Source organism: Podarcis bocagei (genome assembly GCF_964188305.1).
Source record: "Podarcis bocagei genome assembly, chromosome: 4".
Lineage (NCBI taxonomy): Eukaryota > Metazoa > Chordata > Lepidosauria > Squamata > Lacertidae > Podarcis > Podarcis bocagei.
This window is the reverse complement of record NC_138128.1, coordinates 22,923,284-22,994,941: the sequence shown is the minus strand read 5'-3', so window position 1 is coordinate 22,994,941 and position 71,658 is coordinate 22,923,284. Positions and strand designations below refer to the sequence as shown.

Here is a 71,658-nt window from a genome sequence, read left to right as displayed (position 1 = left end):
CTTGGTTTGGACATAATGCTAAGCCACAGTTTAGCATAATAAGAACGAGTTATTGCACTTGTCCTCCTCCAGCACATCTGCAAGGAGAGTTCAGAAACTTTCACTTCAGTTTTGGATTAACCGCAGCTTGCCACGTCGCCTATACCCAGATGAACTGTGTTTAACCTGTTCAAACAGGCCAAATTCATAGCACAGCTTACGAAGCTTGCTTGTTTCAAGTAACCGTAGTCAAGATTAACCACTGTTTATGGTCTGAACAACAGACTAAACTGCAGTTAATCTTCTGCCCCTTCTGGCAGAGGGAAACACACCAGCCCAAGGCTCACGGAAGGTTATTCTGATAACTCTAAAATGGGATTTGGGTTTGTTTTATTTTATTACGCTGACTTCATTTGGTGTGAAGCCTCACCAAGGTTTTCTGTTACATCTAAACACAGCTGGCATTTTAAAAATAGAACCTAGGTGTAAAAGGTGGTTCTCTTTGATTTTTGTCTAAGATCAAGAAAAATGCTGGAGCCAGGATTTGTTTTTCTTAAAAAGTACAAAAAGCTCAGGGAGAAAACCACCTTGTGTGATCCATTATGGAAAGGAAGGGTACACACTGAGTTACTGCGTGGAAGTCTGAATTATAAACTAATGCACACATTCTGAGTGCAATTTGCCAGTGGAAAAGAATTAATTAAAGCTCGTGCTCTATTGCTGAGGGCAGAGAAACGTGTATTTAGGAATGAGATCATGCCTTCACGGTGGTCACGGCTGCTGCCTCTATGTGTGGCATAGCCTCAGAAATCACTTTGTAATCCTTTGGCTTGTGTCATGACATATCATCTTAAATTACATGGCTGCCTAATGAAAATACAAACACTCACATTTCGCATCTACACAACTATATATAGCCACTGGGAATTGGGTTTGTCTGCATGAGTGCAGTAATTTGGTGTAATTACCTCTGTCCTCAGAAGTGTTGGTTTCTTCGTAAGTAAGCCCCGTTCTTTGCCTAAACAGAGTAGCTGAAGATCAGGCCTATTTAGGTTTATCCACCTGCATGATATGTAAGTAATGTTAATTTGGACTGTGTGCCTTCTTCATAATTAACAATTAACATATACAGTTCATTCCCCAATTGATTTTGCTGTGACTGCTAGATAGTATATTTAGGCTACAGTTCAATTTACACACACTTACTTGAGAGTAAGTCCCATTGAACTCAAACAGGGCTTACTTCTGAGTAGACATGGATAAGGTTGCATTACTATTTAGCTATAGCACAATCCTATGCAGACGTTGCATCCAATTAAGTCCTATGCACAGTGGAGCCATTGAAATTAATGGACCAAAGTTAGCCATGCCCATTAATTTCAATGGGTCTACTCTGAGTAAGGTGTGGTACAACCCCATGTTTACATAGAAGCAACCCCCCAGTGAATTAAATGGGACTTAATCCCAGATAAGAACACAAAGGATTGTTACTCTAAACATTTGCAGAAATTCTTGGAGTGATTTATAGCACAGATCATGGGTGTAGCCAGCTTTGGGGGGGGGGTCTTTTGCTGGGGGGGGGCAGAACCTCAGTTTGCTATGTATTTTTATTGATTTAGGGGGGCAGCTGCCCCTCCCTGCCCTCCCCTTGGCCACACCCATGGCACAGATTAAAAACACAACAGTAAAATGAAAAACAAATGTAATAACAAGAAATCTGTGAGTAACAGCAGCAGCTGCAAAATCAGATAAAAAGCAGCATTCAAAGTACCAAGCTAAATGGCCCAGGAGGGGGTTAACTTAGCACCAAAATGATAAAAAGTGAACTTTGTCATGGAGTTTGGAGCGCCACCACAGAGAAGACTCCGTCCTCGGTTACCAGTCTCCACCCACCTCTCCTCCAATAGTGAGAGATCTGGAGAAGGTCCTCTGCGGAAGATCTTAATTCACGTGGGAGAAGGCTGATTTAGAATGTGGATTTAGGATCGGTCTAGTTTTCAAGCAAGAATTAGGTGGCAACCTCTACATGCACTTACCTGGGCATATGTCCTGTTGAACTTAAAGGGCCTTCTTCCAAGTAGACACGTGTAGGATTGCCCTGGAAATGCAGCGCTGTGGGGGGTTTATACATAATACTGCCCTATATTATGGATTTAGGCCAATAACAGTTTTAAAAAAGGCACTGTGTAAAGTTTTTATTTTATTTTAAAGGAATTAGACAAATGGGGGAGGCAATATTTCAGTGATTTAGAGTGGAACCTCCAAGCTAAAGAGCAATATATCTAAGGGTATCAGAGACTGTGGAAGATCAGCCGCAGATAGATGTGTGAGTGATTCAGGGACATTTGACCAGCCATTGCTGGAGACTAGATTAGGTAAGTTGGACTCTAGTTCCCATCAGTTCCAGTTTGGCTGGTCAAGAGTCAAGGGTCAAGGATGGTTTCAGTTGTCCCCAACCCACTGTATTCGATGAGCCTATGACCTTATCCAGGAAGGCTGTTCTAATGATCTAGTGAAGCAACGCTATGCACTTTTACCCAGGAGTAAGTTCCATTGTTTAGTCATTTAGTCATGTCTGACTCTTCGTGACCCCATGGACCAGAGCACGCCAGGCACTCCTGTCTTCCACTGCCTCCCACAGCTTGGTCAAACTCATGTTCGTAGCTTCGAGAACACTGTCCAACCACGACTAAATGACTAAACAACAAGGTTCCATTAAGCACAGTGAAACTTCTGAGTAGACACTTACAGGACTGCATTGCATGCCGCCTCTGTGTCCAGTACAACGTGTAACCAAGCATTAGCATTGAACGCAACTAGTTTTGAGATAAATAACTAGTAAGCCTAATCCTTTCTAACGTAACCCCATGTGTTTCAAAATAGGCTGTATATTATTTCCATTGCCTGTGTGGAATGTCAAGGTTTGTTGCAGAACAATCCATACTCCTGTTTGCATTCTCACCGTTTGCATGTTTTAAAAGATCTTACATTGACTCAGGTTGTTGTTGTTTAGTCGTTTAGTTGTGTCCGACTCTTCATGACCCCATGGACCAGAGCACGCCAGGCACTTCTGTCTTCCACTGCCTCCCGCAGTTTGGTATGCAATATTTTTCTTTACAGCATTGGACTTTCCTTTCGCTTCCAGGCATATCCGCAACTGAGAGTCCTTTCGGCTTTGGCCCAGCCGCTTCATCAGCTCTGAATCTACTTGTACTTGTCCTCCGCTCTTCCTCAGTAGCATGTTGGACGCCTTCCGACCTGAGGGGCTCATCTTCCAGCGTCATAACTTTTATATGCCTGTTGTCTTTGTCCATGGAGTTTTCTTGGCAGGGATACTGGAGTGGATTGCCGGTTCCTCCTCCAGGTGGATCACGTTTGGTCAAACTCTCCACTATGACCTGTACATCTTGGGTGCCCTGCTCAGCATAGTTCATAGCTTCGTACCTAAGTTATTCAAGCCTCTTCGCCACGGCAAGGCAGTGATCCATGAAGGGGTGACTCAGGTTACAGTCCTATTATATACACTTCCCTGTCAGAGTAGATCCCATTTAACTCAAAGGGGTTTTCTTTCCGAGTGGACATGGTTAAGTTTTCACTGTAAGTCTCAGAATACTTTTGCCAGTGTGTTCAGTGCTGTGCATTTGTTCCCACTGCCTCAATTTCTGCAGCTCCTGGTATTACTTACCGGCGCATGTCCTTGCAAATGTGGGGGCAGGAAAGGGGAAAGCGCAATCCCACCCATCTAATTCAAATGGCAACATAAAATATTTGGCTTCAGGCACTGGGGCAATCCAAGAGCAGAAAGAATTATGAAGCACCCGTGTGAAATTTTTCTGGGTTCAGACTTAAGGCTCCAATTAATAATTATGAAGAACGTTTTGCTGTGATGTAATTAGGTAAAAGTGCTTCTCGCCTCTCCTAGTTTTCATTTGGTTGTTTTGCACATTCAGACCCCATATTGCTCTAGGGAGATTCTCTTATAAAGTACGCTTCATACCATCACTGGAATTCCATTACCTTAGTCTTGCAAGGCAAGGAAGCAATCCAAGGATTCCGACGCCAGTACCAAACTCTCTTAATCTCATTCTGGAGGCACTGATGAGAGAGTGAACCATACAACTCCTTAATTAGCAATCCTTACAAAGTACAGTATGTCTGGATATACTTAACTATGGGAAGGGATTGCTCCTTATTTTGCTCATGCTACTATTTCCCATGAGAATGTGTGCTCAAATTGTCTACACTGGAACTGGCTATGTGTGCATGCCCATAGAATTAGCATCTCACAGCTGACCCCAGGCTGGTGCCTTCGATTATTCCAAGGCTGGGAGTTGCTAGGAGACTTAATCAGCAAATCTTTCTCCTCCTCCCAGGTAGTCATCAGACAAAATGTCTCTGCATCTGCAACACCTCTTTTATCTGTGGTTTGAAGGCCTCCTTACACATTTCTAGGTGCACACCTAACTTGAAATGTATACTTAAAGATGCAAAGTGTGAATGTCAATGGACAGAAGGTTTTAGCAGCAGCCCACTGTTGGCTGTCTGCTCCATGGCAAACCTGGATTTCTCCTGATAACAACATAACCTTGAGTACACTTAGACTTAAGTTCCACTAATGTTCAATGGGGTGACTTTCAGATAAGCTGCAATGACACCTTCAGCTCCATAACTCAGCCCCACCACACCTGCCATAGCTGTATATTGATCAGGGTTCGTAGAATCATAGAATTGTAGAGTTGGAAGGAACTGCAAGCGTCATCTAGTCCAACTCCCTGCAATGCAGGAATCTCAACTAAAGCATCCATGGCAGTTGACCATCCAACCTCTGCTTGGAAACCTCCAAGGAAGGAGAGCCTTCCAAGGGAGACCGTTCCACTGTTGAACAGCTCCATCAGAAAGTTATTCCAGATGCTTCATCAGAATCTCCTTTCTTGTAACTTGGAAGCCATTGGTATGAGTCCTACATTCCACAGCAGGAGAAAACAAGCTTCTTCCCCACCCCATGTGACAGCCCTTGAGATATATCTCCTCTCATATCTCAGAACCTTTTTCAGCTCAAGGGTTCCCTTCTGGGCTCCCTTCCAAGGACCACATAGCAGTGATAAACAGGGCCAGAGGCCAAAGCAGCCAAAGCAATGAATGCTAGTTTCTACAGAAGGCTCTTTTCTGAGCACTTTGCACATCCTCTCTGTATCTTCCATCCAAGCTAGCCAGAGGCAAAGTCAGGGTTCAACGACAGATTCCAGCCTTGGGGAAAAACACTTGGGGTGTGAAGCAGGTTTGGGGAGATGTGTGGCCTGGCGAGAGTTCTGAGGGCCAGATGGCGAGATCTGGAGGGCCAACTGCCTGAGGTTCCCCACCTCTGATGTAACTGGTGGCCAGTGTGTTACAGATCTCAGGGAAGGACGAGTCAGGTTCAAATCCCCACTCAGTCCTGAAGCTCCCTAACTTACCTTGGGCCTGTCACTATCTCCCAATCTCACAAACCTTACCAGGGTTGTTGCGAGCATAACATGGGGCGGTGAAAACCTTAGAGGAAGGGTGGGATAAAATTGTAATAAATTTTAGCAATGATCGTAAGGATTCAAGCTGCTTCTTTTTTTTTCTTCATTTCCATTTATTTCTCATCAGCATCCTCAGTTTTCTAGATGCCATCTTTCCAAGGTAAGCAATGCCCGAAGCGCTTCTCATAAACATCAGAGCAAAGCACAACAATGAGATAATCTTAAGGCTTCAAGGTTTGTTTGCTTTGCTGCATGAGCAACACTTTTAACAGTTTTGTTTCAGTTTATTTAGTATTATCATAATTTAGCGGGGGGTGGGGAGAGAGAGAGATGCCACCTTTCCAAAGTAAACCATGCCCAAATCACCTCTCATAAACATAAAAGCCCAGTAATAAGATGATTATGCATCACAAAACATATTAGTAACCTTCCAAGTCAATTAATTAACAATTCAATCCAGGTCTATCTGCAAAAAAAAGGGGGGGGGAATGTTGAATCAACATTTGAAATAGGCCCATCTTGTTCTGAGAGATTCAACATTATACAATACAGTATATTAATTATATTCTGTTCTTACCGGGAGGCTGCATGTATCCTCTTATCCAAGGATCCAGCCCTGCTTTGCTTCAGCCTCAGAAACTTGAAGATGATTCACCAGACCCTAATGGTTCAAAGTATCTGTTGCTGTTTATAAATGGCCATACTTTATGTACAAGTTTTGCTATCTTAATTTTCTTACATCCAAATTTCCTGCCAAAAGAACTGGCAAGCTGGGTGTGTCATGTGACCAATGGTCTTGACTTTATTAGTCAGCTGTGCACAATTGACTCATTCAAGGGTGTTAATTACCAAGATGTGCGGAATTATGTTAACTCTCGGCTCACTTAAAATTGACAGGACAAGGAACCTCACCTTCCGCTGAAGACTACTAATCAAATGCAAGTGTGTGACTCACACACAGAAGCATCTTTGCCAATGGCACCGCCATGTTTAATTAACCCACCATGTTCTGGCATGCACACGCAAAGCACACATGTACACACACAGCGTACTGCGGCAAAGATGACAGCGTGATTAGCAAGCAGCTGCTGCGGCAAAGCAAAATTAATAACAGTTTCTTTAAAAACCACACACATACACACAGATCTATGCACAGTCTGTGGGAAAAACCAGTGACTGAAACATGCCCAAAACAGAATAAACTGCCATGTGCACTGGAATAAATGCAGCGTTGCTTTGAGAGTACTAGAGTACTTTACAGGCACGAGCCCATGTTCAAAGGCTGCATATTTCTTAGCAGCAAATAGTGGAGGCTGGTTGTTCGAAGCGCTACTCAGCTTGCACCGTAGGCTGACATACTTTCAAGCAAAGGGTAGACAGAGAGGAACCTCTGATCTTCCCAGACTGTCCTTGCACAGACCTATTGATCTTCTTTCGCTTTCGGGCTGATACTCTCATAAAAAGAGCCTTCTGAAATCAGGCCAGGGGCCCATCCTGTTCTCACAACAGCCAAAGGAGAAGGCTGTGGGAAACCCTCGAGTGCGAGAGCACTCTCCTCTCCTGCAGTTTCCAGCAAACAGTATTTACAAGCATGTGGTCTCTTGACAGAAGATAACCATACTGGCTAGTAGCCATTGAGAAGCCTTATCCTCCAAGAATTTGTCTAATCCTCTTTTAAAGCCATTCAGGTTAGTAGCCACCACTGGTTCTTGTGGCAGGGAGTTCCATAGTTTAACCAAGCACTGTGTGAAGAAGTTCTTTCTTTTATCTGAAATGTATCTCCCAGCATTCAACTTCGTTAGATGTCTAGGAGTTCTAGTGTTATGGGGGGGGGGACTTTTCTCTATCTGCTTTCTTCATGCCATGTATAATTTTAAAATTTCCTGCCAAGCCACCTTTTATTCACCATTTCTGTAAGTGAAAAAGTCCCAAATGCTGCTGCTGCCTTTCCTCCTGGGGGACTTGCTCCACCCCTTGATCATTCTGCTTGCTATTTTGCTGCTTCATTTTCTACTTCCTTCTTCATCATCCTCACCTTGAGGGAGGAGACCTCTCTATGTGTGTAAGAGCAAGCATGTCTCAAATGCCTTAGTTAGATAGAACTAGGATCTTTTTTTCTATGAAGGATCTACTTCCTGCAGTAAACAAAAAGCTTTGTTAGTCTCCTAAACTTGGGAATCTGAGTGAGATTATATGCAAGGTAAAAAGGTGCTACTTCAACAGGGATCCAGTGTGCTCTGTTCAGGTTTTTTGAGCACGCCAACTCCAAACGACAACACTGTTAAATGCTGGTGATTTCGTGCCCAGCTTGGAAGCTTTGCAAAGGAAATGCCTAACCGCTGTCAGAAACAAAATGGTGGTCATGAGTTAGCAAATATGGCGCTTTTGAAATCAACTCCCATCATCCCTGACTGTTGACCATACTGGCTGGGGCTGATGGGAATTAGTCCATAGCCTCTGGAAAGCAGCATGCTGGCTAACGCTTGTACAGTGGTACCTCAGGTTACATACACTTCAGGTTACATACGCTTCAGGTTACAGACTCCGCTAACCCAGAAATAGTACCTCGGGTTAAGAACTTTGTTTCAGGATAAGAACAGAAATTGTGCTCCAGCGGCACGGCAGCAGCGGGAGGTCCCATTAGCTAAAGTGGTGCTTCAAGTTAAGAACAGTTTCAGGTTAAGAATGGACCTCCAGAAAGAATTAAGTACTTAACCTGAGGTACCACTGTACTGCATAGACCTTTGGTCCGATTCACCAGAGTATTTTTTTCTTTTTTAATGAACTCTTATCACCAGTTCTTATCCACAGACACAATGTTCCACGCCGTGCCTTTAATAACAGCTTGATGTGCAGGCATTAGCAAGGAAGAATGTTGATTTCCGTGCGATTAAAAGCATCCCCTGCTTATTTCTGCGGTTCCGGCTGCTGTTAAAAGCACAAGGATAGACCAGGTGGCAACCCTACCTGTTTTGCTACAAAACCATGCTTCCCGCTCCAGTCTGTTTTCCTGCAGCCTGTACGGAAAGAGTAGGAGATGCCTTCGGCACAGCTCAAGTAGTGAGGAGCACGTGGTTAGCAAATTTGCCATTGACGCATCATTGCTATGCTTGTGAAGCGACTCCTGGGCACATCCACTGGAATGTGTCAGGAGAAACACCTTAAAGCATGAGTAGGCCAGATCTGGGGCCAGATCCGGCCCGCGAACAGTCCGGGAATCAGCGTGTTTTTACATGAGCAGAATGTGTCCTTTTATTTAAAATGCATCTCTGGGTTATTTGTGGGGCCTGCCTGGTGTTTTTACATGAGTAGAATGTGTACTTTGCTTTAAAATGCATCTCTGGTTATTTGTGGGGCATAGGAATTCGTTCTTCTTTTTTTTCAGAATATAGTCCGGCCCCCCAGTGGACAGTGGACCGGCCCCCTGCTGAAAAAGTTTGCTGACCCCTGCCTTAAAGGAAGGTGGCTTAAGGACTATTATGTTGTGAAAGTTTAGGAGGTTTCATGCTGGCCAGTAACATGACTTTTCCATTACAGTTTTGACACAAGCACATTTATTAAATGAACAATGAATTGCTACCATGGAGTATAACTACTGGATGCAGTAGATGTGCATCCTGTAGCTCAGTGGCAGAGCACAGGCTGTATGGGATGTAACATCACTGAAGCACTCAAATACAACATTTCCTGTTTGCCCAGAGTGGACACACAGGGGAATGTTGCTCCAGTCAGGAGGACTTCCTGTCACACCTGGTCTGGAGCATCCTCCCCCTGGGTGTGACCAGGTAGATGGGCGTGGCCCTGGCAGACCCTATAAAGGGGCTAGTCACGTAGCCATCTTCCTCTTGTCTCTCTTGATCCCTTCTCTCCATTTTGCCTTTTGCTGTCTGCTGGCTCTCGGCCAGCAGCACATGAGGATGAACCCACACTTTTCTCTGTAACTGTAACTACAAGATAAAGTCTGCCTTCAGTAACCTTATCATTACTTTTAAAAGAAGACTGTTGTGTCATGATTGTTTTTAAGAGGGAACTAAAGGAGATATACCAAGAACAATTCAATCTGGACAAGCCAGACTGGATTCCTTAAATCAAATGATTCTCATGAATCCATCAACTGCTTCCTGCAATGTGCAAGGGAATGTGCTCTGCTACTAGCTCACTAGCGTGAGTGAGGAAGGATAGTATTAGTATTTAATCAATATATCCTCTCCTACTGTTGTCAACATTCCCACAGGCTGTATATGAGGAATGTCCAAGGTTTGATCTCCAGCATATCCAAATAGGACTGAGAAAGACCCCCTCCCAAAACTGTGGAGACCTAAGACCAGTCAGTGCAGATAATGCTGAACTGTAGGAACCAGTGGTCCGATTCAGTATCTTTTCCTTTATTCCATTCACAGGAGAGTACAGGAGAGTGCTCAGATCAGAAGGCTGAAAGGTATGGAAGCACTATATAGATGTCACCCAGCATGAATACTGTATTTAGATATGGACATTTCGACGAATGTGTTAGCTCAGCCCCACGTTCCACCCTTGCGAAAACACCAGACTGCAAGGATCTTGGAAGCCTCTCTCTGTTTCATTCCTCTTGCTAATTTTGTTTCTGTGCTTTGGTGGTAGAAAACCACATCAGTGCACGGCACTTGCATGTTCACAGGCAGACGGGAGCGGCTGCTAATGTTTTGCGGGGGAGGAGGAAGCCTGCTTTCTGATATACAGTTCGGATGACTGTCTCTTGTGAATCATGGCCGGTGTATTGTTTTCCTCCTGAAGTCATTCCCTAGCTGAAGGTCGTCTCCAAGTGCACGTCTGCCCATACACACAGCCTTGCATGGTGGGTGAGACAGACGGATCTTGAGGGCTACACTATGAGGCCTCTACTGCAATGCAGGAACGGATGTGGGTCTTATCTCCCTGGTTCCATTTCCAGAGGCTTGCTCTGCTACCAAGCCTTCCAACTGATTAGGTCAAGATGATGAATAAGCCTGCAAAACATAACATCAAACTCCCCTGAGATGCCTCGCTGTTTCCAGCCAGGACAAAAGCATCTGTGTTTTTAAATAGTGAGACCGATGGTGCAGGAAGTTTTGAAACATGCTCCTTCCTCTTAGTGGTTCATAGGACATACACACAGAAGCTTTCGCCCTCCGCCCTCCAGAAATAAATTACACAGGTGATTTCCATCCCAAATGAGAGGCACTTCTAAAATACAGTGGTACCTCTGGTTGCGAACTGGATCTGTTCCGGAGGCCCATTTGCAACCTGAAAAGATCGCAACCCACGTCTGCATGTGCGTGGGTCGCGATTTGCCGCTTCTGCGCATGCGCGTGATGTTATTTTGCACGTCTGCGCATGCACGAACAATGAAACCCGGAAGCAACCCGTTCCGTTACTTCCGGGTCACCACAGGACGCAACCAGAAAACACGCAACCTGAAGCAAACATAACATGAGGTATGACTGTACCTTTTGCAATTCTGATATGTTAGCCAACTGCCACCAATCTCTCAGATGATGGGTTTTTAATCTGCAGTGCATGGTTTTCCTTCTCATGCAGGTATTCTTCAAACGATACATAGGAAGTTTCTCATGGTCTCCTTTTAGATGTGGTCAGGATTGACCATACAAATGCTGTATCCGTTGAGTTTCAGGTTGTTGGCTCTCATCCAGTCCTTTACCGAGGCAAGGCAACAGTCCAGAACATAGAATCATAGAGTTGGAATAGACCACAAGGGCCATCGAGTCCAACCCCCTGCCAAGCAGGAAACACCATCAGAGCACTCCTGACATATGGTTGTCAAGCCTCTGCTTAAAGACCTCCAAAGTAGGAGACTCCACACACTCCTTGGCAGCAAATTCCACTGTCGAACAGCTCTTACTGTCAGGAAGTTCTTCCTAATGTTTAGGTGGAATCTTCTTTCTTGTAGTTTGGATCCATTGCTCCGTGTCCGCTTCTCTGGAGCAGCAGAAAACAACCTTTCTCCCTCCTCTATGTGACATCCTTTTATATATTTGAACATGGCTATCATATCACCCCTTAACCTCCTCTTCTCCAGGCTAAACATGCCCAGCTCCCTTAGCCGTTCCTCATAAGGCATCGTTTCCAGGCCTTTGACCATTTTGGTTGCCCTCCTCTGGACACGTTCCAGTTTGTCAGTGTCCTTCTTGAACTGTGGTGCCCAGAACTGGACACAGTACTCCAGGTGAGGTCTGACCAGAGCAGAATACAGTGGCACTATTACTTCCCTCTACTCCCTCTATTACTTTACATCTACTGCCACACCCGCAGGTGTAAAGGAGAAGCAGGGCTATGCCAAAAGACAGTTTAAGAACTTAAGTTTAAGAACTGCTGGATCAAGCCAATGGCCCATTTGGTCAGGCATCATGTTCTCACAGAGGCTAACCAGATGCTTGTGGAAAACCTGCAAGCAGGAACACAGCAGAACTCTCCTGTGGTTTCCAGCAACTAGAATTCAGAAGCAGGTGGGCTCTGGTGGTGGAGCACAGCCATCAAGCCAGTAATTGTTATCCTCCATGAATTTGTCTAGCCTTCTTTTAAACCCGTCCAGGTTGGTGGCCCCTGCTGCCTCTTGTGGGAGTGAGTTCCACAGGCTGCGTGAATAAGTACTTTCTGTTATCTGTCCCGAGTCTTCCAACGCTCAGCTTGGCTGGATGTCCACGAGTTCTGGCGTTACAAGAGAGAAAAACATTTCCCTGTCTGCTTTCTCCATGCATAATTGTCAACACCTCTTTTGTGCCACTGCTTTTGCCCCTCCTTTTCTCCAAACAGAAAAGTCCAAAATGCCGCAACAACAAGGGAAGTTGTTGCTCCATCCCCTGTATCAGTTTCCCGAACCTTTTCCCAGCTCTACAATATCCTTTCCAGAAGACTTGGTTAAGTATTCTGCCTGTAAGTCATCTTGAGAGAGAGGCAGAGTATGGATAATGATAAGGCGGTGAATTGTTAACAGCCCCCTTGACAGACAGCAGCAGAAATAGTTTTCCACCTCCCTCCCGCCCAGCTTGTAGCTGAATAGCTGCCTTTCCCCAGAAGCTTACAGGTGAATTGCCCTTTTTCAAAGCCGCCTGACAGCTACCTTTCTGCCAAGTCCTCAGCAGTGTTCTTGACAGGGCCATGTGAACAAATGTGTCAGATCTCCTTGCTTGCCTCTCCATACAGCCTGACAGTTCATGAGGGTAAAATGCCAGGTAGACCTGACATATTTGTTCAAATGTCACTGCTGAGCATAATGTTCAGAACAGAGGATGCTAGAAGCATGCAGCAGGGAGGGACAACAAGCTGGTCACAGCATGCAAAAGGAGCATGATGGAAAGGTGGCAGTTAAAGGGGAAAGAGAACACACTATTTGCCTTCCTCAGTCATAAAAGCAAAGGAAATATGTACACCATGTTTTTTTAAAAAAAACAACAACCGAGGAAGGGCCTCGTGGTGGCGAAAGCGAGCAAACACAAGTGTTGCATGGACTGGCATGGTAAAAATGCTAACTTCATTGTTCTTAATAAATGCAATCAAAATGTTGACTTCAAAATGTGGCCTTTTTTTCTTTTCTTTTTTACTACCCAGAATCAATAGACATTGTTTGCAGGTAAAAATTTAATGCACAAATTAAATATACAGTACAGTGGTACCTCGGGTTGAGTACTTAATTCGTTCCGGAGGTCCATACTTAACCTGAAACTGTTCTTAACCTGAAGCACCACTTTAGTTAGTGGGGCCTCCCGCTGCCACCACGCCGCCGGAGCATGATTTCTGTTCTCATCCTGAAGCAAAGTTCTTAACCCGAGGTACTATTTCTGGGTTAGCAGAGTCTGTACCCTGAAGTGTATGTAACCTGAAGGTACCACTGTAGATCAAAGCCTGTAAGGAATGGGAAAGGGGGCAGCAGGAGTATGCAACCTATTCAGTTATAGGGTTGCCATCTTCCGTTTGGCTAGGGGGCCTTTGCCTTTAAAAGCTGCGTTAGGAGTAGCAGCAGGAGTCACAGGTGTAGGACCTCCGCCAGCGCCCAAGGTGAGTGTGCGCTCATGTTCACCAGGCCCTCATCGCCAGATGGGGCATGAGCTTCACTCTCCACAAGCCCGTCCCTCGCCCTGGAGGAGCAGGCCCTTGCGTGCCAGATCTCTGCTGGGAGGGCGCCTGTTTTAGCCCCCCCCCCAAGTGCGCCCACCTGATACACCCACTCTGCATATGTTTGCTACAAGAGCGGAAAACCTAATTTTAAGAAACTGTATTAAAGTAATTCAGTTTGATTTGTAATAATTTGGAAAATCAATAAAAATAATTTGGAAAATATAGTATTTGATATAATATACTGTAGTGTGTGTATGTAATGTGTGTATGTGTGTGTGTATTATTGGTTTGTGGGAGTTGTTCTCATTTTTATGAGGTATTTTGAACCGCCTTGAGATCTATGGATGAATTTAATTCATACAAATTTAATTATTTATTTAATAATTAGCAATAATTGAATTTATACCGTAACTCATGCTGAAGGCTATCCTCGAATGTTGGGTCTTACTCCCAAGTACTCCCTTACGGTCCAAACCTATAGATATTTACTTAGAAGTAAACCCCACGGGGTCCAATGGAATTTACAGGGAAATACACCTGCAATCCTCTAGTTTCCCTCTCTGTAAAATGGGGATTCTGTAGCTCAGGGATTTTGCTGCGAGGGAAATTCAATGGCAATCCCAGAGATACTTTGCCGATTAAAGCAATAGCAACCCCGCAGCTTTCTCTATGCAAATAGTAGGAGATGAATGAGACGGGAAGGTGCGTTGAGTAAATAACGATTAAATTACCCCTTTCGTATTTGCACCTCGATACTTCCCAACAGGACAAGTCATCAGTGCTCGGGGGGTTCTTTGTGTGCCAAAAGCGAATATGAAATCTGCTCATTCATTTCTCACGAACAACTTCCTTGCACGGAATCGCTCTTCTCGAAGCCGTTTCTCAGCTTCGACTTTCGTCCCCACCCTCTTTGGCCTGGCTCCTTGCTTTATGGCGATGGCAATACAAAGAAGATTTAACTGGGGGGTGGGGTTAGGTGGGGAGATAGCTTTCTGCTAAGCCAGCTCCTCAATATGTCAAGGTGACAGCGACAACCCGTCGCTCGCTCCAATTCTCTGTTTCCCATTTCCCCCTCGCCAGCTCGAAGACAGAAACTAACATGCTTCAGTCTCGTTTCCCCCGAAATCCAACCCGGGGCTGTTGCTCGGCAAATTCAGATTGCCCAATCGCGGCGCAGGACGACGCGGCCCCCCGTTCCCACGCCCAGTTTCCTCGCAGTGCTCGGTTCAAAGGCGCCTCTCGGGTTACCGCAGGGGGGTGTGTGTGTGCACACGCGGCGGGGGGGTTAGGAAGAAGAGGGGCGTGTGTGTGTGTGTGTGTGTGTGTTTGCACGTGTCTGCAGCGCCTCTTGCCGTGCAACAAACTTCGCCCTGCCTGGAACAAAGTGCCCCTTTTTTTTGCAATGCAAGCGGTCCCGGTTCTCCAGGGCGCTCAGGGTGTGCGTGAGAACGCGCACATGTGCACGCGCCTCGCTCGCTCGCTTCCTCCCCACCCACAGAGTTTAGAATCCCAGCTATGCAAATAAGCGAAGCAGCCAGTCCCTCCCCCGCCCTTGATTGGGTGGGCTTGGCTTAAGGCGAGGCAGCAAAGCGAAGGGAAAGAGGAGGCGGAGCCCGGCTTGGAATGCGAACACGGACTGACGGCGCGGCTGGGCGAGTCAGGGAGAGCTTTGCAAATAAAAGCAGAGGGGGAGGGGAAAGGGAAGGAAGGCAGGCGAGGCTTCGCTTCGCTTCGCATGCAAAGCTCCACCCCCCGATGGTGCAGCTGCCCGGGCCGAGGGCTTTTCAGGAAGCGGTACTTAAAACGGCTCCAGAGGAACATGTGAGAAGCAGTCGCCGCTGGAATCCGAAGGGCGAGGAGGAGGAGGAGGAGGAGAGGAGCTGCAAGGGGAATGGGCGCCGCTGGGTCACATGCGGGAAGGGGCCGAGCGAGCGCCGCTGCCCGAGCCTGAGGTGCGCCGCCGTCGGGGGCAGAGCGGGCTGAACGCGGGGAAGGAGAGACGCCGGGGCTCCTGCTCCTGCCGCCGCCTCCGTCTCCTCTTCTGCCGGCTTTCCCTTGCTCCGTCGACGCCGGACCAGCAGCAGCCCTTTGGCTCGGGCTGGGCTGCTTCGCCTTGGGGTCGGTTGCCTTTGCTGCAGTCGGCCAGCGGAGAGGCGAAGCGAAGAACAGACTCCGGTAACTTCCTTCGAGGCTTTTGCTTCCTTGCTTAAAAAATGAAGCTACTTGTCGAGGGGTGCTGAATTAAAGAGAGGATTTGGTCTCCTTCGCGTGTTAATTTTTTTTAAAAAAGGGGAAAAGTCCTTTCTTTCTGAGATGATTATTTTTTGTTTAGGCGCATTTAACTTGGAAGCGAGCGCTCTTGTATGCAAGTGCGGCTGGGCTTCTGAACAAGGACCGGGTTGCAGAGCAAACGGGCGAGCAAGGTGAAAAGTGCTTCCCCCCCCCAAAAAAGAAAGAAAAACCCTCGCAAATTCCAAAGTTAAGGACTGTGTTGCGATTGCTCGGCGCACCCACCCACCCCTTAAAAAAATAAATCGCATACTGCGGGTCCTACTTCCAAGGAAAGAGTGGCTTTTGGATTGCAGCCTTGAAGGGCGATCCTAGACGTGTTTTTTCCCCCGAAGTGGGAGTCCCGCGGACTTCCACGGGACGTGCTTCTGAGTTGGTGTGCATTGCAGTCCCCTGGGGGCTTCTCTGTCCGGGGAGGTGGGGTGAGTACATCGGGGCTGGGGGAGGGGAGGACTTAAAGGGCCTGGCCGAAGCAGATTGAGGGGGAGGGGGGGTCGATCCCAGCCGTAGAGTCAACTCTTCAAAAAACGGAAGAGCTGTCGACTCCCCCTCCGGGCTTCCCGGCCAGTGAATGAAACCAAAGCGCCTTGCGCAGGAATTGGAGCGGAGCCTTCGGCTCATTGCAGGCTTGCCAAGAGTTTTTCCACGCTTTCAGTATTGTGCATTCATTAATCTGGAAGGGTCGCGTACTGCTCTGTTGCCAGGATTAGGCCCTCTACCCACTGCCACATCGCAGTATCCAGATCGCCCCTGTTGCACCATTCGGGGCAATTGTGTGCGGGGGTGACTAATCCGCGATGAGTTTCTATGCTCTGCAAACAATAGAGCTTCTCGGAAGGTGGTGCCCCTCCTATCGCTTGGGCAAAAACCTCTCGATGACCTTCCTCGATCCTGGTGTTGCAAAGCAGGGAAGGGAAGTGAGTGACCGTTGAGCTCAAGGAACTGGTGACAGTGTCTTTTCTGCACTTCCTTTTTTGCTGGAGTCATCTTTGGCTTTAAGCGCCACACGGACTGCCAGGCTGTGGGATTTTCACGGAAGGGGGATGGGGAGGCAGGCTAAACTGCAGTCCTAATCTGAATTCAATAGGACCTACTTCTGAGTAGACAAATGGAGAAAGATTTAACTTGGCCGTAACTGGCTTGAGAACATTCTTGTAGGTCCGGACACCTAGCGCAGAGTAAGCTTCTCATGAAAAAAATGCTGTTCAGCTGGGCAGAATTTCAAGTGAATAAAGGCTGGCTTGTTCCACGATGAAAACGGAAGAAGAGGTAGACCTTCACCCAGATGCTTAGGGAAGTTTTTTAATGTTTGATATATTATTGTGCTTTTAATATTTTGTTGGGAGCTGCTCAGAGTGGCTGGGGCAACCCAGTCAGTCAGAGGGGCGGCATATGCCTAACAAAATCCTTATTATGCAGTTTTATTAAATCTGTATAAAGCAAACCTTGGCTTCACGAGCAGTAAGAAGTTCCGATTCTGAATATTGCACCAGTTTAATAGATGTTCCTTTGTAGAAGCCAGTCTAAATCTGTTTCAGATATGTATTCATACTTTTCTGTATCCCCCAACCCCTCTATGCACACATTATATAACTTGTAAGGGTCCTTTCTAGCAATGTAGATACCCCAAACCGAGAGTTGTCTTAACCACATGGAAATGCGGCTCTTGATCTTCCAATTAAAATATTCCCAGGCGCTGGAGCATCGTGGCTTCTGTGTATGTGTGCCCAACCCCATACAAAAAAACCCTTTCCCCCCCCCTTTTGGAAGCTGCAGTGCCGGAGAAAGTCCTGCAGGTGGCAGGGCAGCTTGTCCGCTCCTTCGCTGTTTAGTCAGAAGCGGCTGGTGCGTGTGATTCAGGCGGGATGACTGGCTGTTTGTGGGAATGCGAAACTACCTCAGATCCTCGGGAGAGGGAATGACGAGGCAGTTCCCAGCCCGCAAGTGGGGCGGCGGCGGCGGCGCGCAGGGCGACCCGAGGGATGTGCGTTTCTTCTAAGGTCTCTCTTGAGGAATCCGCCCTTCTGGGGAGGAGCCGCTGCAAGGACAGTTTCGCATTCTCACATGCTCTTCTTACTCATTCGGTTCCGAGCTGCACACGGAATCTGGTCAACTTCCAGTGACTTGGGTGACGGGAGGGGGAGACATCACCCTGAGTTTCCCTGAGGGAGAGACTTTGTGTATGTATCCGCGGGCACGGGTTTGGGAAGTCAGTTGGCATAGGTGTGGGTTGTTTTTGTGTGTCTGTGTGTGTCAGGGGAACCAACTCCTAGGGGCAGAGGTTCCTTTGCCCCTGCCCCAATAAAATATTTGAGCCGGCCAGCACCCAGCCCCCAAATTGGATGGGCATTGCCAATCAAATGGTGTTCATGTGTTGCATCTTGTGATCAATTATGCAGGGCAGAGCTTACCTGGGAACACCCCCCCCCCCAATATTTTATTCCAAATTGGCACTCCTGGGGTGTGTGTGAATGTGAATAGATAGCTAGATAGACAGAGAGAAGTCTGTCTGCATGGGTCTTTGGGAGACAGAAAGGAGCAGCAAGACTTGCATCTGTGTGAATAGGAAGGAGCCACAGTCTTGTGCCAGTAAACAAGAAAAGGTAGATTCCACCCTGTTCCAAGGATGTAAGTGAGGTAGGGCGAAACAAATGTTGGTGTTTTTAGATAATGGTGTTTACTTGGTTTCAGTCTTTGTATTTGCTAAGGACTGCTCACATGCTGTAAACGGGTGTGTGGCGTTTTTTGGGGTGTGTGGGAGATGTGATTTTTGTGTCAACCCTGAGCCCCACTAGAAGGGAGAGGTTAACCCCTTTCTTTCTTTCCCACCCACCCTCCCTTCTTCTGCCCTAGGCGCCTGTGTGACTCGGAAGGAGACCCTCAAAGCGATGGAAACCGAACTGGGACCTCCCTACGCAGTTCAGCCGGCCTGCTGCCAGGAGGTGCCAGGCTCTGCTCCTTCAGAGGCCTTTGCTATGCCGGCAAGGATCTCCGGAAAGATCCCGCCGGTCAGGCCTTGTTTCAAAAAGAAGGACGTGCAGAAGCTGCTGGACACAGGGGCACTGAGGGCTCTGCGGCCCATCATCACCACCTTGCTGGGGTCTGGCGCCCTGGATGCGTTCCTCCGGCGCAGAGGACAGAAGAGCAGCCGTAGCAACTTGCATGAACCTGCCGTGAAGAAGGTCTTGGGGATCGCGGCTCCCTGCGCTCAGCCGGACAGCAGCATGGCAGTGCTGGTGGCAGGGACTTCGGACGTTCAAGGACAAATATCAGATGGGTCTCCTGACCAGGAGGCCCAGCCTGGGGAGCAGAGTTTCCCCTCCGTTACCTCTTCTGCAAGTGAGCCATTCCAGGACCACTCCTTGCATGCTGCCTCCAGCGATGCTGCTGCCTTTCTTTCCTGCCCTGACAAGATACTTGAAGGTTATCCTGTGGTGCTCCAGGACAACAACAACAGCTTCATGGGTCAATGCCACTTGAATCCGGCGGACAAGTTTGGAGATGGGCTTTTCCAGGACAAAAGCGAGGAGGCGTCCCTCGACCTTGTGTTTGAACTCTTGAACCAGCTGCAATATCACACCCACCAGAAGGACGGGGTGGACATCTGCGTGGATTTTCTGCAGGGGGTCTGCCTCCTCGGCAGCGATTGCCCCAGGCACCACACGGTCTTGCCCTACCACTGGCAAGTCAGGAGGACAGCCACACAAGTGTGGCAGAGTGTGACCACTGACTCCCAGGAGCAAATGGAAAGGCTCTACTGCAACCCGGACAACGACAAAGTCAAAATGAGATACCGGTGAGTGATAAGATTCCCTTCTTGCCTTAACTGTCATTGTGTTAAACGTAAAGGAATCTTAGCCAAATCTGGGGAACCCTTTTCTCGAAAGTGCATTCTTGCATATAGCCTCTATTACCTTGAATTATTGACCTACTAAAATTCCTTTGTCTTGCTTTTAATTAGTAGCTTTTTAGGTGGCACGCCCTTAATCTCTCCAAAAGTATCCATGTAATCTCAGGTGAGCTGATAACTGAACAGCCCAATTTAAACAGGCTTTCATTTAAAACAGGGCTGGGGGGCCTTGTGGCCATCTACATTTTGGGACCTCCAACTCTCAGCAGCCCCTACCCAGCATGACCAAAGTTCAAGAATACTTGAAGTTGTAGGTCAAACAGCATAGTTGGGGTTTTTTTCATTGTGTCCAGCACCCAGCATTCATGGACCTCAATGGAAACTGCCCAGCTAGATTTGAGAGGGTGCTTCTAAACCACAGCATGTGGATGCACATCTGATGAAAGGTTATTAGCCTATGTGCTTGAACTGTAAGAAGGCTGAGTAGACAGTAGGAAATAGAAGAACCAGTAAGTGGTGTGTTTTTCCTGTGTTACGATCTTGTTAAAACTTAGGAGCAGTAGAAGTGTGCTTTTGATGCATGTAAACAGCCATGGCGTTTGGACTTTAATCTTTGGTATTAACTAGTCCAGAGTAACTACAGATCCTTGGTATCCACACTTGCCACAAGAGAAGTGGACTAAACTTAAGGCACTGGAAGAGTAGTGTACAGGGGAAGGGGAGAATCCACGCATTACTCTTGAGTGAATCCTGTCCCATATGAAGAAAAGGAGAGCCCGCTGGATCGGTCCAGTGGCCCACCCCAATCCCAGTATCCCGCTTTCACAATGGCCAAACAGATGTCTATGAGAAGCCCCAAAGCAGAAGCTGAACCCAACAGCACTCTGACTTTGATACCTGGTCACTAGTAACCACCGAGAGTGTTATTCTACATGAATTTCTTTAATCCTAATTCAAAATTCACTTTTAAGACAGTCAGTGGCTCTTGTTGGGAGCAAATTCCATAGTTCATATGCTGTGTAAAAAGAAAAAAAGTACTTTGTCAGCTGTGCATCTTCCAACATGCAGCTTCATTGGGTTTTCCTGACTTCTAGTTTTGGGAGAAAAACTCAACCAGGCTGATGAAAGAGAGCTGGCCCATGTACATGTTTTTAAAGGAGTAGTGCATTTGTTCAAAGGATATATGGCTATTTTCAGACCCAGCCAAGTTGGTGATTGACACATACAGCTCCATGTAAATGAAGTACATCCTTGAAGGAGAGCCAAGCGGGAGGAGGTCGCACCATATTTTCAAGGTGGTCCCATAACACCTGTAAAGCGGCCACAGACCCAAAAGATGTGTGTTTGGAAAACACCGCCACCCCTAAGAGCACTCCACCATTTGGGGTCTGGCTGGCACGGTTGTGTTTTGGAAACAGAATAATAAACATTGCTTGGATTTCTTCCCTTTTTTGTGCCACTTGCTGCTGCACACAGGATGGAAGAAAATGTCAGCGGAGCAGTTGTTCCTTTTATCTTGCACAGCTGAAAGAATTGTGGAATGTCCTCTTTTTAGCCAGCCTGCAAAGGCTGCCAGTAGAAGCCCTTGGAAGCTAAACTTTGGTTATGCCTTCTCTTTCTCCCTCTCTCCCTCCCCTGCTGCCTTCCTGTCAGTGTGGCATTGCTGCATCTCTTTGATTACTGCACATGCCTGGGCTCTTGCGAAGGAACACACAGTGTTCCGGATTCAGTCTGTGTACCTGCATCGTTCCAAAGGAACTGTGCCAATTAGGGTGTTCTGGCACTTTTGAAATATGAACCAATTCCTTGTCACGCAAAGTAGTTGCAACTAGAGCAAATGGGTGGGGGTTGGGAGGCGTAAGGCAGGTTCTACAAGCAGTCAGCCCTAGCCCTGGGCTCCTTGCCATTCAAAGTAGCTCCACTGCCGTGACTCGAGTGGACGCCCTGGTATCCTTTGTGACATCACAAGGGCTCCTGGGGCATCCTGCTGGGATTGCCTCATTGGCATCTGTAAAGAAACCACCGTTGCCCCAAGCAACTGGCTGAGTTGCTTGTGCTGTCAGGCTGGTCCTTCAGGCGCTGCCTGCAAATTCCAGACTCTGGCATGTGCGGCTGAACCGAGGCAGCAAGGGAACTCCTGCAGGACTTGTGCTAACAAGGGAGGGAGGCAGCAGTGGGTTTTAAGTTGCAAGCAGTGCAGAGTTTAGAGTTGGGAGGGGAGGGGAGGGAGGCCTGTCTAATAGCAGGAACAGCTGGGTGGTTGAACAGTTGCCTGAGGATGTTGTGGAATTTCTCAATCTGGCATCAAGGAGAAGCTGGATGAACTTCTGTTGGGGGTGGCTTGGGTCTGAGGAATCCATAATGTACATGTTGTAAATAATGAGCCTGATAATCTCTCCATCTCCCTTCAGACTGTGCAGTACTAAACCTGAATAAGTGGTTCAAGTAGCATTTTTGTTTGTGTGCCAAAAGCATTCTTCTTAATGCTTCAGAGCTGTTTGTGTTTCACTGTGGTTATCCAGAGTTTGAAACTTTTGCTTTGAAATCTGGGAGCAGGAGGAGTAGATCTAAAAACCTTCGTTCTGTTTTGTCACAACCTAGATAAAACGCTGCTCTTTCTTGCAAGTCGGCACCTGGTGCTAATCTTCCCTAGTCCCTTATCTGAACACAAGGGCTCGTTCTGCATCAAAGTGGAGTCACTTTGGATTTATTACTTTTCCAAGTTGTGTAAATTATTACTTTTGCTGTTGCTGAAATTGTAGCCAGGACATTCATAGAATCATAGTTGGAAGAGACCACAAGGGCCATCGAGTCCAACCCCCTGCCAAACAGGAAACATTGCTTCAACAGTTGCAGTTTCCCTGTGTGGAAATACCTTCCATGTAAAGATCATCATGAAAGCTACATGCAGTGCCCAACATTAGTCATATTTGGAAAGGACTCATTGAAATCAGTGGACTGAAGTTCATTGATTGCGGCTTCCCATCCATTCATTCATTGATCGACACCCACAGAGATCTGCCTCCAAAGAAAACTTGTGCCTGTGATGCAAGTCAGCATCAAGGCCATGCGTGAGGTACTGTAGAAACACCCACATGATTTTACACTTAACTGTGGCAACATCCTAATTAGTTTCTTTCCAGCCCAACATTTATCATCATTTGCAGGGAAGACAAAATGTCACAGAAGTTCCCTTGTAAGAAGATTTCATCATACCAATAAATATTGTATTCTTCTCAATTTCCTATGTGTAAGATGGCAAAGCTGCCATCTTACACTAGGACTTCAGTGACTGTTTCTGCTGCTATGCTTTCTTTCAGGAAAAATCCCATTTCCCACATACTCCTTGCGTTTGTAGTATTTGTTGTTGTAAGGGAATTTTTTAAACATAATTCAGACTTGGTGTTCAAGACTGCCTTTAACAGGCATAGGCAAACTGCCCTCAAGATGTTTTGGGACTACAACTCCCATCATCCCTGATCACTGGTCCTGTTAGCGAGGGATGATGGGAGTTGTAGTCCCAAAAATGTCTGGAGGGCCAAGTTTACCTATGCCTGGCCTTTAACCTCTTTTACAGGGTTGTATGGCTTCCTGAGGTGAGGCAAGAGAACTTCAGCTCCTGAGGTGATTCTTTGGTATCTAGATCAAGGGTTGGAAACTTTTGTTTATTTTTATATTAAAGTTGTATACCCACATATCCCAGGGCGGTTCAGAACATAAAACTACAAAACAAACAACTTTGGGCCTTTGGCTCCACCAGACTTTCCTGTTTGGAGCAAGTCATAGTCACCCATCCTACACCTGATGACATACAGGTAATGTGTGAGGAGCATGATTGAAGGGATGGGCAGCAAGATTTGGCTTTAAAAGGATGCTAGCTAATGCAAGCCTGACCCAAATGAGGCCCGTTATGCACAATGGCTCACTAGTCATTAAAGCAAAACCTGAAAGGAGAGAACTATCAGCACTTAGGGGGGAAAACCAAATACTGTAATAAAAAACCACACCCTGGGCGATGAATCAGAATGGTTTTCTGTTTCTCCAGAGGGTAGTAGGATGTGAACCAGTCAGTTCAAATGAAAAAAGGATGTAGGCTAAACATTAGGAGGAACAATAGAGTAGACAGCTCTTTGGTTTGAGGTTGTTTAAGCAAAGCCTGGATGGGCCACCTGTTGCAGATGTTTCAGACTGCCCTTATTAGCAGAGGCTTAGGCTGGGCTACTTCTGAGATCCTTTGTGAACTCTGGGTGTTTGATCAGTCCAGGCAGCCCAGCTACTTCTGACTTAAAATGACTTGGGAATCTTGTAACTTTCAGAGGCCTCTTGCAAGTCTTTGCCCTGTGGTCAATGCAACTTGGCTTTCCCCTTTCCTCCTCAGATGTGTCTCCTGGCAACTGGGTGCAGATAGTGGCCTGTTGCACCTGGCCACCTTGAGCGCCTTGAGTTTGTTTTGCCAGAGCCTCATGGTTCACATGGTTACCACCCCTGTTGGGCTAAAGCTATTAATCTCTCTTGGTCAGCCTAGCTTTAGAAGCTGAGCGATAAAGCTTGCATGCAACAAGGAAATGTCTGTTTCAGCAGTTCCAGGAGAGGACAAGCTGCAGCCAGTCTCGGATAGTAACCAGCAGGGGGGTTCTTTTTTTATGTATATCCCTTCCTTTGTTTTGAATACAGCTTACATGGCACAGTGACCCATCATTATGCTCTGTGTCCATAATATTGTCATTGTTTTGTGCTCCTAAGTAAGTTCGTAGGTCCTAAGCCATTGGCTCCCCTGGGGACTAAAGTACTTCTGTGGCTCGCAAATGGCTTTCTTTTTCAATAAGTATTGCCCCCTGCTTGTTCTAAAATGCGCATTTGTTTATAGAGTGTTTGCGCCCTGCCCTTCAGCCAAAAAGGGCTCCCTTGAATGGCTTGTGTACAGTCAGTTAAAAAACACGGGAGAGTCCCTGCCTGCTGGTTTACACTCTGGAAAACACGACACACAAGGTAAAAGGGACAGGGAGGGAAGAGGGGGGAAGCAAACCCAGGCACTAGTTCTAAAATAGTAGTTCTTACAATGACTAGCTGGCATAGAAACAGTTCAGGATAGATTGTGTGATACCTGCGCCCCCCTCCCCCTTAATTTCAGGATTCCATCTATTTTTTTTGCTGTCTACCATGGGGTAAAGATGGAATACTGCCATATGAGCTCGCTGTGATGGAATGCAGGCATGTGTGCCCCTATTGTTGCTTAACACCTCGTTCATTTCCATGGGGCTCTTACAAAAGAAGTTCCTGTTTTGATAAATAGGTAAGGTTAAGGGGACCCCTGACTATTAGGTCCAGTCATGACTGACTCTGGGGTTGCAGCGCTCATCTCGCTTTATTGGCCGAGGGAGCCGGTGTACAGCTTCTGGGTCATGTGGCCAGCATGACTAAGCCACTTCTGGCGAACCAGATAAGCGCACAGAAACGCTATTTACCTTCCCGCTGGAGTGGTACCTATTTATCTACTTGCACTTTGGCGTGCTTTTGAACTGCTAGGTTGGCAGGAGCAGGGACCGAGCAGCGGGAGCTCACCCCGTTGCAGGGATTCAAACCGCCAACCTTCTGATCGGCAAGCCCTAGGCTCTGTGGTTTAAACCACAGTGCCACCCGTGTCCCTGTTTTGATAAATAGGTGCACTCTTATTACCCTGCTGCAGCATATTAAAACAGAAATGCCTTCCCTTGGTGGCTTTTGACCAGATGTGTTCTGACATTCTTTCATTTGTATCTCTGTATCTCATTGCCAACCTCCAGGGTAAAGAACCTTCAGGCTGTAATCCACTTACCTGGAAGTAAGACCCTGCAAACAAAGTGGGGCTTGCTTTTGTGTAAAACCCTTACAGTTTGCACTGTAATGGGGTTCTAAAACACCTGCCATATTGAGGAAAATACCTAGGGTAGATACTGTTCTTCAAATGCAGAGTGCCATTGTTCTATTTCTTCTTCCTTTCTTATAAATTTAGTTTTCAGAAATTCAGAGTTAATTGGGGGGGGCAGCACTTGGCTGTAGTGCTGTTTGGTCCCCATGCTCATCTCAAGACAGATAACAAACATGCAGCAGAATTGAGATTTCCTGAGTTGGTAGGACAGAAAGCACTCGCCTGCAGGTAGAAAGCTAGCACATAGTGAACCACCCTGTCCTTGCTGCACTAATTCTCTGCTTAGCGGGGCTTCTCATATTCTTATACAGAGGAACATTTTTTAAAAATGCACTTGGAGTGATAAAGTCCATTTTCTACAACCTTAAGATTTTTTTTCACCTGTAGGTCCACTTCCCTGTGAAACACTTATTGGTTTCGTTTTCCTGCATTGGAAGAAGTTCAAACAGGTTTTGTTTTATTCCACTCTGCCAATCAGGTTTTCCAAACTGAATTCATTGCTGTTCTAGCAACATAAGGTACATATAACTACTGGTGAGTTTGAGGTGTCCTCAAAACTTCCATGAAAATAAGTGGGTAATAATATCACCCAACATTATCAAGTTCATGCACTAGGAATCTCTCCCCCCTCCCCTTCCAACACAGCTCACATTCTAAGTGGGAGAAAGTGGTTCTTAAAACTGTAGCTTCTTGTTTTAAGTCTGCATGTTTTTCCGCTCCAAACGCACTTCCTGGAGATGGGAGTTTGGCTTTGCTTTTGAAAGTTACAACTGAGTGATCTGCACAGCTGTCGAAATGAAGGAGAATAACCCCTTATGAATAAGAACAGATGAATTTTGTGATGTTTTCTCTATCCGCTCAGCTGTTTACTTTTGCTGGGTGTGTGTATGGAGGGGGGGAGAAGCAAAATATCTAAACAAGAAAGAGGTGAATGACTGCTGATTTCTGGTGTGCTGAGTTCCAGCGAATTCTTGGTATCCTCCCCACCACCCCTTTCAAAGCCCATATTTACATATGAAGCAAGTCTATTGGCTTTTTATCTTGTGTGGATCTGGGGAAGCTGTAGAAGAGGAGTTTCAGGAGAATTGTCAGCAGACTCCTGTTTACTCCTGTTACTATGCAGATAAGATCGAGGGGGGAAGCAGCTGTCACCTGGCTCCAGGTCTAGGTCATCCTGTTCCTTCTGTGCCATTCTCACAGGAAAGGAAACTGCACATAGGTAAACCTAATAGAGCAGCCAATCAGGCTTATTAACCCTTGATTAATAGTACTCTGAAGCAGTCTCTGCAGTTTATGATAATTGCTTTCCTCCCCCCCAAAAAAAGCTCCGCATCACCCATTCCCACAAGCGCTTCTCATCCAGGGCAGGTGTCTCCTTGCTTCTGTTGTTGAAGCTTAGCTGTGGAGAAAAGTGCTTGGAAAATAAGTGAGAGGTAGGGAGGAACGTTTCTGTGCTCCTCAACATTTTGGGGGTAAAATTGGAGTTTCTGCCCACTCCCTTTCTATGCAATCGGGGTGGTTTTCCATTGTGTTTGTTTAAAGCACCTAGAGACTGTCATTGCAGCGAGTTCAGTGCAGAAGCAGGCAGTAGTTATGTTCAGATGCTTAAAAAAACCCCATACTTTCCATTATTGCAGGACACTGTGCTTGTGGTAAATGGTTTCCTAGTGTTATTTATTAAATTTGTATACCGCCCTATACCCGCAGGTCTCGGTACAGATGCCCTTTAATTAAAGGTGAGAAAAATCAGGCAAGTATTTGCAAAGGTATTTGTGCTAAGAGTTCTCGTCGGCCTCTCTGCTACTTCTGTCCCGGCTCCAGTAGCCTTTGGGTGGAAAAGTCAAATGCGTGGCACACCTGTGGACCAAGAATATACAGATTCTGTGCCAGTTGCATTGAGGTTTCTGGAACTTGAGCAGGTTAAGAGGGGTGACTGTGGAGGGCGGGCAAGGAGGAGGAAACAGAGTGCTCTGTAAGGCAGAAGAGTGCAGCCTTTTGATTCCCCAAAGAGCCAAGCCAGAGGCTTACACTGGCCATGGGTGAAAAGGAATGGCGCTTCTGCCTTTGCCAGAATGGCCAGCTGTGCAAGTAGTCTGTCACCACTCCTCTTTCCCCATAGGCTCTGGCTGGGTGGGAAAGACTAGGGCTATGAGCCAGTTATTTTGTATGGGGCGAGGGAACATCCACAAACACTTTTCCATCCTTGTGAGGACAGGATGCTTTCCTAGTAGGCACACATCTTGTACCATAAAGCAGAAAGGCCTAAGTGCATGGAAGGAATGCGGTCCCTTAGCCCTGTTGCAGAATCCACACTCAAACGTGAACGTAGGAAAGATTTTATTGAGAAGAAGAAACCAAAGGGGAAAGATGAAACTGTACTTTTAAGACAGGGATGGCCCTCCAGATGTTTTTATGGGTTCAACCAACAACTCCCATAAGCACCAGCCAGTGCTGGGGTTGCAGTTCAACCATGTATGGAGTGCAGCCCACTGGCTACCCCTGTTTTAGGAAGTTGAGTGAGTGTTGAAAGATCTAGCTAACCTATGGAAGAATCATTGTGAGAGTTCACTACCCACCCAGCCTAGGTCAGATCAGCTTGCTCAGGTTGTAGACTCAGCACTTAGCATTTGTCAACGGTCAAAGGTAAGGGACACAGCAATAAAGGCAGCACTGTTCTGTATTTATGGTGTTTGCAGCCAGGTGGCTTTGACTGACAGGTTGGGTGCCTGGCACAGCTCAAGGGCTTGGCTGTGCGCATATGTGGGAAAGATAGACTAAGACACTGTTTGAGAAGTTAAGAGATAAGCGGCCAGCATGTTTATTAACACAGAAGTTTCCCAGCTTTGGCAATAGACATAATCTTAAAGGAGGCCTTCGGACAGTTTGTGCGAAAGTAGTGGGAGGTTGTGGAATGGGGAAAGGCTGGGTAATTTGTATGCCTTAAATGCGATTCCCCAAGCAGGATAAATCCATGTCACCTGGGAGAGTTGGGAGCCTAGGGAAGGCTTCTCTTGCCTTCTGTATGAGGTTCTATAGCAGATCCTGCATCAAACAAAAAGTGCATCCTTACTGATATGGGGATGTCTGTGAAGCTCAGCCTAAATCGGGGCATGAGCTGGTAATGTGAGGAACCAGCTCCATCTTTATTCTGATACAAGTGTGTTTCTGCCATTATGAATTCCTTGGGCAGATAAATAGTTTGTATATTCCTTTCAGCTTGACTAACCAGCCTGTTGGATAATCATTAGAATAAAACATTTTATTATTGGATTGGAGACTACTTGAAAAGTGACTTTATATTATAGAGAGGCTATAAAACCAAAGTTGTCAGTGTTTGCCAGATTTGGATTTGAACGAATGAAATGTATTAACACCTTCCTGTTCCTTTTGTGTTTCTGATTTTGGGAATCCTTGATTTCTTTTTTTAAAAAGATACTCACTTTTTAGGCACTCTTTTCATTTTGAAGAACACAAGTTGGGTTTGGGAAGCAAGAAACTTTGGGAAACTGCCTTTTCAGTACCCTGTGATCAGGACTGTGCACTGTGGCTTAAATAAAATCTTATGCCAATAAAATATGGATTCTGCGTCCTATATAAATAATGTACATTTCCACAAATGGAAGGCCTTCTGCTTTTTCAAAGGCAGCAAACAATTCTGTGATCTTTGAGTAGAAACAAGGTCTTGGCCATTTGAAATCTTCCTTAGCTCTCCCCTGGCTATGAAGCCATTGTCAGGTACTGCCCAGTCTCTCAGGTTTACCTGTGAAAATGCATACACCATGAAGACTAAAAATGTGCATTTAAAAAAATATAAAATTACGAGTTCTGTGCCCAGTATCATATTCTGCTTTTCTGTGGCTTTGTGTAAACTATCAGAAAACAAGCTACTCTGCCCAATGAAGCATTCTTTTCTGAAAATCGCTGCATGGCCATGAAAAACCAACTTCCTTTCAGTTAGGCCCAACTCTCTTGCTTTTTGGAATGATGAATATCGACGACAACCTATTATAGCAAAGAAGAGTTTTGACTTTGCTGTTATGCAAGGAACTCGGTTTTGTGCACTCTGGTTGCAAAACCTAGTTTTCCACTGGCCCGCTCCTGCTGGAGCAGGAACTTTTATAGAAATTTCCTTTGCTAGCGCATTATTTTGACAGATAACGTTGGCAACAAAGCATGCATGTCACTTCACGCAGAGAGGTGCTAGTGCCCTGCCTAGTGTTTGCCAGTGCCCTGGAAGCTAAAACTGACTCTAGCCCGTTCTTCCTCCTCTCCCGATCCCGTGTTGCGCGAGATGCTCACAGCCAGGAGTTGCACTGGAGGTGGGGACTTCTTTGGCTTGTATTTTTGCCGCATATAAATAGTTACTGTTGCTAGGCGAAAAGGGGAACAAAGGGCTTTGTGAACCAGTTTCCAAGAGTGATTAAGCAAAACTTCACACTGTGTTGTGCACGGGGTGTTTCCCCCCCTTCCCTCAGAACTGCGGTCTGTTTACTCCAGGCACACACCGCTTGACCAATGCTGATGAATCAATGCAGAGTCACCAGAGTAAGGGAACAGTTGTTGGACTGTAGCTGATGAGACATGATGCCCTTTTCGTCCCACGTCAGGAGCATTCTGACCCGGAGACTGCAGCTAAACATTCTGTGCGCCCAAGAGATCCATGTGACGGTGGCCTGACTTTGACTTCACTGACTTGGCAAGGCCTTTAATGAGTTCAAACTTTAATGAAAGTTCAAACACGTTTTCTCCTTGTCTGTCTCTGCCGCCGCCCAGAATTTGCAGATTAGGAGTCACCTTGGTCACATTCATGCCACGTATTTTAAGCACTGTGATGCCACTTCAAGCAGCCATGACTACTCCCCCCACCAAAGAATTCTGGGAGCTGTAGGGACTCCCTGTTCACCTCACAGTGATACAGTTCTTCTTTCCCAGGGAACTCTGGGAAAGATAGCTCTGCTAAGCAGAATAGGAGTCTCCGAACAACTCTGAGCACCCATTGCAAGCTGCAGCTCCCAGAATCCTTTGGGAGAAGCCATTGCTGTTTAAAGTGGCACCATAGTGCTTTAAAAGTATGGCGTGAACATGGCCCTTCAATGCACCTTGCTTAATGGGAGGTTCTGTATATGGAAGGTCAGATAGATCCAGTCTTGTTGCAGGCAGTGTGTGGTGGTCAGAGCCCAGATCACAAAATGCCGTTGAATAAATGAATGGCGCAAGCAGATATACATGGCTAAAAGGACTTGGATGTTCCTCTATAAATTGGTTTATATTTTTATGACTCCTATGGCATTGAGCTCTTACAATGCTGCCAAAAAAAATTCTTTTTCTCCTCCTTTCTGAAATCATTCTTCCCTCTCAGAAGCTGCTGATTGTTTCTCCATTAATTTTGATGTTGGCTGGTGAGCATTTTTCATTTTTAACTATAATAAATGGCGATGAGTGCAAAATCTACATGCCACAATTCCCTGGGGGAAAAGGGATTGGTTGTTAAGGCACTCCAGGAATTGTAGCTCTGTGAGGCGAGGAGGTGGTCTCCCTAACAACTACCAGCACCGTTAACAAACTCCAGCTCCCACGATTCTTTGTGGAGAAGCCATGACTGTTCAAAGTGGTATCGCAGTGCTTTGAATGTATAATGCAGATGGGGCCCCTTGAGTTTGGGCTACTTGCTAGCAGAAGGGAATTCCCTACCAGCTGGAGGAGTCACAGTGAAGGCATCTCCCACCTGCCAACTTCATTTGACAGCCCAGGTGAAACCAAGTGGGTGTTCTTGGTTGATCTTTGAGATCGTAGTGAGGCATGAGGAAGGAAGTCGTTTCCTTAAGTATGCTAGGTAGGGCTTCAGAAGCCAAAGCCACTTATTTCAAATGTGGCTACTCCCGGATGAGTTGTTTCTTGCTTCGCAGAACTTGCAGCCATATTGAATATTTTCTGCTATGACACACTATGGCAGGGAGAACATTTCCTTCCCCAGCCAACTTCGTTTCCAAGTGGGTTGAACCCCTCTTCTCTCCTGTTTTGCTTTTAATTTCCAATTGGGAAGAAACAGGCTCTCCTGAGCGCTAGTGTGCCTTCTGACTAACATGTACTGACACAACGCTTTTTCCTGACTTTAGTGTTTTTCGTTTTTCGCTTGTTCCTCTGCTTCTATTTTCTTTCCCCCACCCCCTCTTTCCCCATCCAAGCAAACATCCATAGTGTCAGCAGAAGCTCATTCCAAAACATTGGTGCAGCTTCGGCTATTTTAAAACAGCAAACATTCTGGTAATATTTGTACCATGAATCTTGGTACCCCTTTGGTTCAAGTCAGGTACAGATATGTTGTGGGATGGGGGCCAAGAGGTGTGTCTTCTTAGCCCTGTGCCAGAGTTGCTTACATGTACCTAAAATTAGATGAGCATAAAACTTGTGGCAACCTCTTGTGGAGGTTTTTAAGTGAGTGGGTGAACTTCAGTACAAAATACAAGTAAGCAAAATTCTTTGCCTTTGCATAGAGGCCAACAGCTAATGTGAGATTTTCTTGGATGCCATTTCCTTACCGCAGCTGCTCTGACAAACCCATGGCTTTGTGACTCTTTCCAGACCCGATATTCAGTAGGGCACAGCATTTTAACTTTTTCCGCCCCATAGCCCGCTGCAGACCTTTGCACTTGTGGCGTTCAAGAGTTCTGACTAAAGCTATGCAAGCAAATGATTAAGAATTGCAGTAGGAATTCAAAGTTCATCCTCAACTAGTCAAGTTCATCCTGTCTACTAATCTCTTCTACTTAGAAAGGTGTATGGAAACAGCCTTCCTTCAGAAGTGCTTGTGTGTCCCAGGTAGCACTACTGACAATTCCGTTTTGTTAGGACAGGCATCCCCAAACTCTGGCCTCCAGCTGTTTTGGGACTTCAATTCCCATCATCCCTGACCGCTGGTCCTGTTAGCTAGGGATCATGGGAGTTGTAGTCCCAAAACTGCTGGAGGGCCGAGTTTGGGGGTGCCTTTGTTAGGACGTTTGAGGTGTATTCATGCCCCCGACATGTGTGCCTCTGTGTGCTTCCCTCTCCACCCTGCCCCGAACTTGTCCATGCCACATATACATGAGTAGAACTCCCATGACCAGGAACCTGGGCAAACCAATGTCAGCTTGCTCAGGATTCACACAATACACCTCTTTGAGAGGGCATCACATCATTGCAGTGCACTGAGGATGGGGGGTGGGGATCCTTGCAGTCACATAAGGAACTTCCCGGGCAGAATGGCCACCCCCAATGGCAAGTCTTCTCCAGCTGATCTCAGTTGTGCTGAAAGGTGAGCGCACAATTTTAAATAAAGCTGACATCTACTCTCGTGCAGTTAGGCTTCCGTGTTCATCCTCCTCTGTCGAAAACAAGTTCTTCCTGGCAAAAGAAAAAGAAAAAATCTTAATCTTACATGTTTCTGCTCTCTTCTAAAATCCCTTGACTATCTAGAAAGTACTTAATAAATTTTGCTACGGGCACACACAAAAAACAGTCCGGGCTCCCAAAGGTTGGAATTGTAGGTGAGTTTCCAAAGAGGCTGTTGCGTTGGCTGTAATATTAAGAGATGATAAACCTGGACTCAAACCCCCTGGGGATCCGTAGCATAAATATACAATATAAACCAGAGTTGTTCCCTTGGAATGTGCAAGCAAATCAATATTTATCAAGTCTCACTAATGCACTTGTCAGATTAAATTCTCAAATATCCCGTTGAACATGCAGTGGGCTTATAAAATATGTAGACTTCGGCTATTTCTCCATCTCAACCGGCTGCCAACAAATGAGACAATAACATCCCAGTATGCTTTCTGTTTTAATATTCCGAACAGCTTTATTGAGGTTGCGAGCGCTTCATATCGAAGCAAGCATAGGAATAATTTTATTAAATCAGAAATATAATACTGTAAGAGAGGTGGAATAGGCTCCTCCTGGTGATTTTCAATAATATTACTAAATCATTTATGAATTGGGTGGCTTGGTAATGTGGAGGCACCTCTATAAAGTCACTAGGGGATTTATTCATCTTTGGCCCCCACCTTTCTTTGAAGGACCTTATAGCATGACCCCTTTATCCACCCAACATCCCAGTAAGGTAGGTCAGCTTGCTATGTCTGGCACCTTTGGGGAATATTCATCTCCCATGACCTGTATTTATTGGGCAAGGCAGAGAGGGTGGCATTGCTAATTGTTTTCATTCTGACACTCAAATGTTAGCCTTGTTCACTTTAAAACCTAAACTGCTGCTACTCATTTTAGGAGCACTTGAGCTTGACTCACACTCAGGACTCAAGGCAGCGTGTGTGCAAGAAAACTCCCGAGCAATTTTGCAGCACATTTGATGGGCACAGGTGTGCATGATTTTTTTTTCAGGGGGTGTGTGTCACAGATGTGAGATGGTGGGTGGGTGAGAAACTTTATGCCAGGTATATTGGGAGAATTCAGTGCGGTGTGATCCTTAAGACATTGGTCTAGATCCCCACTTAGCCAGGCAGGTTACTGGGTGACCTTTGGCCAATTACAGCCTTCTAGCCTAACCTACATTGCAGGATCTGTGCACTCTCTGGAGCAAGGATAGGATCAAAATGTAATCAAATAGCAGCGTGCAGGGCAAGCTGTCTGCATAACACCAATGTGCTTATTGCTTTTTAAACTCTCGGTAACATTGTAAAAAAAAATAAATTGGTTTGTTGAGTAGGTAGCATCAACCCTGTACCTATCTACATTTTGTAGGTACAGAATTAATGATACTTAAACCTCTTGCACGGTGCTTTGTCTATCAGAGCTGAGCAGAAATGCTGTGTTGCTGAAATATGTAGGGGCTCCCAGATCTGTCCAGTGTTGACTGCTTCTAGCCACAAAGCTTTGCAACCAGTGCTTGTAAAAGAAGACATGGCACTTTCAATTCCCCTAGCGTGGGAACGGGGTGCTCCCATAGGACTAATATTCAGCAAGCCTAAACAGAGCAAAGGTTTTCTGCAAAGCTAAAATAAGCCTTGGAAACAGCTTTAAATAGCCTGAAAATGGATAGTGGGACCCTCACTTCTTAAAGGCCTTGTTTGTTTGCAAATTCCCAAATGTGATTCCAACGTGTTTTGTATCCTGGGGCGGTCTCTTTGAAACTGTACCTGCATCTGTGTAAACAGGCACATGCAAAACTGCACTTGCTTACGTATATATTTTGCCGAAAGCTTTTTTGTAACATGCCACCTGGGTGCAGAATGTTAAAGGTGAAAGAGGTCCCTTGCTGTTGGTTCCCCCTTTGTAGCTTACTTCCCATCGCCAGTGTTTTATGTGCCTTGGAAAATTTTTGCTTGACTTTCCATAGTTCCAGCGCAAAAATCAGTGTGAAACTTTATAACCAGTCAGATGACATTCGTTCCGCAACCTGAATTTGGCCTCATTTGCCTTGTGTTTCTCGACACTTGAGACTAAATTAAAACTATGTCGGGAATGCTGTTTTCACCTAAGCTGTGCTGAACCGTGTTCCAAAACTTAACTACCAAGTAAGAACATTAAAGCACCTGTTGGGTCAGGCCCAGCATCTTGTTTTTCTCACTGAGGAACCAGGTGACCCTGAAAAACCCAGGAGGACAGGACCTGAGCATCTTAGCACTTCCCCATTTACATTTGCAGACATCTGCAGCACCTTTCTGCTCACCTGGGATTCCTAGCGACAGGTCTTCAGAGGCATCCTGCCCTAAGACAGTGGTGGTGGTAGAAGAACGCAACTGTGGCTGATAGCCATTTTTTCTTTGATTATTTTTTTTTGAAAGGATTACCAATTTTAATTCTGTTTCAAATTCCAAAAACACTTTTAAGGACTCGCATTCCTCCTCAAATCCCTTTGCATATACCAAATAATTCATTCAGTTTAATAAACAGGCAGTCTTGAATAAATTGATAATACTGAATAATATGTTGCCCAGAGCCAATCTGAAGCAGGGACAAAGTTTAATCAGTATAACAAGTGGAGTTTGCAATTCTACGACTAGGTCTACCACGGTGGAAGAAACTGGGCAATTTACCCCTTGTAGCCTGAGCCTATGACGTCTTTAAATTCAGATACTGTATTGCCATATCTAAGTCTGTCAGTGACGGTACAGAACGCAGTCTGGGTTTTCTCTGCATGTCGCAACAGATCTGTATGCAGTATCATGCATGACCATCAAGCTGCTGCTAGAATGCTAACACCTGTTACTGCACAGGGCAGACCCCAAAAAGGAGGCTGCCAGGTTCTCATCTAGGGCAAGCTGATAGCCATTGATAACTGTTTGTCTAATACTCTTTTAAAGCCATCCAAGTTGGTGGCCATCACTGCCTCTTGTAGGAGCAAATTCCATAGTTATTTTTATTTTATTTATTTTATTTTTATTAAGGATTTGCCGTAGTTAATTTGCCATAGTTAACTATGTGTTGTGTGAAGAGATTCACTTCTTTTCCTATTCCTTGAATCTTCCAAAATTCAGTTTCATTGAATATTCATTCATTCATTCACTCATTCATTCATTAAAATTTATATACCGTCCTATACCTGGGGCGTCTCAGGGTGGTTCACAGAATAAAAGCAAGATATAAAACCACAGCATGCCTAATAGAAATAAAAACAGCAACTCGATATCCCCCCCCCAACCAAACATTTTAAAAGGGCATAGGATGTAAATTGGATCAACCAAAGGCCTGATTAAAGAGGAACGTTTTTGCCTGGCACCTAAAGGTGTATAATGAAGGCACCAGGTGAACTTCCCTGGGGAGAGCATTCCCTAGACTTATTGTGATAGATGTGCTTGCTCTTGTTGCACTGTGAAGTCAAGAACTACGTACAGTGGTGCCTCGCAAGACGAAAATAATTCGTTCCGCGAGTCTTTTCGTCTTGCGATGTTTTTCGTCTTGCGAAGCACGGTCCGTCGCAACTGCGCCTCTTCAAGCGGCTTCAAGAAAAAAGCGCAAGACGTTTTCGTCTTGCGAAGCAAGCCCATAGGGAAATTCGTCTAGCGAAGCAACGCAAAACCGAAAAACCCTTTCATCTAGCGAGTTTTTCGTCTTGCGAGGCATTCGTCTTGCGGGGCACCACTGTACTTAATACCCATTCCAGCATCTGATTCTGGACTTCTCTCTGTCACTGCCTCCCCCTCAGCTGTAGGGCAGCTGTAAGTGCCCCCCCCGTGGTGTTTCACTCAATGTGCCCCCACCCCAAGCTACACTTTAGCATCCCTGAAGTTGCATGCTTATAGGGAATGCGGCTGGGGAAGTTGTCTTGCCAAATCCACTGCAGCTTAAATCTTGTACCTGGGGAAAAATCAATAGCTTTTGCTTATCTTATCTTTTCATCTTATCTTTTCACCTCCCTTCTTCCTGCACAGGTGACTGAAAGAGAAGTTTTAGCAGGTGACTTGGCAACAGGTGCGCGGCACCTAATCGAGCTTGCACTTCCCCATTTGCAAAACAGTTTCCTTGATAGCGGAGCTAAGTTGCCGCAAAGAAGTAAAGTCCACCAGTCATTACGGATTACACATTAACATGTCGTAATCTGGAGCTCGATGATTTCTGCCTGCCTGTGTGAGGAGTGCTCTTATTAAATGTCATGGCACAAATGGATCTTTGCTGCTTTTATGCATCTGGTGACGTAGGCTGTTGAATAGAAAGGTTTGTGCCACAGCTAGCATGTTACTTACTGAGGGGGTGGTGCCAGATCACTTATTCCTCCTCACATATTGTAAGCGTTCCCTCCCCTCAATACAGCAGCCTATTTCTCTTCTTCCAAAACACAAACAATATTGGCTTTCTTCTCTGTCAGCAATTTAACACTTTTTCTTAATAGAGCTCCCCACTGGGTTATTGCAGAAGTGCAGCAAGGAATGTGGCGCTCTGCCCTGTTTATCCTTTACAAACCACCTGCTTTTTTGAAGAAAATATGTAGCAGTAAACGGCATTTCCATGCGCTGCTCTGGTTTGCCAGAAGCAGCTTAGTCATGCTGGCCACATGACCCGGAAGCTGTACGCCGGCTCCCTCGGCCAATAAAGCAAGATGAGCGCCGCAACCCCAGAGTCGGCCACGACTGGACCTAATGGTCAGGGGTCCCTTTACCTTTGTAGCTGTTGAGGGGATATGGTAATCTCATTCACTGCTGTTTCTGTTCTTTTGAGGGGTGGGTATTGTTTTTATTGTCAAACTTGGTGGTGCTTTTCTTCAGTTGCGTGTTCAAGTCACCTCGAGATGTCTTGCATCGGACGGCAAGCGTATGATTATAAATTTGGGGGAGAGCGTTGCCCGCTGCCCTGATCTAGAGAACAGCTCTAGTGCAGTGCAAGGAATCTAGCGTGATTCCTTTGCCCCTTGTTTCTGTTGCGCCACAGACCACGTGCCCTGTTTAACTTTGGCCGCAGGGAAGAAGTACAGTGGTACCTCGGGTTACGTATGTTTCAGGTTACAGACTCCGCAAACCCAGAAATAGTACCTCGGGTTGAGAACTTTGCTTCAGGTTAAGAACGGACCTTCGGAACAAATTAAGTACTTAACCAGAGGTACCACTGTACTAAATGATGGCATCATAAATGAATTGGAGCATTTGACTCACAAGGGGTTTTTGGGGGGATGGGAGCGTGCACCTGGTTCCTGTCTGATTAGCCTTTTGCATTCAGCTGATAGCCTAAGTAGGTGTGTAGCCTCTCAGCAAAAATTATGCATGATTGCAGACTGAGGGGGAGGAGGGTGTTGTCCCAGAACTGATGCAAGGAAAATCCATCTTACCCAGGAATGTTCTCCCTGATGTGGGGCAAGGACATACAGATCCTACAACGCCTGCGTTCTGTTTTGTATTCATTCTTCTGGGTTGTATTCCTTGTTCCTAATAGTTCGCTGCTTTTATATATATATACGTCTCTCTCCCTGCGCAAAACCCAGTCAGTCAGGTTATGCAATTGACATGCATGCTCTTAAAATGTAAATAACTCCTGCTATGATGTGCAGGGAGGTGTTTGACCCCATTCCTACACACACACACCCCGTGGTCCCAGATTTGAAGCATCCACCCTCCCGAAAAAGCAGCCAGCTGCTGGGGGAGAGGGTGATTATTTGCGACGGTGCTGTGGAATGAAAGGATGGAGCCCAGTTGTTTTTGTCCTGATCTTCCACAAGTCACTTTTTAAAAGTGGATGATTAATTTATTAATAAATTGCTTATATACCCCTGGCTTTTTCCCCAAGGAGATTGAGCTGATATGCGTAATTCTCCTCCTATTACATCCTCACAAGAACCCTGTAAGGTTCGTTAGGCTGAGAGGTTGCGTTTGCGGAACTGTGGGTCACATTTGGTTTGCCTCCCAGTCTGTAGAAGAGGCATGGCCAAACTTGGCCCTCCAGCTGTTTTGGGACTACAATTCCCATCATCCCTGACCCATGGTCCTATTAGCTAGGGATGATGGGAGTTGTAGTCCCAAAAACAGCTGGAGGGCCCAGTTTGGCCATGCCTGCTGTAGAAGGAAGAATTGGCAAAGCTTTGCAACTGCTGAAATGTCATAACTTCCAGTCGCTTCTTGAATGGATAGAGAAAACTGAATTATTTACCTTTTCTCTTCTCCCTCCCCCCAGGGGCCATGAGTTTTTAGTCGACTTGAATGGTTTGGCACTCTATGATACGACTGAATTTGACCAGCTGAGGAGGCTGTCTACGCCTGTGTGTACAGGTTCCAACTCCAACTACTACACCATCTGGAAGTATTTCTGCAGGGATCATTTTGGCTGGAGAGAATATTCAGAGGTATTTCACCACCACCGCCGCCCTTAAGTTTCAGAAATAATGTTGGGGGGTGGGTGGGTGTGGGAAGCCTTGGTTCATGATGCCCCCCACTGCGTGGTCTTTGTTATAAATCACTGTTAACTAGCCTAACCTGCTTTGCAAGATGCTCAAGGATAAATGAAAAGGCTGTGTGTAAACTGGTAGCTTTTTCCGTATCCAGAAAAATAGCTACGCGTGCAAAGTTTTGCAAGCTCAGTGGGACTTCCCATCTACCTGCTGTTGGGTTTCTCCAGACTTTCCGGGGCAGATTTGGCAGCAGGTCACAGGTGGGTGAGGAAGAGGAGAGGAAGTATCCATTGACCAGTTCAGGGCTAGTCAGTGTTATGCACTCCAGATGTGGCTGGACTCTCAACTCGCACCAGCTCCAACCAGTATAGCCCAATGATCAGGGATGATGGGAGTTGCAATCTAGGAACAGTCAGATCTTGGGGAGTGCTGGGTCGACAGGAAAACTCTTGACATGTTTGCAGAAACAAGACCTTGTGCAACTGCTCACCAGTGGCCCTTCAAGGAGCATCCAATTGATGCTTAACACCCTTAACTTTCATGAGAGAGGTTTAAATACACATGTGTCTCCTCCTTCTGGAAGCTGAAGACTGGAAAGGCCATTCAATTTAATCAGCCTCTGCTCAGTTGTTCAAACTTTCATTTCAGTGTGGCGGAAAGATGGGGGGGGGGGTTGCCAACTATAATCCTTCAGGATAATGCATATAGCGGTGCTTAGCACTATCTTTAATGACAACAGAACTGGAAAACCCTGCCAAAAAAACAAACAAACAGTGGGGGGAACCAAGGTATATTTGCACCAGTGGCGTGGATTATTAAATATTTACTTGGGTTTGTTTGTTTGTTTGTTTTTTATTTTAAAAAAGTCTGTCGTGCGATTGATAGAAGAAGCCAACTACCGAGGGCTGGCAGAGGTCCGGTTTGTTACGTGGCACAACCGTTACACCCTGAACATTAAAGATGGCTTCCAGCAGAATTCGTGCATTCGAAGAGAAATCAAGAGGAGACCTTTCTTCCGCTCCTGTGTGATCCTCATGCCATACCTGCAGTAAGTGATGGGACTCCCTTTCGGCAGCGGACGTTGTTTCAGGGCAAATGGACGTGGGTGAACCCGCCACAACCCCTTTCCTAACACTGGAGCGCCCATGTTTCTTTATTGAGAGCTCTTGACTTACCCAAATGTTAATGAACCTTCTGGTTTTTTCGGTGGGCTTAACTGCATAAGATCATGCTTTAGATGCACCTAACCCCATCTATTACAGCTCCCTCTTACTTTGTAGATGTCCTTGCAATCAGTTGTTCTGGATTCCGTTAAGGGAATGCTGAACACCTGCATTCCAGTTGCACTTTGGATTTATCCAACTTCTGTGTATGACCTCTGTGCTTACCATACTCTCTTCTGGGTCCCCCGGCTGTATTAAGGGAATTTCTGTTCTGATATTCCTTGCGTTATTTCCCCAGCACTGTATAGGAGATGGTCAATAAGGGGAGCAGCTCTGGAAATTTTGCATCAGTGGCCAATAACAGAACCAATCACTATGACAGTTCATCAGGCCTTTTAGGATTGGATAATAATTCCCAGGAGCTGGTGCCTGACCTGGTGAGGCTCCTGTCCTTTTCAAAATCTGCTTGTTGCTTCTCTGTTGGACAGAGGAATTGCATTGGGTGGGGTTTTGCCTTCACCCCACATTAGAGGCTTAGGAGCCCTGTTGGTGGTGGGCTGGGCTACACTGGCTAGCTCCATAAGAGGCAAATCTCCTTTAGTATGGGTGGTTGCTACTTCAAAATTTGTTAATGTAGGAGCAGCTATGACAATCTGTTCATAGGAATCACAAGGTCTTATAGCACCTTTAAGGACCAGCTGTTATTGCAGCGTTTTGGAATATGCATCCCTTGGGTTCTGCTCCACAAGACTTTTAGGTCACAAGACTTGCGTGTGGTTTGAAACTCCCAGAAATTCAGCAGGGAGAAAACTGATCTAGGGTGCTTCCCGCAGCTGGAAGTAGAGTGGCAACTTTGGATTCCAGGCTTCTAACTAGCCAAGTGGGCGTTGCCCGTTCCCCAAATGTTGGAAAAGGGAGGTAGTTCCCCCCTTTCTTTCATTGGGCCATTATGTGTTTGGGGGAGAATTAAATACTCCCTTTCCCCTCACTGTACTTCTGGTTGTCCTCTACGGTTTAGGGGAAACAACCGAAGGAAATGCTATAAAGGCGCTTCCTAGAGAGGAGAGACAGACCATAGAGAGGAAAGTGGCTAGAGCAATCTAATTGGTCAGAACATCGGCACAGTGGGCCTTTTACACGTGGGGAAATTGTGCAGAAATTCCATTGAGCTTTTGTTTCATATAAATAAAAAAATCTGGTTATTTTTTCTGAACTCTGTGAAGAAGAAAAGGAAAGGGAAACCTGTGAGGTGGGGGACACACACCTTGTTCACAACTCTGTACAAAGAGAGTGGAAAACATTCCTCTTTCCGTTGTTAAGTGCCCAGTGCAGTAGCAGCCTTAATGAAGTCCATCGCTTCTGTTAGCCAACTGTACCCCGGCTTTGAACACCTAGTGTTCGGGTTTTAAATACACGGAAGTGTGTTCCATGGTCTGTGCTCGTGGGACCTTCTTGACGGCAGCTTAATGTTCCGGGAACTCTGTCTCCTTCGGGTGACACTCTCCATCATAGGAGGGGTGGGATTCCTCACCAGAGACTGGCTTGAGCAGATGCAGGAGTGATCACCAGGACAGGTCATACGCATCGAAAACATGCTGCAGCACAACGTTGCAAGCCCAGTGGAAAATCCCACGGCGACTCCGTGTCCGTGGATCCCAGTAATATTATCATACGAACTGCTGCTATTTATCCCGATGGTCGGTCCTTTTGCCCCTAGCTTTCTAAATTAAAAACTTAGGCTTGAAGGTATAATGGTATATCATGCGATTGTTCCCAAGTATGACCCGCAACCTAGATAACTATGATGTTCCTCATCCAGTCTCAGAGGCAGTGAGCTTCTGAATAAAACTGGAAACCACAGGAGGGGAGAGTGCTGCAGATATTTATTTTATTTTTATTCGTTGAATTTATATCTTGCCCTATATCTGCAAGTCTCCCGTGGGTTGGCCACTGTGAGAACAGCATGCTGGATTAGATGGGTCATTGGGTCAATGCAGGAGGGTGGTTCTTATAGTGAACAGTTGCCCTGCTCCAAACAAAAGAAATCTTGTTTCCAAATACTTCTAAAAGTACATATTCAGATTACTATTTTGTTGTTGTTGTGTTGATACAATATCCCAATTTCTCTCCACCCTAGGACTCTTGGTGGCAGCCCCACAGTACCCGTGACGCCAGCAACCGACTCACAAGTCTTATCCCCGACTGCCGTTACCTCTCCAAACTTCTACCCTGAAACGTGGGTCAGCATGGATCCAGCTCAGGACTTCGTCCAAGTGCCTGTGTCAAAGGAAGACAAAAGCTACAGAACCATTTACAATCTCTTTCATAAGACTGTGCCAGAGACCAAATACAAAATTTTGAAAATACTGCGAGTTCAGAACCAGTTTTTGTGGGAGAAGTATAAGAGGTGAGCCAAAGCGTATAATAACAGTTCTCCTCCTTATTAATTGGGGGAAACCTCCCTACTTTTGTTGGGGGGGGGATTGTTGAGTTGGAAGGGGGGCCCTCAAACGTCATCTGGTCCAACCAGCTGCATATTGCAGGAATTCCAGTACTGCAACGTCCCTGTAAAATGAATTGGCCCCGTTGTGAAGTGCAGTTTTATTGTTAATACAAGGTGTAGGGGTCTGAAGATCCAGTTTGTTAAAAATGAGTAGCTGTTTTAGCAAGTTGTGTACCCAATCAAAAACACCCGAGTTGTGGGAGCGTGTTTGATTCTGGCTCTTCATTGTTAGGAATGCTAGCAAAAGCCCAGAAATTCCTCTGAAGCACCCAAAGAACTGCCACTTCCTGTTCTACCATTTTTGGGTTGGTTGGTTGGTTGTTTTTTTTTTTTGTTTTTTAGAAAGGAGAAGTCTTTTTGTTGAACCTGGCAGCTCAGGACTTTGAGGAGTAATTGTTCCTTTTGGAGAGCTCTTAAAAGTGATCAGTTTGAATTGAGGTTTGCTGGCCTCTTTCTAAATTTGCTAAACCCGGGACACATTTTGCTGCAAGGGACACTGAAGCAAAACTATGTGGGGTGGGGAGGCGGCCCATCTTCCAGTCTAGGTGGAGGGTTTTACCTGTGCATCAGAAAACCAACTAGTTTGTTATTGGTATGAGCTTTCGTGTGCATGCACACTTATTCAGATACACTGAAACAGAAGTCACCAGATCCTTATATATAGTGAGAGCGTGGGGAGGGGTATTACTCAGAAGGGTGGTGGGAATGGGTGATTGGCTGATAGGTGTGGTAAACCTGTTGACAACTGTTAACAGTGACTTCTGTTTCAGTGTATCTGAAGAAGTGTGTGTGCACATGAAAGCTCATACCAATAACAAACTTAGTTTGTCTGTAAGGTAAGGTTACCAGATATTTTTCAATGAATCCGGGGACACTTTTCAACTTCAAGTGATTTTGTGTGGAGACTGATTTGTAAATCCGGGGACTGTCCCCAGGAAACGGGGACGTCTGGTAACCTTACTCTTAAGGTGCTACCGGAAGGATTTTTTTAAAATTTTGTTTCAACTACTACAGACCAACACGGCTACCTACCTGTAATCAGAAAACCAGAAATCCCTGTGATCCTTGTTGCTGTAACTGTGGGAGAATCAAAGACCTGAATGCTCTTCCATGTAAAATGCTGCTTGCTCATAGATACATAGCACAACAAGGAAGGGGAATGTTCGTGTGTTCGTGTTCTGAGCTAGCCGTTTCCCTAACTTTACTAGTATAGTATATGTAAGAAGGCACTCATGTGTGTTTTAAAGGTGTGTTGTTATTTCAATGAAAGCAATGATACTTTCAGGTATACCAGTCCCCAGCTGTCAATCTGACATGTCCCAGAAGCTTGGCAATAAAGTCATTATGCTGGACTTCTGTTGTTTTTAGCTCTCTACTTCCAGTCTGAAGTAATATCCTCAGAACTTTACTTAAGCTCCCCTTAAGAAGAGCAGAGAGGCAAGAGTTATGTAGACAGGAATATTTTGGGGCCGAAATTGTTGCAATCTGTGATTTAGGCCCATACACTCGGTATCAGCAACACAATCTTCAGGCTTTAAACCCCCCCACACAGCACAAAGGAGGGTGTGCTTGTTTTGTTCCAGATCGATTAATGCATGGCGATTTTGTGTGTGAATATTTTTTTGCCACGTGCCTGTTGGAGCTCACTGGTTCCTTTTATGTTTTCCCGCTTCCAGGAAAAAGGAGTACATGTGTAAAAAGATGACAGGACTGGACCGGATTATGAACGAAAGACATTTGTTCCACGGCACCTCGCAGGATGTGGTCGACGGAATCTGCAAGCATAATTTTGACCCCCGGGTCTGTGGGAAGCATGCCACCATGTTTGGGCAAGGCAGCTACTTTGCCCGCAAAGCCAGCTACTCGCACAACTTCTCCAAGCGCTCTCCCAAAGGGATCCACTATATGTTCCTGGCTAAAGTCCTGACGGGGAGGTACACGGTCGGCAACCACACCATGCGAAGACCTCCGCCCGTCAACCCCAACAGCATCACCAGCGACCTCTACGACTCCTGCGTGGACAACTACTTTGAGCCTCAGATCTTCGTCATTTTCAACGATGACCAGAGCTATCCCTATTTCGTAATCCAGTATGAAGAAGTTAGTAACGTCGTTGTGATCTGAGAACAGAATGGGGGGCGGAGTGTGTGGGGGGAAAAGAGAGAATTGCTTCATGTTGATTTGTTGTTGTTGTAACAACCTTTTTTTTAACCTGATATTTGTAGAATTGGATCCCTTTTGCTGCGGAAGGGGAAAAAGAAACAATTGCGGAACTCTGAATAAAGATGCTAAGGGGCTAGGGAGGGTGGGGGCAGGAAAAAAAGACATTTTTAAAACTCCTGAAAAAAGACCAATTGTGCACTTGCTATATTCTGTGCAAACTGTAAATATTTTTCCATTGTTTATAGTCAGGAGAAAAGAAAAACCTGTGCCTTTTGTTATAAACACTATTTATGTTAGTAAACTTAATGTTTTAAAAAAAGAACCTTAACGTATGCGTCTTAAATGCTTATTTGTAGTCTGGCTTGCCCGGTTAAGCTTTGCGCCATTCTCAGGCTGCCAACGTTTGCTCCTGCAACTCGATCTGCAGATCCTGGGCTCCATGTTGCAGAATGTTCTGCCTGCTGATTTGTGCAAATCAAGCTGCTGTTCAAGGCACAGGGACAGCCTAGCCTAGCTTTCCTTCTTTCTGGGCAGCTGACATTCCATGCAAGCCCAAAGAGAAGATTTTGCACCTTTAAAAAACCCCCCCACAGAGGAGTTTTCTTGGTTCAGATGCTGCTGCAAAACAGCCTCTCCAAGCAATCCAAGTCCATATGCCAATGTTAAAACCTCTTGCTTATAAAGCATTGCTGCTTCCGTCTTCTGCCGCCTCCTAGCACAAAGATTTCTCAAACTTGAATTTAGGCTTGGCTGCAAGTGTTGTGGCCACAGCAGTGATATCCCATACAAGTCTCTGCAGGTAGCATCTGGGAAACACATCTCCCCCTAGAGCAAGGGTGGGGAAGCTCTTTTCCCACAAGGCCACTTTCCCCCCAAACCATGCTCACCCCCCAAGTGACGTCAGCTTGATGGGCTGCGTTCAGGCCTGCTTTATGTGCTCATGTTCTTTGCAGGGAATGTGCTGGTGAAGCAGAACTTGCTCCCGTGCATCAACCTTTGACAGGCGGGCCAGCACTGAAGGCGATCTCGAGTTTGCATGAATGGCTGAGAGCTTGATTTTGGCTCTTTAACTAGGACCCATTAAAGCTACTGAATTGCCAACATGTAAAAAGCAGGCATTGGGATGGAAAAGTCCAGTTTCAGGGTTGGAGGGAAGCTGCATGTGGGCAGCAGATGAGAATGAGAAGTGAGTCCAGAAATGAAGAAGTCGTCGCACAGCCCGCTAGCATGAGGTTGGCATCTTGTTCATCGCCTGAGAGCAGCATAGAGAAGTGGGTGCTTCTTCACTGTGAGAAAAATGTGGAAGCGGTGCCCTCGACAAGTTCATAGGAGACCCTGTGTGGTCTGCGCTCACTGTTTTTTTGCAGGTTCTGCGCCATTTCCCAAGACCAACAGTTGGTTTACATGCAACTCCAATCTTAGATAATGAAGAGCTCATTTGGGGTTTTGACTGTTGGGTAACTTAAGAACAATATGCATTGCTCACAGCATGCAGGGACATTTGTTGCTAGCTGTGTTAGTCGGGAGTGCAAATGAAATATGGCCTGTGCCACTGAAAATCTATAGCAAAGGGGGTGGTTTGGACCCAAATCTAATGCAATCCAACCAAGAGAAAGCATAGGGCAAGAAAAGAGAGATTTTTCCTTTCATGGCTTAATCTTGAAAAAGGAACTGCTTTGTTTTAAGTTAATGATTTTAAAATTCATAAAGTGAAAACAATTGCTGCGCCTTTAGTAAGTTTTTGATCAGGCTATTTATCATTCTGCCTGGTGTATAACATTAGGTTTTCTTTTGCAATCAGGGAAAAAGAGAAGATTGTGCAGCTCTTGGCATTGTGGAACCTGTTGTCTCCCTCAGCTGAGTAATGCATTTCCAACTGTGCATTAATTAGCACTGCTACACTGTCTGGCTGTAGTTTGGATCAATCCAATTTCAGCAATGCGGGTGCTTAGAGGACGGTTACACAATAATGCACAGAAAGGGTTTCCGTCGTGCAGAAAAGCAGAGGTGGCTGACAGAGAACAGAAAATGGTGTCCGAGGCCACCCAAAGTATTTTGGGACCAGAATCCCACAAGTTCTTTCCCCACTTCTCCCTGGCAGGAAAAACATTTTTCTGCTCTAATGATACCCAAAATCAGCTGCCAAGGGTGGCAACTTCACTTTTCCTCCATCAAAGGGCCTGCGCTTGCAGAAAAGTATGGGGTTGGTAAAGCAGTGAATTAAGCCCCACCCAAAAGCAGAGGATGCAGATTTACATAAAACTTGCACCTTTTCATTGGTATGTGTATATGCAAAATTAGAAATTATCACTACAACTTATGTCAAAATCCAATGCATACAAGGGTGAAGCTGTGAGCAAGTATACTTAGTCTGCTGCCCAGGAGCTAACAGCTGGCAACTTTCAGGCACCTGTGTTCCCTCCCTGGAATTCTTTATTTTTCAGCCATGCACAAAGAGGACGCCTTCAAAGAGAAAATTGCCCTCTGTAAAGCAGGACACATGATCATTTCCATGACTGGTTGCATTTCAGACCATTTTGATACTCAAGTCTGATTTTCTAACCCATCCATAGCAGGCGAAGATTATCTTCTGTCTAAGAGCCCAGAATTTGCATCGTGGTCGTTCAAAGTATGAGGTGAGGTATGAACTGTTTGCAGTAAGCCGCTATCTCATTCTCGGCTCCACCTCTGCCTATAATCTTCGGTTGAGGAGTTTACGGGGCAAGTGCAAACTGTTAAAGAGCCAGGCATGGGTGGAAGTTGCCTCCCACACATATCTTTAGAGCAGTAGAAAAATCGCTTTGTTGTGGCTCTGGGGAAATGGCACGGTTGGGCATGTGCAGAGCAGAGGTCCCGCCACTTTAACCAAAGCACCATTCGAGTACCCAGGAAGCTGTGTTCGAAACTCCCATTTTTCTAGGCACATTTTGCAACAGGGAATTTTATTAGCTCAAGCAGTTTCTGAGCTCTGGGCGCAGTACTGCACATAAGGTTTCAGATTAAAATTGCAGAGTGGAAGGAAAGGAGGACCTTTTTCTGCCTCCCCACTTCCAGCTACTCTCTGAAGGCTGGAGAATACACCCTCTTAAGAATATTAGGGGGGTGAGCAGGGGAAGGACTAGACCATGTGAAAAATGAATATAATACTATAGCTGCCGTTCATTCATTTTCAGATTTGTATTCTTGTTATAAAAAAGCGTGCCTGGACATTCCATGGTTGTGCCCATAATCTAGGTATAAGGTCTCCTAGCTTTCATATTTCAGTTTCTAACCCTGCCAGGAAGATCAGCTGCAAGAGAACCCTTCATTTTCATGTCTTGTCACTTCCTGTTTAAGGAGACCAACTAAAGTGGGGGGATGTATCCAAGGACCCTGGAGCCAACAAAGCTTAGAGGTGGGTTGGGTGAGAAGACACACCAAATAAGTATATTATATTTATCTTGCCTTGTCAGCACCTGCTGCAGTTCTGTTTCTGAGAAGACCTGGCCTTAATCAATAGGCAATTCTGGGTAGCTTCCTACATCAGCACGTTGGGCAAAACGGCTGTTCTCTCTGCAGCACTCTCCCGATGAGTGTACTTCAGCTGCTCAAGAACAGCAGGAGGAGCAAGGGAAGGACAAAGGGATGGACTCGAGAAGCTCCAGAAGCAAAATAAACAGCACGTCTGAGGAATTGACTTGCACACTGTACACAGAAAGCTGGACTGGGGAAGCTGTTCCAATCCGAGGGCCACCTTCCCTCCTGGGCAGCTTTCTGGGGGCCACATGCAAGCAGGGTGTGTCTCCTGAGTTCAAAGTGGGCCAGGCCAAAGGTAACAGTGGGCGGAGCAATCTATGTGACTATCAGCTACATTCCAGCTATACAAGTCAGAGGTTTCTATACAGTCATACCGTGGGTTGAATATGCTTCAGGTTGAGTGTTTTCAGGTTGCGCTCCGTGGCGACCAGGAAGTAACAAGAATGCGTTACTTCCGGGTTTCACTGCTCGCGCCTGCACAGACGCTCAAAATGACATCACACGCATACACGGAAGCGGCGAATCGCAACCCATGCATGCGCAGACGCGGGTTGCATTCACTTCAGGATGCGAACGGGGCTCTGGAATGGATCCCGTTCCCATCCAGAGGTACCACTGTACACACAAACACAGGCTCCTCATCACCAAGAGGCATTATAGGAGCATAGTGTTGGGATGCGTCCAAGGGAACAGGGGCAATTTGCAGGCCCCCAGCTGGCTCCAGCCCACCGGCCAGCAGCCGGGCAAACTCCCGTCCTTTGGGACAGCATCAAACAGCGACTTACAGCTTCAGAAGCCTTCAGAAACTTGAGCACGCCTTAACCAGCAGAGTGAATAACACACAACAGAAGTAGCAGACAGAGGCATATGTAAAGCATATTTACAAGCTGTTTATTCAGCATAGTTCAGGACAAAGAAAACATGTCTGCTCTCTTTCATGTCCAAGAGCAAGAAGCACTAAACAAAAGCTATACACAAACGGAAGTTCCCAGCAAGCTGTGCTGGAATGTAAACAGACATGTGACATACAACAATCCACATATCTAATACATAGGATGGGCCCTTGATTCATCTAGCTCAGCACTGGCTGGCAGTGGCTCACCAGAGATTCAGACAGAGGTCTCTCGCCCAGCCTTACCTAGAGATGCTGAACCTAGGATCTTTGCATGGAAAGGAGATGCTCTATCCACGAACTACAACCCTTCTTCCCCTGAATCTCAGTTCAAGGATACATTTCAGGCAGGCAAAAGGACTCCAGGAACGTGGGTGATGGACAAGATCCGGGGAGGGCTGGATAGAGACATCTGGAGGGCTGCATATCTCCACCCCCCCAGGCCTGAGGTGCCCCACTCTTGCAGCAATAGGACAAAGCCCCCCCAAAAAGTATCTCATGAAGAAAAGAGGGTGTAAAGAGTCTTTCATAAAAAGGAGCATTCCAACTGCAAAGACCCCTCATTCCATGAGCGTTTTGAAGAGGTGCCATCGGGCAAGACTGACCACATGCTACTGATCATGTAGCTCGGCTCATAGGCAAACCAGCTGGAATGTACAGGCTCCCAAGGTGTGGTAGGAGAGACTGACCAAGCAGGACCATTGAGGAAATTAGCTGTAAAGAAAAGGGAAATTGGGGGCGGCGGGGGGGGGGGGGAGAGAAACCAGCAACGAACAAACAAATCCAACACAAAGTGATGTATTTGGGATGCATTACACTTGTTCTTCATGTATTATACAAACGCACATCTGGAGCTACTAAACTTAATGGATACATCTGTTGATGCAGATGTGTGGCATATGAGGCCAGGACTTAACTAGAGCAGGATCCGGTCCCATTCCTACACATTTTTTCGGATTCTTGCTTCCTCTCGTGTGCACGCACACTTCTTCACGTTAGCTATAGCCCATATTCTTTCAAGCCGCTCTGTTGCCTTTACAGCACCCCCTCTCAATATTATAGAGCTGGAAGGGACCCCAAGGGTCATCTAGTCCAACCCCCTGCAATGCAGGGATCTCAGCTAAAGCATCCATGACAGAGGGCTACCCAACCTCTGCTTAAAAACCTCCAAGGAAGAAGAGTCCACCACCTCTCATGGGAGTCTGTTCCACTGCCTAACAGCTTACTGTCGCAAGGTTTTAACAAATGATTAGTTGGAATCTCCTTTCTTGCAACTTGAGGCCATTGGTTTGAGTCCTATCCTCCAGAGCAGGAGAAAACAAGCTTGTTCCCTATTCCATATGGCAGCCCTTAAGACATCTGAAGATGGCAATCATATCTCCTCTCAGTCTCCTCTTTTCCAGGCTAAACATACCCAGCTCCTTCTGTTGGCTATTTGCAGTATAGTAACGCTGCAGAGAGCTTGCTGGGGAGACCATGCATTAAAAAGGCACTCAAAAAGTACTTAAAGAAGGTTTTAATAAGAAAAACAAAAACTCAATTTACACTAAATACATCAACAAACCAGACCCAACCACCAACCCATCCCCCAGGGTAATGGGAGAGCTAGGTGCTGCTCCTTATATACTACACCCAATTGCTGACACAGCTTAATCAATGCAACTCAGCAGCACCTGCTATATTTCACAGCTGTAAAGCTGGGTCTCCTTATTTTGCTCTGGCCCTTGCTCCAGCCCCTTAAAGACATACACATCGGGTGGAACAATGATGAACCTTTACATTTAAAGAAACCATTCAACACCTTCAAGCACCCCTCATAAGGCTTAGTTTCCAGACCCTTGATCATCTTGGTTGCTCTCCTCTGCACACAATTAAATTGTGGTTCCCAGAATTGGGCACAGTATTGCAAGTAACAGCTCTTTAAAGCCTTCTTAAAGTCCAGGGTGCATGTCCAACTACACTCCCTCTTTCCCTATGAAACCCAAGAGGACACAATCACTTTCTCCCAAGAACTTAATAGCTATTGCCACGTTTTGCTGAAGTTAATGAGGGTTGGGGTTGTTTTTTTAATCAGTGCTTTATCTCAAGGTTGTGCTTGTTCCTTAAAATGGGGAAAATTGGTTTGCAATTAATCTTTTTTTACTCCTGAGAACAGCATCAGACATGTATAGCACTCAGCACAGAACACCTGGCTGATATTTTATTGCATTTCTGTTCAGTTCACCGTTCTGTGCTTTACCCGAATGATAGGTCTCCATTTCCTCCTTACAGAAAACAGATTGTGTGATAGATGGGCAAACCACCATCTGCAATGATTCTTATCTTTATTTCCCGCACACGGAGGGCAGGCTCAACGCCTAGGAGAGGAAACATGTAACTTTCATCGCAAGAATAAGCCGTTTCTCAATGTTCACAGGACGTGATTTCTGCAAACGTCCAGAGATAAGAAGAGGGATCTGTACTTTTTGTGTGGAAAATATTTATTGTAGCAAAGGTTGTTAAAAGTTTAAGGTAAATTTTAACCAGATGGACTGTGAAAACTGTGTGTGTGTGTGTGTGTGTGTGTGTGTGTGTGTGTAATTGGATAAGCAAAGCACTGGATTTGTTTGTGCAGGAAAATATCTCGGTCAGAACAAATTACAGAAAAATCTATGCATGCCTTTGGAATACAGCTTGTTCATAATGCCACACTTTTATAGAATCACTGTTGGGTATGGTGGGGAAGAGTACTGGGTCTGACCAGGCTCAAATTCCTGCTCAGCCATGATGTTTAGTGGGTGATCTTGGAAACACCACTAATTCTATTTTTTTTTTTTTATAAAATTTTTATTAGTTTTACAAAATTTTAAAAGACAAACAAACACTTAAAAAGACAAACATACACGTATAATTTCATAACATATTTTCATAAACCTCTTTTCTGGGACTTCCCCATACCCCCCCTTTCTGCATCCCAATGTCCATAATTTTATAGCAACTCCCAGTTGTTACTTTCCAACCTCTGTCATCTTAGTCATCTCTGTATTCTGACCTTATATCACTGTATCCCTTTGTTCCTGAAAACCACAACACTCTAACATTCATTAAGTTTATAATAGTCCTTAAGATAACCTTTGAATTTTCTCCATTCTTCTTCCGCCGTCTCTTTTCCTTGGTCACGGATTCTGCCTGTCATCTCGGCCAATGTCATATAGTCCATCACTTTCATCTGCCATTCTTCCAGAGTGGGTAGATCTTGTGTCTTCCAATACTTTGCGATGAGTATTCTTGCTGCTGTTGTAGCGTACATAAAAAAAGTTCTATCCCTCTTTGACACCAATTGGCCGACAATGCCCAAGAGAAAGGCCTCTGTTTTTTTAGGAAAAGTACATTTAAGTACCTTTTTCATTTCATTATAGATCATTTCCCAGAAAGCCTTAATCTTCGGGCATGTCCACCAAAGGTGGTAGAAGGTACCTTCAGTCTCTTTACATTTCCAACACTTGTTATCGGGCATATGATAAATTTTTGCCAGCTTGACTGGGGTCATGTACCACCTATAGACCATTTTCATAATGTTTTCCTTTAAGGCATTACATGCCGTAAATTTAATACCGGTGTTCCATAACCATTCCCAGTCATCTGACATAATGTTATGACCAACATCCTGTGCCCACTTAATCATAGCCGATTTGACTGTTTCGTCCTGTGTATTCCATTTCAGCAACAAGTTATACATTCTGGATAAATTCTTAGTATTGGGTTCTAACAATTCAGTCTCTAGTTTTGATTTTTCCATCTGAAAGCCAATTTTCCTGTCCTGTTTGAAAAACTCCATTATTTGATGGTATTGAAACCAATTTTGTACTTTATGTTTCAATTTCTCATGACTTTGTAATTTCAACTTATCTCCATCCTGTTCCAAAATTTCCCAATACTTCGGCCATCCGACCTCCATATTGAGTTTCTTCACTGCCTTGGCCTCCACTGGTGACACCCATCTAGGGGTTTTGTTTTCCAACAGATCTTTATATCTTATCCAAACATTGAACAATGCTTTTCTAACAATGTGATTTTTAAAGGCACTATGCAGCTTGATTTTGTCATACCATAGATATGCATGCCAACCAAAAGCATTGTTAAAACCTTCCAGATCCAAAATGTCTGTGTTCTCGAGGAGCATCCATTCTTTCAGCCAGCAAAAAGCTGCTGCCTCATAGTACAATTTTAAGTCCGGCAGGGCAAAACCCCCTCTTTCTTTAGCGTCTGTCAATATTTTAAATTTAATCCTGGGCTTTTTGCCCTGCCAGACAAATTTCGAAATATCTTTCTGCCACCTCTTGAAACATTCCATCTTATCAAGAATCTGCAAGGTCTGAAACAAAAATAACATTCTAGGCAATACATTCATTTTAATCACTGCAATTCGGCCTAACATTGACAATTTCAAATTTGACCATATTTCTAGATCTTTTTTAATCTCTGACCAACATTTTTCATAGTTATCCTTATACAAATTCACATTTTTGGATGTCAGATAGACCCCTAGGTATTTCACCTTCTTGACCACCGTCAACCCTGTCTCCTCTTGGAATTTCTCTTTTTCCGTATCTGTTAAATTTTTCCCTAAAACTTTGGTTTTTTGCTTATTCAACTTAAATCCAGCTACCTGGCCAAACTGTTGGATTATTTCCAGGACCTTTTTTGTACTAGTGTTTGGCTCTTGCAAAGTCAGTACTAGGTCATCTGCAAATGCTCTTAACTTATACTGTTTAGCTCCGACCTGCACTCCTTTAACCTGCTGGTCATTCCTAATCATATTCAGCAACACCTCCAGAACTGAAATGAAGAGTAATGGGGAAATTGGGCACCCCTGTCGTGTTCCTTTTTCTATCTTAAGTTCCTCAGTTACTACATTATTTACAATCAATTTAGCTTTTTGTTCAGAATATATTGCAGCCATACCATTCTCAAAACCTTGGCCTACCCCCATCCCATGAAGATTCTTTATCATAAAGCTCCAAGAAATATTGTCAAAGGCTTTCTCCGCGTCCACAAAAATCAGTACTGCTTTAGTATTTATATTCACCTCTAGCTTTTCCAAAATGTCTATTATATTCCTTACATTGTCTGCTAGGTGTCTTTTTGGGAGAAAGCCTGCTTGGTTCGTATGAATCTTCTCCATCAGCACTTTTTTAAATCTTTTTGCCAAAATGTCTGCAAAAATTTTGTAATCCACATTAAGTAGTGATATTGGGCGGTAGTTCTTCAGTTGAGTCTTTTCAGTCTCTGTCTTTGGTATGAGTGAAATATATGCTTCTTTCCACGATTCAGGTGCCTTTTTTCCCTCAAGGATCTCATTACAGACTTCTTTTAGTGGTTGAATCAACCATTCCTTCAGCGATTTGTAGTATCTTGAAGTCAGTCCATCTGGTCCTGGAGATTTGCCCAGTTGCATATTCTGAATGGCAGCCTCTATCTCTTGTTCTGTTATTCTCTGGTTCAGATCCATCTTGCTTTGATGAGAGATTTTTTGTAATCCATATTTATCAAGGAATTTGTCTATATCTTCTTCATTTTGCGGGCCTTGAGTATAAAGTTTTTTAAAATAACTCAAGAAGCAATTTCTAATTTCATTAGGTTTAGATATATTCTTTCCATCCACTTCTAGGCTTGTAACTGTATTTAGTTTCTGCCTTTTCTTCAATTGCCATGCCAGAAGTTTGCCACATTTATTTGCTGATTCAAATGTCTTTTGTTTCATTTGCTTTATCTTCCATTCAATCTCTTGGTTCATCAATTCCATATATTGTGTTTGATATAACTTAATCTCTCTTAAAATCTCCTGGGACTTTGGTTTTGCTCTTAATTTTTTCTCTCCTTCCTTTATCTTTTCCAAAATCTTTTCTTTTTTCTCATTTTGTTTTTTCCTCTTTATTGAGTTTTGTTGAATCAAGAAACCTCGCATCACCGCTTTGCTTGCGTCCCAGATCACTCTTTTCTCCACGTCAGCCCTCAAATTTATTTCAAAATAGTCTTTTAAAGTTTTTTGGGCCTTCATAAGGATCTCCTTGTCTCGAAAGAGGGTGTCATTCATTCTCCATCTAAATTGACCAGTTGTTGTAAGTTTCATTTCCATCTTCACGGCGTTATGGTCGGAGCAAGTTTTTGGGCAGATTTCTACCTTCTTAATCTTTGGAGCCATACCACTAGTAATCCAAATTTGATCGATTCTGGTCCAGGTCATCATTGCTTGGGAGAAAAAGGTTCCCTCTCTCTCCAGAGGGTTCCTTGTTCTCCATATATCTATCAAGTCCATGTTTTCGGTCATTTCAAAAAAGGTCCTAGGAAGTCTCCTGGAAACACCACTAATTCTAAACCCAGTCTACCTCAGAGATTTATTGTAAGTATAAAATGGGGAAAACCCGGGGTATGCCATCCTGAGCTCTTTGGTGGAAATCCCAAGCTAGATGCTTTCCAGGAGCGATCAAACGTGTTGCTTTTAACCTTTAAAGCCCTAAAGGGTTTAGAATTTGGCTAAGATATCATCTGTCCAGTTATTAAAATCTGCAGGAGAGGCCTCATTTAATGGTACCACCACTTGCAGAAGTCGGCTTGACGTCAGACATGAGAGGACTTTCTCCTGTGTCGCTCCCACACGGTGAAATGTGCTCCCATTAGAGCAGGCCTAGGCAACCTCCAGCCCTCCAGATGTTTGGGACTACAATTCCCATCATCCCTAGCCAACAGGACCAGTGGTCAGGGATGATGGGAATTGTAGTCCCAAACATCTGGAGGGCCAGAGTTTGCCTATGCCTGCATTAGCGTTACAATGGGTCTGTCTGTCTCTCTCCCTCTGCATTAAGAAGAGGTGTCGAGAAGCATCCCTTTAATTTTACCTTTAAATTTGTTTTTAGTAATCATAGAGTTGGAAGGGACCCCAGGGTCATCTACTCCAACCCCCTGCAATACAGGAATCTCAGATAAAGCATCCATGACAGATGGCCATTCAACCTCTGCTTAGAAACCTCCAAGGAAGGAGAGTCCACCACCTCTCGTGGGAGACTGTTCCACTGTTGAACACCTCTTGCTATCAGAAAGTTATCCCTGATGTTTAGTCTGAATCTCCTTTCTTGTAACTTGTTGCTCTTTTGTTGTTGCTGCTTTCTTGTAACTTGTTGCTGGTTTAATTTAAAAAACAAAACAAAAAAGGCATCCGTATTACTGTTTTGAGCTACTGTACTGTACACCGGGATGCGGGTGGCGCTGTGGGTTAAACCACAGAGCCTAGGACTTGCCGATCAGAAGGTCGGCAGTTTGAATCCCCGCGATGGGGTGAGATCCCGTTGCTCGGTCCCAGCTCCTGCCAACCTAGCAGTTCAAAAGCACGTCATAGTGCAAGTAGGTAAATAGGTACTGCTCCGGCGGGAAGGTAAACGGCGTTTCCGTGCACTGCTCTGGTTCGCCAGAAGTGGCTTAGTCATACTGGCCACATGACCCAGAAGCTGTACGCCGGCTCCCTCGGCCAATAAAGCGAGATGAGCACCGCAACCCCAGAGTCGGCCACGACTGGACCTAATGGTCAGGGGTCCCTTTACCTTTACCTTTACTGTACACCACCTTGGAGGTTTGCAGAAAGTCAGCACAAACATATTGCAAATAAATACTTATCACCAAGCAATCTCTGGCCTGCATATACTCATTAGGAGATCTGCTGGCAGGGAGGATTCCAACCTGTCACCTAAACTGAAGCCTCCCCAGGCAGCTGGGCAGATTTGCATCCCGTGCAAAAATGCAGTCAGTGGGTGGAGCTGCCTTTCAAGAAGACTCTCCTTTGCTAGGCCTGCGTCAGATCTGCCAGCTAGGGAGTGACAAGCTTGAGCTTTCCCAGACTGCATATTATCTGCTGTTCCTGACAGTGTCAATTTAGACATTGATCTCGGGGAAAGTTTGTTCCTCTACAAAGAGGAACAAACAGACTTACCCTGCCCTAATCCCAAAGTGGAGCAGCGATTCTGTTTGCTATCTAACAGTGTGAGCTGTTCCCGGAAAATTCTCCTGGGAAACAAGCTAGTTTGCATGCAGCTCAAGTCACTGGGTGTTCGTTCCAGGGATCAAATGTCCCAGCCAGGGCATAGTCTGAGGACAAATGATGGAGCCACCTTGCTGAAGCTAAGCAGGTCTGGGTCCATTCAGTGCTTGAACAGGCCGAGACCACGTAGGGTCCTCCATGTGCCGTGCCCTGAGTTCTACGGCAGAAGGAAGGGAATGTACTAGAATAAATGCATGAAGTCATTCTGCATGATAATCCTCCTAAGCCACGTGCGCTGACACTCAGGGCTGATTCCACGGCAGATGGTAATGGTACTATTGCAGGTGTGGGGCTTTCTCTTGACTCTTGATTTTGAAGGACTGTCTCCCATGCTTTCAGTTTGGACACAGTCTTCCCCTTGGCAAAACTGAAATGGTAACTCTAGAGGCTGTTGCTTGGTGATCTGGCACACAGACATGCTGTGGGTGGTTGCTGAGATGGACAGAGGAGGAAGGAGGACAAATGAGCTTTGCACAAGACTGCTATAACAGCATCGTATTTCCCGCATAAGCTATGGGGGGCATACCACATCCAGATAACACACACACACACACACACACACACACACTGCAATCGCTCTGTGGTGGCCAGCCCAGACAGTTTCTGGAGAGTGAATTCATTTACAGTGGAAACCTGCAGTCTTTCCCCAATCGCATCTTAGACTTCTCTAGAACCTCAGCCCAATTCAGCCCTGCCAACCAAGGTTTGACAGGGGACTTCAAATCCCTAGGTGCCAATGTCAAATGCATAAGTAGGATAGCCCTCCTTCTTAAGGAACTCAGCCGTGAGTGCTCACTGGAAGGACAGATCCTGAAGCTGAGGCTCCAATGCTTTGGCCACCTCATGAGAAGAGAAGACTCCCTGGAAAAGACCCTGATGTTGGGAAAGATGGAGGGCACAAGGAGAAGGGGATGACAGAGGACGAGATGGTTGGATAGTGTTCTTGAAGCTACCAGCATGAGTTTGACCAAACTGCGGGAGGCAGTGGAAGACAGGAGTGCCTGGCGTGCTCTGGTCCATGGAGTCACGAAGAGTCGGACATGAGTAAATGACTAAACAACAAGGATAGCCCTCGTGCCTTTGGAATTCCTCCTGGGCTAAAAGTGAGCCTATAATTTTACCTGTCAGGAAGAATCATGCAAATACATATAATGCCTTGAATCCATCTTATTAACAATATAGAGATCTGAGTTTTCCACAAATACTTTCCCCCCCAGCTCTAGCAGTCTGCTTGACTCCCTACACATTGCCCACCAGCTATTGTGCAGCTTGATCTCATGTCCCTTATATCATCCTGAGTTTGGGAACTCTGAAAAACTGTACAGCACCGAGGGCCTTCTGGCGGTTCCCTCACTGCGAGAAGCCAAGTTACAGGAAACCAGGCAGAGGGCCTTCTCGGTAGTGGCGCCCTCCCTGTGGAACGCCCTCCCATCAGATGTCAAAGAGATAAACAACTACCAGACTTTTAGAAGACATCTGAAGGCAGTCCTGTTTAGGGACGCTTTAAATGTTTGATGTATCACAGTATTTTAATATTCTTTTGGAAGCTGCCCAGAGTGGCTGGGGAAACCCAGCCAGATGGGCGGGGTATAAATAATAAATTATTATTATTATTATTATTATTATTATTATTATTATTATTATTATACTTTCTTTCCACTCCCCTCTTAAACCCCCATCTTCAGGACCTTCCTGGGTCAAACAACTCATACAGGGACATGCTTCTCAAAATTCCAAGGTATTACCCTGTGAGGAGCTGTGTTAATCCAAATTTATGATATGGTTTATCTCTGTAGATCATGGCATAAGTGTAAGATTGACTTTATTATGACATGAGACCCTTCATGATGAACTTTGGTGACCATAGAACAAGCCAGATTCCAGCACCCTGCTGAAAGGCATTCAGGAATATCCTCAGTTCTTCACACACAACTGTTTTAAGGATTAACACATGCAAAATTAGTTGTCAAGTACAGGATATTCAGCTCCTCAGTGGGATCCACCCACACAATGGTAAGGTGGTTTGAAGGCAGATCGCAGACAGAGATGGCCCAGTGCAGATAATAATGGCTCACTATCTCAAGTCTGTTAAGCAAACAGGATGGCCACTTCTGCTTTGCTTTAAGGGCAGGTAGACTTTCCTCTCCTGCCCCCGCCCCCCTTCTAGTGTAGGTTTATAGCTAAATTGTTACGCCCATGCTTCTGTAGGCCTTCTAGAATAGTTAGGGAATCTTTTACTCTTTAATCAATGTATGTGTTGTAATTTGCTATCTGCTTAGATTGTAACTCTGCTGTCTAAAGCAGCATGTCTTTTTATAGATAGATGGATGATAGATAATAAAACTAGCTTTCTTTATTTCATTGTGTGAGAGCTTCCTGTGGGGATCAGATTAAAGATTCACACGCATCCATAACAAGCGCACATCAAAACTGCAGCAAAAGATCCTAAAAATCTCAGCGGTGTGCATAGGAACACACATGTGAGTTCAGGTACACACTTGTAACATTCCTGCAGCTGCTAAGCTTCCAGCCTAGCAATAAAGATGTGGTCTATCTTTCTCCCTCCCTCCCTCCCTCTCTTTCCCTCCTCTCTCCCTGACAAATCTACAAGGGGAGTTTGCTGCACCTTGCAGATCAAACCCAAGGTTACTGTATATATATGGGGAGAGAGGGTCTCAGTGGGGAGGGGACTCTAGACTGCACTTTGATGTTGGCTGCAAAAAGAAAGGGAACCTGGAAGGCAAAGCAAATACTCCCTTTTGGAATATGCCTTAGGTCAGTTGGTTGAGACAGAAGTGCAGGGAGGACTTGAGAAAGAACAGCAAAGTTGGGACAGGGTATTCCCGCTGCTCGAGCAATACAGAGTTTAGGGTTTAATAACCCCAACTCTTCAGAGCGATGGTGCACAAAGAGGCTCTGAAAGGTCAGGATTAAGTGGAGAGGGAAGGTAGAGGAAAGACTGCAATCATTTGGCTGGAGTAACTTAGCCATTATTGGAGGGACCAACGAATTCATGTGCTGTCTTGCTTCAGCTTTTGTTGGGAATGGGAAAGAAGGGGGTGGGGAGTTAAATATCAGAGTTCTCAAGGCAACACTGCTGATAACTTCCTTATGCAAAATTCTTTGTTCCAGGCTGGGTCTATAGAAGCCTTAAAGTATGCAGACAATTTCTGAATATATTCTAAATCTCAGCTAATTTACAGTTCTCACCAATCTCCTGTGTGCCTGTGGTTTTTCCTATCTTTTTAGAATTCTCTTTTTAGCGAAAGTATCAGCAGGACCTGACGCAAAAGCCTTGCAAAATAGCGGCAGTGTTTGTGCTGTTTCCATACCAACGGCTCCGGAATGTACAGAGCATCTTGCAAAAGTGTTATCAAATTAGCAGCTCCGTACCATATGGCGACCAAGTTCCACCCCTGCACCCAAACGGGGATATGAAGTTTCCTCTTGAACAGTTATATTGGCAGTAAGAGTTGCTGCGGTGTGAATTGGGGCCCTCACACAACTGCAGCCATAAATCTTTTGACGCTCCTAGCCTTTATGAATTCTTTGGGAAATCTGGTTTCAGGAAACATTTGCATGCGCCAAACTGTGGGAAATAGCTTGTTGACTCAGGAATGGATGTAAGGGTTCAGCGCTTTGTGGAGGCGACATTCTATCACTGACCAAGTTGTATCTTTATGCTGCTCTAAGATGAGCTGTGGAAGATGGGCAACACTCCATATGTTGAGGGATGCTTTTCCATCAAGATCCAGTGCGATCTGGAACATCCACAGAGAACCAAATGTCTATATGCACAATTTGCAGAGGTTTCTGGCCAGCAGTCAATAACAGTGGATTCATACATGTCTAGAACATCCAAAAACCATAGCTTATTGTACACATAGTGCCTTACGTGGCAGATACTGTAGGGGCTCGGGTGACGCTGTGGTCTAAGCCACTGAGCCTCTTGGGCTTGCCGATTAGATGGTCAGCAGTTTGAATCCCTGTGACGGAGCTTCCGTTGCTCTCTCCCAGCTCCTGCCAACCTAGCAGTTTGAAAGCACTCCACTGCAAGTGGATAAATAGGTACCGCTGCAGTGGGAAGGTAAACGGCGTTTCTGTGCGCTCTGGTTTCCATCACGGTGTTCCGTTGTGCCAGAAGCAGTTTAGTCCTGCTGGCCACATGACCCGGAAAGCTGTCTGTGGACAAACACTGGCTCCCTCATCCTGAAGCGAGATGAGTGCCGCAACCCCATAGTCGCCTTTGACTGGACTTAACCGTCCAGGGGTCCTTTACCTTTACCTATTTATATACTGTATAGCCATACTGAAACTAAGCCAATACACACTGTTACCATGGATTCAACTGTCTTCCATAAAATACCCAGATTGACTCCTTTACGGATATGTCTGCACTCTGGGTGCATCGCAAATAAGAAAGACTATGGCTTTCAGGACAGTGAATTCACCCTGAGAGCCATTCAAAGGAATGGCTCTTCTTATTATTACAATAAACTTTAACTACTATGCAATCAACATGGGGATTTTTTCACAGCAGGGCAAGACTTGGTCCCAGTTAAATCTTTATGATCACAGAAAATCTTTATATGAGAGCAGTGGAAAGGCTGGCTGTGATAATACGGGTGAGAAAGGGGAAGGGGGAAGGAAGACTATTTAGAGATGTCGGTCAGTGTTTCTTTCATCTGAGATAACAATCGCTGTAGAGTTTCTATGCTGCTGGTTGTTTTGTGTTTTGCAGCTCAGCTCATACAGTATTTTCATTTTCATTTCTCTCTGAATTCAGGGAGAGAGAAACAAATGCGCACTCCCAAAGGAGACAAAGGGGAAATGAGTAGGAAGAAAGGGATGAGAAAATCCTTAAGAGCACTTGTGAGGAAACAGCAGCTGAGACCTAGCTCATTCCTTAATAGTTGTCTGGAGGTGGTGGGAGATCATCTACAGCATCTTCCCTCTAGATGGATGCAGCAATCTCTTTGGCTAGGCGCAGGCATGTCCAAAGTCTGCTTATTTCCTGTGGTAAAATCCTAAAAAAACCCTCAACTTCTTCAACCCTTTGGCCCTTTGGTCGGCCCTCACAGCCCTTCACTTCATCAAATCTGGCCCTCTTTGAAAAAAGTTTGGACACCACTGCTAAGGCCTCAGCATTTGGCACTGGTGTTTCTGATTTAATATGCACATTTTGTGGTCCCAAAATTCTACTGACACAAAACCAATATCTGGCCCTATTGATGTAAATAAGATTGTACAGAGTGCCCTGCTACCATACAACCCACCCTCCCTTTGCTGAGCCCTTCCTCCTTTGCTCACCTCATGACTTCTGTCATGGGGATCAGTATCCCAACAGAAGTTGGTATCTTTGTAGCAAATTTTCCATCTTCTTACCTCTCCATCAGAACCCATTGCATGAGCTAAACCATGTAGTTAGTTTCCTTACAAACACTGATAGCGGTGTTAGGGAGGGATCACTCGCTGGATCATCACCTTGTTGTGGTGAGTGGGCTTGCACGTTCCTATGATCCTTGTGAGCAAAGCTGTCGAGTGTCTTGTACTCCCAGCAGGGTCACCCAAGACGGTAAAGTCAAAGGGGAGGAACTAGACAAAGAATGATCCAAAAAGTCCTCAACAGCAGAACAGGTGGGTGATAACAAGCAGTATGTTTACAACAGCTGTGAAGGCGGGTAAGGGCTGCGGCAGATAAGAATCAATCTCTTTGAAAAATGTGATAGAACCAATTGCAGAAACTATCAAGGCATCTCTTTAGTAGCTGCAGCCTTAGCAAACCATCTCCTAACAGTATCGGAGGTTACCCTTCCTGATTTCCAAAATGGTTTTTGATCTTCTAGGGAGACAATGGACATGATTTTCGCCACTCATCAGATTCAAGAAAAATGCAGAGAGCACAACCTCTGGTGGGAGACATGTCGTACTCCTTCTGGGGAAGTGTCAGGAATGCATACAGGAGCCAGGCCCTGTGACCGGTAGGGCTTTGCAGGACTGGGGCCTTCCTAAGTTTGTTCTGAAGAGGCAAGGCGTGGCTGCACAGGTGAGGCTGATTGGTAACTCGCAACACCTGGTGACAAGAGCCGGGAAGGGATATAAGGTCAGCATTTCACTTTGGCTCTTTGCCACAGCAACACACTTCCTGCCTTGCTGCGTTTGGCTTCTTGACTCCTTGCTTCCTGATCCTCGGACTCTTGGCTTCCTGACTCCTGGTTTCTGGACTCCCATTCCTGCTCCCAGCCCGCCGTCTTGCACCCAGTCCCACAGTCCTCTGCCAGGACTTTGACCACCCATAAACTGGATCATGACAGGTAGTTTGTCCACCTTTGTTCCCCAGCTTGCACTCAGCTCTCACCTGTGGCCAACTCCCAAGAATGGCTTTGATTGGCTGGCCAAACCAGGTGAGGGTAGCCAAAGAGTATCAAACTCTTGGTGCGTTATGGACAGGCTCTGGTGGATTGAGTGGACAAGTCCAGTAGTGGGTTCAATAGTCAAGAAGGCATTTTCTGCACCTGCTATAGAGGGAAGTGAGGGGCAGATGGGGCTCATCCACCCAGATCCGCCATCTTGGAGAAGGAAAACTCTTATCCCAAACCTCCACTGCCTTGCAGGTTGTCTTTGGGAGAAGAAAAGTCTATTCTTGGTAATGGGCTCCATCTTTGCAGTATTAGAATTCATCCCACCACACAGATGCTAGGGCTCTTGTACCTGAGACGACCCACCTTTTGCCTTTCATGGTGGGTAGGTTACGAGGCCAAAACCACACACTCAAAAATCAGGAAGCACCCAAAGGAAATGACCCATAAAAGATGATATTCACTCTCAAAGGTGCTAAGTAGTAATGCTTTTGATTAATACCCAGTGCTATAGGACTTGGCTACTAAAAAGAGACCTGGAAGTTGCAAAGGTGGAACTGGGTACAATTAAGTAATGATAGCCATGATCCTGAAGCTGAGGCTCCAATACTTTGGCCACCTCATGAGAAGGGAAGACTCCCTGGAAAAGACCCTGATGTTGGGAAAGATGGAGAGCACAAGGAGAAGGGGACGACAGAGGACGAGATGGTTGGATAGTGTTCTTGAAGCTACCAGCATGAGTTTGACCAAATTGCGGGAGGCAGTGGAAGACAGGAGTGCCTGGCATGCTCTGGTCCATGGGGTCACGAAGAGTCTGACACGACTAAACGACTAAACAAAAACAACAAACCATGATTGCTAGAAAGTTGTTAGTTTTATAAGCCCAGTTGGTGTCTGGAAGATGCAATCATTGTAGGCTTCAGTAATAAGCATGTGCTCAAGGCATTCCAGGAAGGTGGAGCTATAGACTAGGCTTCAGTAGCTATTTATGGCCTTGTGGGAAACTTTGCAAAAACTGAAGAGCTCTGTGTACACTTGGCCGAGGGTTTGGTCCCCAGAGAATATGAATGAATTGCAGCTGACAGGGCCATACTGTGTATCCAGTAGCTGGGGAGGATGCCATTGAGTCGGTGTTTTGGCTTTCCTTTTTTGGAAACCAAAATTGAAAGCCTGATTTAAGGTCACAAGCAAAAACCCATCTGACAGTCAGAGCTACCACGTTTCCACAAACACTGCGAAATTGCTACCGCTTTCTCCATCATTTAAATGAAAGGCACGGCCTGAATGTACAAAAACGGAGCTATATTCTTGTGAGGACACAAAGATGATAAATAGGAATTCTCCCCACACCCTTGGATTAGGAAACCTAGAGAGGACGCCAGTCTAAAGCTGCAATCCAATATACCTTGGGGGGAATTTCTATTGAAATTTATGGGACTTGCTACTGAGTAAGCATGCAAAAGGTTGTGCTCTCATCATAGAATCATATAACTGTAGAGTTGGAAGGGATTCCAAGGATCTTCTAGTCAAAACCCCTGCAATGCAGGAACAGTGAAATTAAGCATACACCTGAACAGGTTGGTGAGGAAGGCAGTATTATAAAGTACCAACCAATTGTTTCACAGATGCTGATGGAGGGATTGAGAGATAGCTTGCCTTAAAGCAACAGATTTTCTTGTCAGAGCTTAAAAAACTTAAATTGTTCTACTGAACTTCTTAGATTATGGGACTTCCTTAGACTGGGGAGGGGAGGGCGGAATGATGGACAGAGTGAAACAAAGATAAAAGGAAAAGGAAACTGGGTGCCAATGCTCTGCTAATCTTTTCTCCCCTGCTGTTCTATCCTTGTGGCATTTTGTGAAGTTTATTTTGCTAAGGGTCCTGGGCGCTCTTCATTTAGCCTACCTAAGTGATTGTGTGAACTCTCCCAGTCCTAAAATTAATATTGTACAAGATTTTCTTTGCTTCCTTCCTTTCCTTTGAACTGGACCATAATTCGGAGTAGTGACAAGCAGGGCTAATGTTGTAAACCTCAACCAATCAGTCCACACTATCCTATGCACATTTAGATGGGAGTTAAACTACAGAGCCTAGGACTTGCCGATCAGAAGGTCGGCGGTTCAAATCCTCGCGATGGGGTGAGCTCCTGTTGCTTGGTCCCTGTTCCTGCCAACCTAGCAGTTCGGAAGCACGTTAAAGTGCAAGTAGATAAATAGGTGCCGCTCCGTTGGGAAGGTAAATGGCATTTCCGTGCGCTGCTTTGGTTCGCCAGAAGTGGCTTAGTCATGCTGGTCACATGACTCGGAAGCTGTATGCCGGCTCCCTCGGCCAATAAAGCGGGATGAGTGCCGCAACCCCAGAGTCGGCCATGACTGGACCTAATGGTCAGTGGTCCCTTTACCTTTAAGCACCACTGAAAGAATCATAGAATCATAGAGTTGGAAGAGACCACAAGGGCCATCAAAGAAAGCTTTATTTCTGCTGAACACCCTTAGGGGGGGCCACACTCAAATCCATTTATTCCTATTGGTTGATACTAACACCCAATAAAGCAGCAATGCTATCTAGAGGGGGAAATGGGAAGCTGACGGATACAAGGTCAAACTACTGATCCATCTCACTCAATATTATTGCCTACTCTGGCTGGCCGTCATTCTCCAGGGTTTCAGATGGAATTCTTTCCAGCTCTGCTGGGAGATCAAACATAGGCAAAACATGTCCTTCCCCACTGAGCTATGATGCCTCCCTTATCCCTCTCTACTACTGCAGTATGAAAGTTCTTGGCATCATCAAATAAAACACATGTTAATATTCGGCTTTGTGTATGGACCTGAAGAACAAAGTTGTGTTTCATGGGTAAGCGAAGGGAATGAACTCTATTAATGGGGAATGGAACAATGACTCTGGCAGAAAAATGTGGAACTGAACAACCTGTGCTATTAAACGCACAGCTTAACACGACTCTTTGGTGTAAGTATTTTGACACTGTGTGGTCTCCATTATCTTGTCAGCAGAAAGAACTGAGCAGGCAGGATAGTTGAGAACAAAGAACACATAGATCCAATAAATACTGGGTTTTAAACCTCCACCCACTGTTGCTAAGGTAACTTGTAATTTCACAGAATGATGTCAGAGCAAAAGGTTATGACAAAACCACTTGCTGGTGTTTGCAGCAAAGCTTGTAGGTTGCCAAGTCCTCTTTGTTTCTTTTATGCAAGGTTTTCACTGGAATTTCCAGAAGTATAATGTAGAAAAGAATCCGACAATGGCATCGAGCAACTTCTGATGCTCTCCAAAGAGTTGATTCACAAAGTGGGATGAGGATCTCTCACTGGTCCTGCTGCCATATCTTATGTCGTTTCTCTGTATAACAGGAACATGTGAAGCAGCATAGTGAATGACATGACAGGGGTTTATAAAAAATGCAAGGTGTGGAGACAAGGGTGGCCCAGGATATTTTGCTTCCAGAAACAATTTGGTGCCCTTTTCTATTCCACATGCAGAAGCCAGCGTTCCACATGCAGACTCTATCACACCTGGGACAACAGGCTAGTTTAGGCCTCTGTGAAAGGCTGGGTAGCATATACTGTTGTAATATACAATTACCAACTCACACTTATATGCGTGAAAGGGTTAACCTGAGCCTTGAGCTCAAGTTACCAGTGTGGGTGTGGCTTAGTAGCCTCTCAGCAGCCTCTCTCCTCCATTTTCTCTCTCTCTCCCCCCCCCTTCATGCTTTCTGGAACAAGCAAAGAAGAAGCCATGAAGCTTTGGTTCCCAATTAAGCAAATACTGCACATGAATGAATATTCTCTCTAAAAGGAGATTTGACAGCCTGTATCTTTGATAGAGACTGCATGATCTTTTTGTAATGAAACACAGTACTTTTCTTTTAAAGTTGTTTGGAACTGTTTTTCTTCTTTGGGCTGCAGACTTGTTTGCTTTGTCTTTTGGAAACTGTGAGTAAAACATTCGCTTAATTGCAAAGCTAAATGTCTGTGATTTATTCTAGCCTAAGTGGGGAACATTTGATTAAAGGTGGATGGTTGCAGATGGAAATCCAACCAAGTTTAATGGGCTTGAAGCACTTGCCATTGTGCTTGACTCTGCTACAAGAGAGAAAGGATTTCTCTCTCAACCCTCTCTCTCCAACATACACAACTCTGTCAGCCATGGGCATAGGCAAGGGGGTCAGGGAGGGGCAGCTGCCTCCCCCCCAGATCAAGTAAAACAACAGAAATACTTACCTAACTGATCAATTACGTCGGTTCTGCCCCTCTCTAACAAAAATCCTGCCCCCCCCCAAGGAAAATCCGGCTACGCCCATGCTGTCAGCAGCTCTCCAAGGTCTTACGCAGAGGTCTTTCCCAGTCTTCTCAATTGGTGATGCCGGGAATTGAACCTAGAACTTTTTGCATGCAAAGCCTAGGCTCTTCCAGGAAGCTATGCCCCTTTCTTTCTTGCCCTGGTATTTGCAGCAGAATTATGGATCAGACTGTACACCAGATTGCTGGTCCCGCACAACGAGAATTACAGACCAAAGCGAGCTGATGACTTTTATTGAATTTCACGTTACAGAAAGCTCTTCTGCAGAAGTGCTCAAAGGGAAAATAGGATAAATATAACTTCCTCCATATTGATCCTGGTCCTGAAGATTTCAAAAGTCTCTGACTTGGCAGTCTCACTTCAGATGGCAGGGTCACCTGGAAGGAAGCTTGACGACCTCAGCACATTGCCAGCTTGATATGAGAACAGTCCAGACAACCTGGTCTTCATAACAAAGAATTATTTTTCAGAAAGGCAACTTTCCCATGCATGAGGTGAGAGGACTGCTTTGAGGAAAAGCCACCCATTGTGACCCATCATTTGCAAGTCCAGGGAGGAGTGGATACCTACTAATTACTACGGTTTTGGATGGGGTGCTTGTCTGTTTAGATCTTTTGTCCAAAGCCCTTTTCATCAGCAAATGGACTCCTGAAAAACACAGAGAGAATCCTGCCAGTCTCCTTGCTAATCAGAAATCTGTGCTTCATTAGACGAGGGCCAATTCACCCGAGCCCTTTTCAACTACTGATTACTTGGCTTTGTAGGTCCAGATTTCAAGTGGCCGATGAGCCCTTGTGAGTTGCTGTTCTTGACGTCTATTGCAAAGCATGAGTCTGCATTCTTTGGCGATCACTCGTAGCCGAGTAAGATTGTCTTCCATAAACACGGTTTTAACAATGAGTCTGTAAGTGACTGTGGAGGCCAATTCTGGATCCACACATCCTTCCACATTGGTTTCCAGGCGGGAGTTGATCATGGGACTTTGGGGTTTGGGATGGGTTTTTGGAAGACGCCTGTGCGTGAATTTGTTTTATGTGTGTAGATCAGTGCACGCTGACCAACGCACAGGGGAAACTGATGGACGCAGCCATCCTCCACCTGCGGAGAGATCTCTAGTACCCTAAACAGGCACAATGTCATCAATTAATGCCTTGGACTTCATGTGCAGCATGGGTACGCACCTATACATCCTGGTGGTTGCACTGCCCTTGTTACTACATCTGTGTATTTCCTTCAAATCAGTTTGATGGGAGGGTGCATGGCAGGGAAACAGTGCAAGTGGAAAAGTTTATGAAGCTCCTCCCTACCTCCCCCAGTCTTTGGGGAGGGACCATAACAGAGTGCTCCTTTGCAGGCAGAAGGTTCCAGGCTTAATCCCTAGTACGTATCTCCAGGTGGTGGAGCAGGGTAAGGAGGAGGACATTCACCTGAGATCCTGGAGAAGGGCTGCCAGTCAGAGTAGGCAGAACTAGGCTAGATGGGCTAATAGTCTGACCTGGCATACAGCAGTTTCCTATGTTGTCTGCAGTGACTGCAGATAGAGAGATATGAGACACAGAGCAGTATGCAACATGTAGTGCGCCTTAAGCATGAGGCAACATTCTGTCACAGGACCAAATGGTGATTTAGCACGTTGCCACAAACAAAAGTGTTTGCAGTGGTAGCTTGACAGCTTGCCATTTTGACACGTGACTGAGAAAAAGCAAAATGGTCGCCTACCATTGGGACTGGTAGGCAGAGCAGTGGTGAGAGGCACCAAATGAGGAACCCCCAAGGGAAGAGAAGGCTCAGAGCCCAGGGACTGGTGGTGGGACGACAATGAGTGGTTAGAGGGAGAAGCCGGGGGGGTGGGTGGGGAGGAGATGTTGGAAGCTGAAGATGGAACTGGATTTTGTGGTGAGTCTGGCAATCCAGAGTCAGAGTCAGAGTCAGGCCAAGAGGCGGAGTGGAGGCTGGCTGCTGAAGAAGCAAGGGCCCACCCTCCTGGTGTGACCAGCTCCCGAGCCTGCTGGTCTCCCAGAACCCACAGAGATAGGAAGAGGGTGGAGCTCTTTGCAGGAAATTGTGGTATGTAAATGTAATAAAATAAACAAGTAAAGGCAGGCAGCCACCCAGAGGCTGGCTGATGGGAGAATGAGGTTGGTGGGGCAGTACCCTTCCCCCTAATAAACTACCCTCCATTAGCTTTTGGAGTGGTCTTGGGAGCCAGGATGAGGCACAAGAAGTGTCAGAGCAAGTCTGTCGCTTCCCCACTCCCATCTCAGGAAATGATAAGCTTGCTTAGGATGGCCAGTGAGTCCCACACGGTGGGGTGGGGGGGTTGGGGGGGGAGAGGTGGGGCAGGAATCCAGAACAATGGAAGTACTGCATCCATTAGATTTTGGCCCAGCCTGACCTTGGGAACTATCTCCATTCGGAAAGTTACAAAAGGGAGCTTGTCTTTTACATAATCAAAAGGAGTGCTCAGGCAGTCGAAATCAAACATTTAATATGCCAAGCTCTTGTTTGAGTCAGGCTTCAGATGATTTAAATAAGTGTCATGCTGTCCCAGCGCCCCAAAAACTGTGGGAATAGGTCAAGACGATCTGGACATACTTTCCTCCGTTGGCACAAATACCCTGACCACAAGGTAGCTTTGTTCCTGACAACTTCTCGGCAGTGACTCACTCAGCCGCTGCCCTCCAGGCGAGACTTCGACAGGGTTATCCTTTCATCAAACAAGAGCTGGCAGGCAGCCCTGCCTCGCTTCCCCCTCCTCCCCTCCTCCCTTTGCAGAGGCTCAGGATGCAACCAGCATCACCCATGATGAAACAGGTTCCTTCTGCCCAAGGTTTTTCTATTTATTTGTGTTGTGTGTTTTTTTGTGTGTTTTTTTACAAAGAAGGTATTTACAAGGGAAAGCTGAATTTCCGGCTATGCTGAGCTCAAGTGTTATTCCCTGCAGGTATTTGGAAAGGCGCATGCTTAAGGTTTGGCAAGCTCCTGCAATGCTCCTCATCTGCTTTTCACCTAATTAAAAAGAACATCAAGCGTGGAGCCCATGGCCCTCCAGATGTTGTGGAACTCCATCTCCCATCAGTCCTTGCCAGCTTTGGACGATGCTCAGGGATGGTGGAAGTTGGAGTCCTGTAACAGCTTCCCCACCCTTGTTAAAGAGAGTCGGTGTGGTGTATCAAGAATGTTGGACTATGACTTGGGAGACAAGGGCTGGAACCCCCCACTCAGTCATGAAGTCCA

The 71,658-nt window shown here is 45.6% G+C and overlaps 1 protein-coding gene across 2 annotated transcripts; it reads left to right on the top strand.

Moving 5' to 3' along the window:
* Window positions 1-15,280: 15,280 nt before the first annotated feature.
* TIPARP (TCDD inducible poly(ADP-ribose) polymerase) lies at window positions 15,281-45,579 on the top strand. Of its 2 annotated transcripts, none has more exons than XM_081191982.1 (6): window positions 15,281-15,749; window positions 18,717-19,659; window positions 39,215-39,383; window positions 40,295-40,476; window positions 42,729-42,998; window positions 44,771-45,579. In XM_081191982.1, the coding sequence occupies exons 1-6, from the start codon at window positions 15,485-15,487 to the stop codon at window positions 45,216-45,218; spliced, it is 2,277 nt and encodes a 758-aa protein (XP_081048108.1). In that variant the 5' UTR covers window positions 15,281-15,484; the 3' UTR covers window positions 45,219-45,579. The 2 variants fall into 2 exon arrangements, with proteins under 2 accessions (XP_081048108.1, XP_081048109.1); XM_081191983.1 differs by lacking the exon at window positions 15,281-15,749 and adding an exon at window positions 17,821-18,043.
* The last annotated feature ends 26,079 nt before the right edge of the window (window positions 45,580-71,658 follow it).

Excerpts from the sequence above, each read along its gene's own strand:
- TIPARP (XM_081191982.1), top strand. The coding sequence starts at position 15,485 with ATGCGGGAAGGGGCCGAGCGAGCGCCGCTGCCCGAGCCTGAGGTGCGC. Across the intron at positions 19,660-39,214 it reads AAAGTCAAAATGAGATACCG|GGGCCATGAGTTTTTAGTCG; the intron begins GTGAGTGATAAG and ends CCCTCCCCCCAG. Across the intron at positions 42,999-44,770 it reads TTGTGGGAGAAGTATAAGAG|GAAAAAGGAGTACATGTGTA; the intron begins GTGAGCCAAAGC and ends TCCCGCTTCCAG.